This window comes from Podarcis melisellensis (genome assembly GCF_964234715.1).
Source record: "Podarcis melisellensis genome assembly, chromosome: 13".
NCBI classification, from domain to species: domain Eukaryota; kingdom Metazoa; phylum Chordata; class Lepidosauria; order Squamata; family Lacertidae; genus Podarcis; species Podarcis melisellensis.
The window spans coordinates 11151362-11212309 of NC_138545.1; the positions used below are offsets into that span (position 1 = coordinate 11151362).

The 60948-nt window shown below is 46.7% G+C and overlaps 2 protein-coding genes and 1 pseudogene across 4 annotated transcripts; 2 read left to right on the top strand and 1 right to left on the bottom strand.

The window, feature by feature from the left end:
- Positions 1 to 14805: 14805 nt before the first annotated feature.
- PFAS (phosphoribosylformylglycinamidine synthase) lies at positions 14806 to 60558 on the bottom strand. 2 transcript variants are annotated; one of them, XM_081885216.1, is made up of 30 exons: positions 57976 to 58131; positions 54278 to 54425; positions 53916 to 54051; positions 52443 to 52548; positions 52128 to 52314; positions 51337 to 51442; positions 48115 to 48255; positions 46855 to 46979; positions 46506 to 46634; positions 44885 to 45016; positions 44554 to 44682; positions 43687 to 43760; positions 42977 to 43133; positions 41706 to 41767; positions 40611 to 40772; positions 39597 to 39722; positions 38638 to 38769; positions 38274 to 38504; positions 36880 to 37060; positions 35594 to 35677; positions 34693 to 34848; positions 33644 to 33763; positions 31466 to 31611; positions 30243 to 30453; positions 29148 to 29239; positions 27139 to 27253; positions 26734 to 26892; positions 24353 to 24505; positions 23337 to 23547; positions 14806 to 15264 (listed from the first exon to the last, which is right to left on the bottom strand). In XM_081885216.1, the coding sequence occupies exons 2-30, from the start codon at positions 54414 to 54416 to the stop codon at positions 14880 to 14882; spliced, it is 4287 nt and encodes a 1428-aa protein (XP_081741342.1). In that variant the 5' UTR covers positions 54417 to 54425; positions 57976 to 58131; the 3' UTR covers positions 14806 to 14879. The 2 variants fall into 2 exon arrangements, with proteins under 2 accessions (XP_081741342.1, XP_081741341.1); XM_081885215.1 differs by lacking the exons at positions 14806 to 15264; positions 57976 to 58131 and adding an exon at positions 60540 to 60558 and having other exon boundaries at positions 22867 to 23547.
- LOC309355400 (histone H2A type 2-C pseudogene) lies at positions 15521 to 16156 on the top strand (annotated as a pseudogene). The gene has a single exon. The product of its transcript is annotated as a histone H2A type 2-C pseudogene (transcript).
- Positions 17395 to 17916, top strand: LOC309355667 (histone H3.2; the record flags this gene model as incomplete). Its single annotated transcript, XM_081886655.1, has 1 exon — positions 17395 to 17916. One exon carries the CDS (start codon positions 17395 to 17397, stop codon positions 17803 to 17805), a length of 411 nt encoding a protein of 136 aa, XP_081742781.1. The 3' UTR covers positions 17806 to 17916.
- Positions 60559 to 60948: the final 390 nt, after the last annotated feature.

Here is a 60948-nt window from a genome sequence, read left to right on the forward strand (position 1 = left end):
GCACAAAAGTGAAAGTTTTTTCCCTCCCCCTTGCTGGGGAACCTCCAAGCTTTGGGGGTGGGAGGAGGCAGCAGAGCGAGGGACTGAGGGACGGCGGCAACTGAGGCGGCGGCGGCTGAGGCAGAGCTGGGAAGGGGGTTTCCAGGGGACACGGCAGCTCCTCGAAAGGCTTCTCTCAGCTGCGCTCAATCCGCCTCGGAGAGGATTTCCCCTCCGGTCCCATGCGTTCGTTTGGGGCATCGCTCCGGCTGCTCCCTCTCCCGCCGCGCAGGAGCGATGCCTCTCTCTGGCTCTCCCTCCGCGCAGGCTGAGGGAGGGAGGGAGGGGCGCGTGTGACCCGTCTCTGCTGGGAGACCAAACCCAGCGAGGCAGAGTCGCGCGGAGGCGCCCAGGCAGCGCTGCCGGCTGCGAGGAGGAGCGCCAGGCAGCAGCAGGAGGCGCGGCCTCTCCTCGCCGCCGCCGCCCCGCCTCTCGCCGCCCGACTCGCCCGCCTCCCTCCAGGCATCTCGCGGCACACGAGGCAACGTCTCACGGCACACTCGTGTGCCGCGGAACACCGGTTGGGAAACACTGGCCTAATGGACCGCCTCCTTAAAGGCATCCCCGGAGTCAAGTCGTTTTTCCACGATGTGCTGATTGCCGCATCGTTGAGAGAGGACTTTGCTGCCAGATTACGGATAGCGCTCCAGTGCTTCCAGGCGGCAGGACTTAAGGTAAAACAGAAAAGGTGTCTGTTGGGAATGAGCAATGAGGATTTCTTGGAGTTCCGGGTTGATGCGGGCTGCCTCCATCCAGCAGAGGACAAAGTGCGCACCATTTGTGACGCCCCAGACCCAAAGAGCAAGGCAGAGTTACAAGCCTTCTTGGGACTTCTTAATTTTTACCATGCGCTCCTGCCTCACAAGGCAGCCGTAGCTTCGTGCGGGCCATCTCGCCATGAGTCTGGGGCCCTCAACAGACCAAGGCACTCCGAGGGGTCAAAGACTTGCTTATGTCCAACTTGGTGTTGGCACACTTCAGTGAGAAGCTCCCAGTGGTGCTGGCTTATGGAGTGGGCGCAGTACTGGGCCACCAGCTTCCAGACGGGAGGGAAGTCGCAGTGGCTTACTTCTCCCAAACTCTCACGTCGGCAGAGGGCAACTACTCCTAGATCGACAAGGAGGGTTTGGCAATAGTTAAGGGAGTCAAAAAGTTCCATGACTTCCTTTATGGTTGGCCTTTCACTATCGTTACTGACCACAAGCCACCCCAGAGACTCTTTGCGCCTGACCGCCAGACACCCCAAGATGCTTTCACCATGAGTGAAAGCACTGGTCCATTTTCCTGGCCGGTTACCGATACTTGCTGCAGCACCGACCCAGGAAAGCTATGGTTCACGCAGATGCACTCAGCCACTTGCCATTGTCGGAGAGCGGCCCTGACCCTGCTCCTGCCCACCAGATCCTGCAGCTGGAAGACTTGCCGGACCAGCCCTTACATGGGAAGGACATTGCCGCTGCAACCACGAAGGATAGGCTGTTGTCTGGGTGGGTGGCCCAGGAAGCCGGGTCCAGAATTTTCATGCTACACAGCCCACAAATACGAGCTGTCTACTCACCGAGGATGCGTGTTATGGGGTAGCTGTGTCATAGTTCCCCCCACCCCGTTAAGGAAAAAAGTCTTAGAAGGCCTGCATGTGTCTCACCCGGGGATCATCCGGATGAAGGCATTGGCCCGTAGCTATGTGTGGTGGGCAGGCATAGATGAGGAAATAGAGGGCTGGGTGAAATGTCGCGAGTCCTGCCGGGTCTTCCGGCCAGATCCACCCAAGGCACCAGTACAGTCCTGGGAGTCCACACAGTCCCCATGGTCCCGGGTGCATGTGGATTTCACAGGGCCTTTTCAGGGCCAACACTGCCTAATAGTGGTCGGTTCTCAGTCCAAGTGGCTCAAGGTGGTGCCAACCTCAACCATGTCCACTAGAGTGACTATAAACATGCTCAGGAAGCTATTTGTGACACACGGCTTGCCAGACACACTGGTGAGTGATAATGGGGCCGCTTTTACTTCGACAAAATTTAAAGAATTTGTAACCAAGAATGGAATCCCTCATATTTGTTCTGCTCCTTTTCACCCGGCCACTAACGGCCAAGCTGAATGCATGGTCTGTACTACCAAAGATGCGCTTAGGCGCATAATGCATGGAGACTGGACACTCCAGTTAGCAGAGTTCTTATTGGCCCAACACATCACCCCAAGTGCAGTGACCGGCCGGAGCCCGGCAGAGTTACTAATGGGGAGGAGGCTCACTACCCTCCTTGATCGTATGCACCCCGACCAGACTCTTGAGCAACGGCCATCCACTGTGGTGTGGGCGGCTCCAAGAGGGTTCTCCCTGGGGGATACTGTGTATGTCTGAAACCATGGGCCAGGAAAGGGTTGGGTCCCTGATATCATTGCCTGCTGTACAGGTCCGGTTTCCTACGAGGTAGGGTTGGAGGGGGGTCTGGTTTGGAAGAGACACCTCAACCAGATCAGAACCAGGGCACCTCCGAACATGGAACTTCAAGTGGAACCAGAGGACAGAGAAATGGGTACTTCAGGAGATTCTGTGACCAGGCCAGGTTGGGAACCAGGTGGATTGCCGGTGACTGAGTTACCCCAGCAGGGCAACTTCAGGCCAGAATCTTCAGTGGCTCCATCGGCTGTGACCCCTTCGGAGCCGGCCTTGCTGACCACCCCACTCAGACCGCGGGTACCGGAGGAACCTCCTGGGTCACCCACTTGGGCACAGGAACCGCAATGGTCCCAGCGGGAGCAGTAAAGGCCGGCATACCTTGATGACTATGTTTGTTCCTTTTGTTAGGAAGTTGGGGGGAGGAGTGTTATGTATTGGGTTTAACACATTTTATGTTACAAAGTGCATTCTAACCATTCATAGAAGCGTTGGTTCTAATGGCAAGTAAGCACATGCACTTTCAACTGTCAACAGTCAGTTCATGCTTGGGTTTATTATTGTGTTGTCTAATCAGTTTGGTTCTTGGGTTCCTATGAGTGAACTGTTGTCACTGACAAATGTTGAATAAACTTAGTTGAGGAACTTATACTGCCTTGGGCTTCTGACTTTTCCCGAACATTTAACATACCGTATTTTTTGCTCTATAAGACTCACTTTTTCCCTCCTAAAAGTAAGGGGAAATGTGTGTGTGTCTTATGGAGTGAATGCAGGCTGCGCAGCTATCTCAGAAGCCAGAACAACAAGAGGGATTGCTGCTTTCACTGCGCAGCGATCCCTCTTGCTGTTCTGACTTCTGAGATTCAGAATTCCCCCCCCCCCTTGTTTTCCTCCTCCAAAAACTAGGTGCGTCTTGTGGTCTGGTGCGTCTTATAGAGCGAAAAAAACGGTATACCAAGTAGATTTGAGAGTAAATAATGTTATTTGCACTTCCAGCTCACTGCCTGCTTCGTTTCAGGTTAGCAAGCCATCAGATGAGCCTTTCCCAGAATCGCAAACAGTGCTGATGAAGTCAGTCTGTCCACACAACCATAATCATTAAAAAAAATCAAGTGGAACTAACACAGCATGAGAACTAGCTTGCCTGACATGCTTGAGCCAAAAGTGTGTCTTAAAAAAAATTGAACCCGCTTAAGAAAATAAGAAGAGCGCCACCAGATCAGGCCAAGGCCTATGCAGTTCAGCATTTTGTTCTCCCAGTGGAGACAAGACGCTTCCTAGAACTCCTTTTAAAATTTGTGTTTCTGTTCGCAGTATCTTAAATGCACCACAGAAACAATTTACACATGCATATGTGGGAGAGTTTGCACAGAGGAAGAGCTTACAGGCTTGATTGCAGCCTGTCTCTTTTAAAATTTGCATTCAGCAAAGGCCTTTGAGCTCTACTGCCATCAATAATTTTCCATTTATAACTGCATAAAAGCCTCTAATTTCTATGCTTTCTCTCTTATATATGTGGGGCGCCATGGCTTAGTTGGTCAAAACGCCTGTCTAGTAAACAGGAGATCCTGGGTTCAAATCCCAGTGGTGCCTTTACGTTTCTGAATTGATTCTTTTTTCCTTTTTGGTCATGATCTAAAAGTCTTGCATACAACAACAGCAGCAAAAGGATATGGTTAAAGAAAACACACACACACGCATGAACAGCAATTACTGTAAAGCAGGAAAACATTCATAACAAGAGTATTTAAAAAATAACACTTTCATGAAAAAGAGCTATTTGGGAAATATTTTTATTATTTTCTTAAATAATGTGGAGTAAAATGAAATGCAGACAGGCGTCTTTGGAGATGGATTGAAAGAGAAACAACTATTTCCTTAAACTATTACATAAAAGGTATATTTGTTTTTTAAAATTCAGTTTAATTAATTAAAGGTAAAGGGACCCCTGACCATTAGGTCCAGTCGTGGCCGACTCTGGGGTTGTGGTGCTCATCTCGCTTTATTGGCCGAGGGAGCCGGCAAACAGCTTCCAGGTCAAGTGGCCAGCATGACTAAGCCACTTCTGGCGAACCAGAGCAGTGCACGGAAACGCCGTTTACCTTCCCGCTGGAGTGGTACCTTTTTATCTACTTGCACTTTGATGTACTTTTAAACTGCTAGGTGGGCAGGATTTAATTAATTTAATTAATTAGGGACATGGTTATTCCGGGTTCCCAAAACCTATTTCATCGATAAGACTAAGACTACTCTCGAGCGGGCCAAGGAAGAAGAAAGAGTTCTTCTGAACATGTACAACGTTCTTTTCTTACACCTGTGCCGCAGTCACAGTCTGCTGAGCATAGAAGGAAAGGGTTTTCAGGTGAAACAATAACATTTCCAAGCTAGTCTAGGGCAGTGAGCCCAATACTGTATTTTAGAAATTAAGCAAGGCACAGATCAAGCCAGAGATCAGTGAAAAGTCTGCGTCTGAGTTTAGCTAAGCAGGCCTATCTATCTTTCACAACACCCCCACTCGCACATTAAACATTAAGTTAATAAGACTTCATACATATACTGCAATTCAAATCCATATCACTTAGTTTGTAGCGTTATAATTGCTTTTGAAAATGGAGCATTTTTAGTCGTCCCCCCCCCCATAAGTAAATGAGGGGAAAAATATTACCATCTCCCCGTCGGGGAATCGAACCCCGGTCTCCCGCGTGACAGGCGGGGATACTTACCACTATACTAACGAGGACCTGGTTACGTACGGGTTTTTTTACAAGGATAGAAATAGCTGCTTCAAATGAAGTAGTTTACAAACTTTTATATTAACATCATATTTTGCCATGGTTCAATTATCTCCCCAAAACCATGCATAGTTTTTCCAATCCTGAGCTTCAACTTACCGTAACGCAGAACTGCATTAAGTTTTTAATCAAGGAAAAGACTCTTTCAGGAAAGAAAGGAAGAAGGAAGATGCTGCAGAGCAGGTTGGATAAAAATTTGCCCATGCATGCCCATTCTTCTCCACAAATAACATGTAACCTATGCTCCCTTTTCATTCCTCTTCTTCCTTTATTCCCTGAACAGAAAGTTTAATAATTGTTTTGAAAACGAAAACTGGAAAACAGTATTTTAATAGTTTTTTTTAAACAGCCATAAAAATAAAATAATTTTTTTAAAAAGACCCTGCGTTGGCCGGGAATCGAACCCGGGTCAACTGCTTGGAAGGCAGCTATGCTCACCACTATACCACCAACGCTTACGGGAGAAAAATTCGTGAGTTCTCCCTGCTATGCAGCATACTTCAATTGTGACAAACCATGAACGAGAAGCAAATTGACTGTCTCCCTCTTGCTGCACATAAATTCTGTGCGCAACGTTAACCAACGCTTTCTCAGGGCAAAGCGCAATGTGAGGTATATTCAGGTAACCAGAGCTCAGCCGAATTAGGTGCCTGTGAAATTTAACCGTCCAGGAGATAGTGTATCATCTGAGCATACTATAAAAAAATGCATAACCCTTACCAGCTGAAAAACAAACACATCCAGCATCCAGGTTTCAAGGGCTGAGAAAACTTTTTCTTTCTCAATCGCTTCCTGCACGTCTGCTTTTCAGAAATTAAAATGCGAACGACTGAATCGACCAAGCGGGACATTTAAAAAGCACACACACCACCATCGAGGCAGAATCCATTCTTTGAAACACTGCGACAGGAACAGCAACGCTAGTTTCTCTAACCCGTCTATCGTGAGTGTTGCGCGGTTTGCGTAAAATGACACAGCTAGCAAACAGCAGGCACCATTTCTCCAGCCCAAGGGTCGGTTACCGTGTGAAAATATTATTTTAAAATGTAGGAAACCACAACAAAAGAAGCGAGGTTTTAAAGATCCCAAAACGAAAAAGATCACGTATCGCGTAGTCGGCAGGATTCGAACCTGCGCGGGGAGACCCCAATGGATTTCTAGTCCATCGCCTTAACCACTCGGCCACGACTACGAAGTGATAAACAACCCTGCAAGCTTTCATACTATGGAAATAGCTGCGGTTTCAGTCTGCTTCTGTGCAAGGTGACATTTGAGCTTAGCAATTGAGACCATACTTAATAACTTCCAGTCGGTACATTTTCCTCGCCGAACACCACAGGACTGTGTTTTCTAAATTAACCCAAATCATCAGCCTGCAGAGAGCTTCCTCTTCCGTCACTATTTTAAAAAGACTAACACCGTGATCGTGGGAACGGGCCAACAAAGTTACGGCACACCTTTGATCCCCGCCACATCAACACAAACGCACGATGGATTTCTCAGTCCAGCCAGTTTACGCTGCTCAGTGGCCAGTCATCAAACATACAAAAAAACATAATGTACACTTGTGAATGCTTCTTGTGTGAATCCTATGCAAGTGTCCAGTAACCACGTGATGACTTTGCACGTGAGAACCAATCCGCAAAGCGGGCAGCACTCTCAAAGGCTTCCATAATATACCTTGAGACAGCACCCTGGAAGTTCCTTAAATTGTAGTCGCGCAGCTGGATGTACTGTATAGCAATTTATTGCCTTCGTCGATGAGGGTGCTTCCTTCCTTCGTAATCTTATTGAAATTCGTACTTTGAAGGTATACCTTTTAAAAAAATCAATATATGATGATGCAGTGATAAAGCATAAAGGTTTACATTATTATAATATGCCAAAGGTTTACATTAGGAAGAGGGAGAGGGGAGAATGTACTGTATTACTGTAATCTGCAAATACGTGGGGGGGGGGGGGAAGCAGGAGTTCAGAAAGTCAGGATGGCCGAGCGGTCTAAGGCGCTGCGTTCAGGTCGCAGTCTCCCCTGGAGGCGTGGGTTCGAATCCCACTTCTGACAAGATTGATTTTTGTTACATAGACTTCTGTTAGTACAGTACTTCTGCCATTTAAAAAAATTCTGTAGTTTCAAGGACAGGGGCGTGGAGTTGAAGTGCTCACGTAGCTTGGATGCTTCTACTCTTTCAAGCTACTTTCTGAACACGCCCCTTGACAAAGAGTTCTGTGTAGCTCGAAAGATTACCCCGTGCTTTTAAAACATAATCCTTTTTTGAGTGCTTATTCCAACTTAGCTGTCGTGCTTACTCCGGTGGATGTTCTGTGGGGCAAAACCACTTCCCGGGGCGGCCTGGTCTTAAAAAGTCAGGCACACCAAGATGTGATTGTGACTTAAGAATACTCCAGGAAAATCTTTCCCATTTATTTTGAAATACTTGCTACGCATGTCTGTCCTTTATTAAAATAAATAAGTTGAATTTTCTGTGCTAGATTTGTCGTTTTAAAAAAAAATTTACACTACTTTCGAAAACTTTGAGAGCCACACAAGGAAAACTGGGCAGAGGCTTGTGGAGCAGCGGCTCCAGTGGCGCAATCGGTTAGCGCGCGGTACTTATACAGCAGTACTTGTGAAAGCAATGCCGAGGTTGTGAGTTCGAGCCTCACCTGGAGCATAAATTTTACTCCCCAGACCCTTCAAGGGTCCTTGTTCCGTCCTGCGTCCCCCCAGATCAATAACCGATGCTTTAATTAATCTTAGAGAATCAGCAGAGGTGCTTAAAGATTTGAAGTTGAGCTATGGAACTAGAAAAAAAGATTTCAAAAAGGTGGCACGGTGTGTTTCGATACTGAATTACCATTCGACAGCGCTTTAATTTTCACTATAGTTGTGGAGGTGTAGAGAAAAGGATTCCCCTCCCCCTCAAGGAGTGAAATTTGAAAAACTTCGACATAAATGTATGAAGCGACCCACAACTTTCAAATCCTTAGTGGATGGCGCCACCATGTGGAAACTCAGAAGCATAACTAATAGGATGCTTAGCCATAAAGAATCAGAAAATAACCAGCTTTACACCAAAGGCGTTGGTGGTATAGTGGTGAGCATAGCTGCCTTCCAAGCAGTTGACCCGGGTTCGATTCCCGGCCAACGCAGTGGCTTTTTTTTTAGTTTCTTCAAAGCTCATCTCCACATTTTGTTTTTCCCTTCTTTTGTTTCTACTGCATTACCAGGTTAAATAAATGTACAAAAACAATGTGTTCATTTTATCACAATTGTAAGATGATTTCTTTAAAGAAAAACAAGTCCTGAAGCTTCCTAGATATAAGCAACTTTATTTCTTATGCCATATAGCTTTCATGAACCTATTTTGTTTTTTGTTTTTTTAATAATATTTTTTATTGCTTTTTTCCAAGGTCAAATACATCATCAAAGATCCAACAAAAGCGGTTTTACAGAAAGAAGAAAGGAAGATTATTAGAAAGAAAAAGACGATCATATTTTACAAACGATTTTTCATAATCCACTGGACTTCCCCACATCTTCCATCCCCTGCATCTTTTTCAATAAAGAAAGTTAACAGCAAATTAATACCTTGTTTCCTGTGTTTTTGTACTTTCATCAATTGTATTTTAGATTTAGGGTAAATATTATTGGTTCACTTTTCCAACGGTCCTATAAATAAAAACTTTACCCTGAACTTTAGACATTTCACAATCCTAACTTAAGTTCCAACAAAATTAAAGTTTAATATCTGAAGCTTGTTGTCCAAAAGCTTAGCAAATTCTCAACATTCATATAGCTTATAATGTTTTTGTAAATAGTCCTTAAATTTTTTCCAGTCCTCTTCTACTGCCTCTTCTCCCAGGTCTCGGATTCTGCCAGTCATTTCCGCCAATTCCATATAGTCCATCAGTTGCGTATGCCACTCTTCCAGCGTGGGTAACTCCTGTGCCTTCCAATATTTGGCTAGAAGAATTCTTGCTGCTGTGGTTGCATATAAAAAGAAAGTTCTATCCTTCTTTAGCACTCTCTGGCCCACAATGCCCAGGAGGAAGGCCTCTGGTTTCTTGTGAAACATGAACCTATTTTGCAGGATGCTTGTGGCCACAAAATTTCTACCATACAGGAATGATCTGACAATCTTTAAGATGCCACAAGCCTTATTGCTGTTTTTCCTGCAGTAAAATAACTTTGTTCTGCTTTGGATTTTTTTAAGAAAAAAGAAAGTTACTTCATTTGGAAAACCAAACAACGCCCTGATATATTAGCAAGACACTTTTGCAGCTGTGAAGCACACACAGCTGAAATTAATCTGCAGTTAAAGTCTTCCTGGAATTTGCAAAGGTATTTCAATACTGCTTTGCCTGGGATGTTTGAAAAAGGCCTTAAAGGTACTCTGAGTGCACTTTAGGTTCAGAGCATGCTCAGAGGTATCCTGGCTTTTAATTAAAACAAAAAAAATTCCTTCCAGTAGCACCTTAAAGACCAACTAAGTTAGTTCTTGGTATGAGCTTTTGTGTGCATGCACACTTCATGCACATGAAAGCTCATACCAAGAACTAACTTAGTTGGTCTTTAAGGTGCTACTGGAAGGAATTTTTTTTGTTTTGACTATGGCAGACCAACACGGCTACCTATCTGTAACTGGCTTTTAATTATAACCAAAGGCTCTTCCCTACTAGAAGAGATGAACTGATGGTAATTAAGGAGAGGGCCTTTTCTGTGGTTAAGGATGAAAACAATATTGAAGAGTGCTTTTGGAATCAATCTCACCCCACTGAAGAGAAGCCTTATTTATTTCACATGTGTTATGGGGGCGGGGGAATGGAGTTGCCTTTTACAGTCCAACTCTCTAGGGTGTGGCTTATCTCCTGTTTGACAAGGTCTTTGATAATGGCCACTGATTGCATTACCTGGCAAGTCTAGTTTCTTCTTTTGAGATGGTAAATACATTAGTTCTTGAATCCAGGTCATAGGCCTAGCCTATTCATACACAAAATATTCCCTTTAAAAAGAATTTGTAAGTGAAAAGAACCATAGGGGGAGGTTTATCCAATATATTTCCTTCTGCATAATAATATTTGGCATCATTAAGACTCACTATGGCTTCAGGATTGCTCTTCTGTACTATTTCAGACATGTGGTTTATGCACTTACGCATATGTGTTTACCTTGTGCACTTATGAACATTCATTTTATTTACAACACTTTCGATTTCTTATAACATAAGCATTTACTGGACTGTCAGATCTAGCAACCAATTCTTCAAAATCTACTAAACATTACTCTTTTAATGTGTTGAGGGTTTCAGAGGCCATATGCTGAAGCATCAGGTTCATCTGGCCCCAGGAAAGACTTTCAGATTTGTTTGCTGGGAGGCCAAACAAAGTTGTTTCAAATCAAGTGGTATCCTGCACTTTCTAGTGCGTTTCCTCATTGCTGTCTCATTGCAGGTTTGTTGCACAAGACCTCCCAAACAACTTTAAATGCACAGCTTGAAAATGCCAGTATCATATTGAACCACACCCAAAGATAAAAACAGACTGGGGGTGCCTATTGATGCAACTGAAGCAAAATGACCCAGATTAGATTGCCAGGCAACCATTACTTTTAATGCATCACGAATGGGGCAGGGTGTGGATGTCATTGTCTACTCACTGGGAATGCAACCTGAAAGAGTCTTTGAGCCCAAAAGGGTGACCTTAGATTAGAAAACCTCCATAGGTTACACAGTTATCTTTCTTTTCCAGCTTCTCTTTGTAAAATTTTAGATTGCAATCTGTGTCAGCTGTATAAGTGCTATGTATACGGGTGGTACTAGCTACCTAAACATATATAATGTTGCCAATTTTCCTGGCCATTGACCAGGTGGTACAATGTGCCCAAGGATCAGTGTTGGGACCTGTGCTTTTTAACTTCTTCATAGATGATTTAGAGTTAGGACTGAGCAATCAAGATGGCCAAGTTTGCCGGTGACACTAAATTGTTCAGGGCTACAGATAGGTAGTCGTGTTGGTCTGCCATAGTCAAAACAAAAAAAATTCCTTCCAGTAGCACCTTAAAGACCAACTAAGTTAGTTCTTGGTATGAGCTTTCGTGTGCATGCACACTTCTTCAGATACCATCTGAAGAATCTGAAGAAGGTATCTGAAGAAGTGTGCATGCACACGAAAGCTCATACCAAGAACTAACTTAGTTGGTCTTTAAGGTGCTACTGGAAGGAATTTTTTTTGTTTTGTTCAGGGTTGTTAAAGTAAAGTCATGTATGTTGGAGCAAAACAAAAACTTAATTTTATGCATGCATTCATGGGGTCTGAACTGGAGGTGATGAACCAGGAGCAAGACCTTTGGGTAATAATGTGGTAGATGGCTTAGTGACCATATTCACCCAGTTGGCAGTGGCAATGAAAAAGGTGAATTGCATGCTAGGAATCATTCAAAAAGGAACTGGAAATAAAACTGCCAGTATCATAATGCTGCTATACAAATCTATGGTGAGGCACTGTGTACAGTTTCACACCACCTCAAAAGGATATTGTCGAGCTGGAAAACATTCAGAAAAGGGCTACCACCATTGTGACTCTCCTATGAAGAAAGGATGCAATGTTTAGTACTTTTTAATTTATAGAAAAGACAAGTAAAAGGTGAAGTTTATAAAGCTATGCAAGTGGAAGTAGAGAAAAGTTTTTCTCCCTCTCTCATAACACCAGCACTTGTTTTTTATTTTGTTTTGACAAAGTAATAATCATAAATAATTAAGAATAAAAATGTGCACCCCCACCACCGACACCATCCAACCTCCCAAAATTTCAACACCTCTTGCAATGGTTTGACTCCTTTCCATTTTAACAGTACAAATTCTGCAAACACCCTCCATATCTCCTCAAAATCATTTCTCCTGTATATTCCCCGTCTTACCTTAATGGCACATGTTAATTTACCATTGATAACTATATCCCACAACTCTTTACACCATTCTTCCATTTTATATTCTGCTTGTCCCTTCCACTTCCTAGCTATCATAATTTGTGCAGCTGTCAACAAATTTGTGAGCAAGTCCTTCACAGCCTGCGAACCTTCCACCCCATCGTAAATTGATAATAATGCTACTTCTGAACTTTTGGTCAGCTTTAACCCAGTGATTTCTGTTATCTCCTTAAACACCCTTTGTCGGTTTTTTAAAAAAAAATGTTGACATTCCCACCACATGTGAACGTAATTCCCTGTTTCCTGGCATCCCCTCCAACATAACACTGAATATTCCTTGTTTATTTGATTTAATCTGACTGGTGTTAAATGCCATCTCCAAATGAATTTATAATAATTTTCTTTTATTCTTATGGACATCCTATGGAACTGAATGTTGGAAGATTTAGGACCAATAAAAGAAAGTGCTTCTTCACTCAATGTATAATCAAACTATGGAACTCACTCCCCACAAGAGGCAGAGACTGTCACCATTGTATTTATTATTATTATTTTATCATGTATCAAATTCCCTGGATGTCTTTAAAAGAGGATTAGACCAATTCATGGAGGGGCGAGCTATCAATGGCTACTAGCCATGCTGGCTATGTTCAGCCTCCACATTTGGAAGCAGCAATGCTTTTGAATCTTGCTGGACACCATAGGAGGGGAGAAGGCTCTTGCGTTCATGATCTGCTGTTACTGGTTTCCCACAGGCCTCTGTGAGAATGAGGGTGCTGGACTAGATGGGCCATTGGCCTATGGTATTGAGCAGCATGACAGTCTATCACTCAAGTTCTTAAGATGCCTCAGCCAAGTAAGGAGAAATTGTGTAGCATAGGCTCTTTTACAAACTCCAGGTTCCTATGTCTCAGGGAAGCTACTATCAATCACCCACCCAGAGATGCAGTTTTGGCAGCTGTTCCACAAATGAAAAGATGTACTGTTTTCAATACTCCCCAACATCTTCAACATCCATCGGAAGAGGTGAAAGACTTTTAAAACATCTGATTTGGGCTTTTCAGTGCCCTAGTATTAAGCTTGTTGTGAGGACAGCAAAACTAGTAGCTTCTCTGCAAAATATTTTCCCCTGCTGGTTTAGCATTAAACGTTTTTAACACATTTAGCATTAGCAAGATGTATAACTTTCTCCAGAATGCTCAAATGCTTTGGGCTAAAGTTTGGGTCAGAAAGGCCTCACTTTCCATTGGAATATATATTTTTAAATATATAAGTTTGCTGTTATATTAGCCTTGCGACGCTTCACACACATAAAATACAATGTTGTGGCCCGTACGGGGATCGAACCCGCGACCTTGGCGTTATTAGCACCACGCTCTAACCAACTGAGCTAACCGGCCAGCTGCATGTTGCTCATTCTTTCCATGTGGAAACGCTCTACATCCTGCGCATTGTTTTTATAAATCACATCACAAGGCGGCGCCAGAAGACAAGGAACAAGGAACAAGGAAATTGGACGCCTTTCAGCAGCGATACCAGGAATATTTACTGAAATTGCCTCGAGTTCTTTCACGGAAAAATAAAACACTCCAGTTACGGTGTGCAAAGAACCTAATAATCGTGCTCCCTCCCACAAGTAAGGTCTCTAGCAACCTTGTTAATCAAGATAGCATGGCAGACCACACAACAACGTGTTTTTTGTGTGAAACAAGACCAGGGCTACTCAATTTGGGGGCAATCTGGGGCAGACCCAAACTAGAAGGAATTAATCTGCAACCGTCACGTGTTGCTGTAACTCTGTACTCCTTGTAAACGTCTCTGGAGAATAGAGCTATCCATATGTGAATTTATCACTGCAGCGCTTTTCCGTAACACGGAAGTGTGACATTGAAATCTCATCAAATGAAAGGATGAAAGAGAAAAGGAAGGATACGAATTTTTAAAAGCGGATATGACTATGTCATAAGGCACAAACGTCTCTAACCAAGCCTAATTTACTGGGTTGTCAAATAAACTGGCCCTAATGCTTCTTTCTAGGGTTGGCAATTTACTGCAACCATGGTTAAAGAGACAAAATGCATGTTAAACGCTGTCTTAGGCTGCTCCCCGGCAACTTGGATTTAGAGACTGTCACTGATGCGGAAGTGAAGTAGATACCCTTATCTGCCATTAATATAGCCAAATAAGAAGGGTCTGTAGTATATTAACTGCAACATTAAATTCGTTGAAGTTGCAACATAGCCTAAGCTATAAATTTATAAGGAGGAATTTAGAAATCAGCTCATTTTTTTTTTAAATGAGAGGGACCAAGTCTCGACTCTCACTCTTAAAACTCCTTTTAAGATATTAGCCAAGGAACTGTGGCACAACACTCCTTAAAGTCTTCGTACTATAAGGATACGTTTCAATACTCCCATAGTAGTAACTCCCATCTTTGTTCAATGCTGCCCTCAGGCTCGCCCGCCACCTTTGTTACTTATCTTGTTTAGGCTGCAGGCAAAAACAGACCTGTTTTTTCAGCCCTTTGACTAATGAAGCAATCTATGGCCTTTAAAGCTTGGGGCGGAGCATTGCTGGTTACCCTACTATATTGTAAACTACCCTGCAGTTTAGAAATGCAAAACGGAAATTAAAAAATAAATTTAAAAAATACGTAGTCGCAACAGCTCTTTTTCTGAAAAAGTGGGTGGCTCTTAAAAGAGCCTTTGGGTATGTGAGGAGGCGAAATTCACTTGGAGCTGGTGTACTTGGTGACGGCCTTGGTGCCCTCGGAGACGGCGTGCTTGGCGAGCTCTCCGGGCAGCAGGAGTCGGACGGCGGTCTGGATCTCCCGGGAGGTGATGGTGGAGCGCTTGTTGTAGTGCGCCAGGCGGGAAGCCTCGGCCGCGATGCGCTCGAAGATGTCGTTGACGAAGGAGTTCATGATGCTCATGGCCTTGGACGAGATGCCCGTGTCCGGGTGGACCTGCTTGAGCACCTTGTAGACGTAGATGGAGTAGCTCTCCTTGCGGCTCTTCTTGCGCTTCTTGTCGCCCTTCTTCTGCGTCTTGGTGACGGCCTTCTTGGAGCCCTTCTTGGCCGCGGGAGCGGACTTGGCCGGTTCAGGCATGATGCTGTAATCACTCAACCTCAGGCGAAACAACCGGAAATTCGAGAAGAAATGAAGGCAGTTGCTGAGCGTCCTGTATTTATACGGCTTCCATGCTAATCGCAGGATTGAAACACTCGAATTCTCATTGGCTGAGAAACCAGCGACGCCTATTGGAGGATTCGATTGTTACATGCAAATAGTAGAATTCTAAAACTTTGATTTCTATTGGATGGCATAAATGCCGTCTGCCTATTGGGTAGCAAACAGCACCGGCCTTCCAATTGGACAGATAGGGTGAAACTCGAAAGCTAACCAATGGGAATGCGCACTTACAATCCGCAGGACTGAATAAAAGGCCGAGGAGCGCATTTGTTTCTCAGCTTGTGTTCTTTCTAGTAGGAATCGTGAGCTTTATACTCTTTTGAAATTAGCATCATGTCTGGACGTGGAAAGCAAGGAGGCAAGGCTCGTGCCAAGGCCAAGACTCGCTCTTCTCGTGCCGGGCTCCAGTTCCCCGTGGGTCGTGTGCACCGTCTTCTGCGCAAAGGGAACTACGCAGAGCGCGTCGGAGCCGGAGCTCCCGTCTACTTGGCTGCTGTGCTGGAGTACCTGACTGCTGAGATCCTGGAGTTGGCCGGCAACGCTGCCCGGGACAACAAGAAGACCAGGATCATCCCTCGCCACTTGCAGCTCGCCATCCGCAACGACGAGGAGCTGAACAAGCTCCTGGGCAAAGTCACCATTGCTCAAGGAGGCGTTCTCCCCAACATCCAGGCTGTGCTGTTGCCCAAGAAAACCGAGAGCCACAAGGCAAAAGGAAAATAGATCGCGTTTAATCGGAACTACAGCAGAAAAAAAAACCCACAAAGGCTCTTTTAAGAGCCACCCACAATTTCATAAAGAGCTTTGATCATATGAAACTTTTAGGTTTTTTTAGTGTTGCCGTTTGAAACCGTGCTTCGTTTTCTTAAGCAGGTGTAGAAAAATGTTTCAAGGCCAATATCCATGATACAATTTAAATAATGTGATCTGTGCTACTCTTGCAGTGAAAAAAAGTTGCAACTATATAGGCTTCTGCTACATCACATATCACTCTTGAAAGATACTAGAAGGCTGTTGTGAGAAGGATTCCCACTTACATTCTCCCCTCAATGAATATTTCTACTCACGGTCGAATTTCATGAGCGTAGTTGCAAACCTAACCCATTCCGCTGTGAGTAACCCGATTACACTCGGAGATTTTATGTTGTGAAACTGCATAGAATTGCACAATTACGAGACAAAACACAATTGTGAAATCCATGTTTGAAAGCATAAAACCGCTGCGGTTTTGGCGGCAATTTCAAATGAAAAACCCCGCGGGATTTTGAGGGCGGGGGGCCCTTGAGTAGCCAATCACACGTTAGGGCGCGTCTTTCAAATTCTCCGTTGGTTAACAGAAATTACATTATCTGGCAACTCAGTTTCTTTAGTAAGACTAAAGGAATTCTTAGTCTTTAGAAGGAAATGTCCGATTTCAATGGACTTTGCTCCCAGAAAAGTGGGTATAGGGTTACAGACGAGCTGCAATAAAGACATGGAGCCCGATCCTATGAATGTCTACGGAGAAGTCTCGCTCAGCCCAGTGCAGTTTACTCCCAAGAAAGCGTGCAAAGCAATGCAGCAGCCTTAACCAATTTATTAAGGCATCCAATCAGTCTTCGATGTATGTTATGCAGTGCCCAGTATTAAGCTTAGTCTACTGAAATTCACTGTAGTTTAACATTCAGGGTCCTACAGATCACCTATTTTTACGGCTAAGTGCTGCGATGAGGTGGGCATTTGTTGAAAACTCTTCCTACTTTTATTATGTTTTCCGAGGGCGGGGGGATGAACAGAATAAACCACTTTAATCCCTATATTTCTTATAGCATTGCATTTCCATCTATCTAGGAAATAAAACCTTGGGAAGGAGCGGAAGGACGAAGGGCGGTGCTGCAAAGTCTATCCAATCAATGCCGAGCCCGGGAAATTCAAATTCTGCAGCGGTCCCCTGACCTCATTCAGCCAATCAGGACGCAGCCGCTGGCTATAAAAAGGCGGTCCAAAGACCCTTTGGCTTCATTTCTTTTTCCTTTCTGACGAAGAAACTTCTATCCGCGCGAAGAGGAAGATGGCCCGTACAAAGCAGACGGCTCGCAAGTCGACTGGCGGGAAGGCGCCTCGCAAGCAGCTGGCGACCAAAGCCGCCCGCAAGAGCGCGCCGGCCACGGGCGGAGTGAAGAAGCCTCACCGCTACCGGCCGGGCACCGTGGCGCTGCGCGAGATCCGCCGCTACCAGAAGTCGACGGAGCTGCTGATCCGCAAGCTGCCTTTCCAGCGCCTGGTGCGCGAGATCGCGCAGGACTTCAAGACGGACCTGCGCTTCCAGAGCTCGGCCGTGATGGCTCTGCAGGAGGCGAGCGAGGCTTACCTGGTGGGCCTGTTCGAGGACACCAACCTGTGCGCCATCCACGCCAAGCGCGTCACCATCATGCCCAAGGACATCCAGCTCGCCAGGCGCATCCGCGGAGAGAGGGCCTGAGAAGCGCCCGCACGCGTCCCCAGAACACGAATCCTGTTTCACCACAAAGGCTCTTTTAAGAGCCACCACGTGGTCTTGGAAAAGAGCTAGCACGATGCTAAATTACCTCTTGCCGCTGCCGAATATCTGTTCGATTCTTAATCTTTATCTGCAAAAATTTAAATAATTGTTTGCTAGTTTTATAATGATCTTTAGTAACCACTACATTGAAACTACGTTTAGAAGTTTTAAGTCGCCATGGAACTCTTAAGCTAGTAAGTTCCACCACCCTACTTTTTTCATTTTTATGTTCTGCACACAATAAGCCGCTTAATTGCAGGAAGATAAATAATCGGTTACATAACTAACATTGGCTCGGGGTAGAAACGTTGCAATTTTAAAGCAGTTCCTGGCTTTACTTCCCCACCCCAATGTAGATTTGAAGCTGAAAGCAGCCTCTTTTTCATAGGCATGTCAAAAGTACTCATGGGCTGCTTAAAAACTATGACTGCTGTAATGCCAGCATTTCTTTCCTTTTAGAGGGCAGCAGACATATTGCTCTCATGAAGTGATCCGGAGTTTTGCACGGCAATGTAACGCAGGCAGAAATGCCAGGTGAAAAACAGTATATCGGCCGCGAAATCTGACCAAGAAAAGCTAGCTTGTCAGAAGTGGGATTCGAACCCACGCCTCCAGAGGAGACTGCGACCTGAACGCAGCGCCTTAGACCGCTCGGCCATCCTGACTACTTAAGAAAGTGGGTTTCTTTGTTGAAGAAAGTGTATTTCATTATAACGCATTGGTTTAAGAAGTTTAGTGAGCCATGTGTAACAACAGTGAGGATCAGCTGATGAATCAACTTGTTAGCAGGAATCACCTTCAGTGAAAACGGTCTTTCTTTCCCCAGTTTCCCTTCCCCTTAATCTGCGGAGGAGGAGGCGGCAGCCATTTAGTCCCCAGCGTGGGGAGGGGAAATCTATCGCAATGAAGGAAACCTATCGCCCACACGGTGGCGCTGTATAGTTTAAAATGCTTTGCGATGGGTTATCGCTGAAGAAGCAGGATCAGTTTTTTACCCTGCTGCAATGCATGTAAATAAACATGGGAAAAGTTCATTGGTCACGTGCAGAGGACTTTTTCGTCTTCATAGAAGAGAGGAGAGCATCATTCATTGTCACTCGTGAGGAGGAGGCTAAGGATGGTCTTTCTAAGAAGCGGGAGAGTTTTAGGCTGCCACAACTTTCCGGAGCTGATAAGAATAGCACAGACATTTCGATGTGAAATAAAATCGAAGCAGGGCTGAAAGAGGAAAAGGTCGTTTGAAGTGCATTGATGGTCTGCAGGGTAAACGGGAACGGGAGTTTAGCTAATTCCTTATAGCCTTTGACGATGACTCATAAATCCACACACGATTTTGAAGCTTGAAGACAAGCCTGTGAATTGCAACAACTTAAATTCATTCAATTTTTTTCTTAAGTAAAAAATGCTTTTAGCAGAGGATGGTTTCGATCCATCGACCTCTGGGTTATGGGCCCAGCACGCTTCCGCTGCGCCACTCTGCTTGTGAAGGCAGGGTCCTTTAGACAGCCTTACAAACTCATGACGTTTGTGTGTGCGCCCAGCGGCAGGGTTTCTCCATCTTTCAGTTTAAAGGAAATGCTTTTTATTTAATCGCTGACTTCTCCCTCGTTAATATTCTGAAGAGTTTCTACTTTTGCAAGTGCCAAACACCCAGTTGCACGTCAATTATCAATCACATTGCCTGTCAATGTGAAAGGCTTGTGCACACAGTTTATTAGATTTCTGTAACCTACGGGCGCTGCCGGACGTCATTTCTCTACCGTTTCTCCATTAAAGAGACGTTTCTGTCTAGCTGGCTCTGCCTGTGTAAAAATCCCATCTTTGCTTTGCCTTTTACATTCACGGTTGAAGATGTCGATCTATTGCTATTGTGATGGTTGCTGCTTTTATTAAATCCCACCATCTCCACGTGATTGTATCTTTTTAACTTGCTATGATCTGGGCTCCCTTGGAATCGAGGGATTGCGGTAATAATAATAATAATACTTGCAAAGCAAAGCAAGAGTTTGAAAACTACATTTGCGTGATGCTTAAATCAGGAACAAATCTCAGGCAGAGAGCATGCCTCCAGATTCACCGCTTCCGTGCATTTGTGTGTTCTCCAATTCTAATATTGGGCTGCAAATAAACACTATTTTGTAGACATCACTGTCCAAATAACGAAATTTATGGGAGGGGAAAGTCATATCAGCACACGGGAAAGCATCTCTAACCTTTATGTTGGTTTGTTAAAGAAAGTTGGGGCGGGCGCTCAGAATGGGAATGACAGACAAATGAAAGAAATAGCAAAAAGGGTAAAATTAGCGTCGACGAAGGTGGGATTCGAACCCACGCGTGCAGAGCACAATGGATTAGCAGTCCATCGCCTTAACCACTCGGCCACCTCGTCTCTTCCGGTAGGAGCTTTCGGGGTGCTTCCTTTTGCTCAAAACAGCCGCGTGTTTCTTCTCAGGTTGTGTGTCATTTCTTTGCGATGTACAGCATTTGGTATCAATTGGGAAGCCTGTTTACTAAGTGAGCCGCTACAACTTTACAATCATCCCTTTTAAAAACAGTAAGATTTCTTATAAGTAGGAAAATACCACCTTTCTTCTTGTCGTGGGTTCCATAGTGTAGTGGTTATCACGTCTGCTTTACACGCAGAAGGTCCTGGGTTCGAGCCCCAGTGGAACCAAAGCGGTGTTTTTTTAATTGAAATTGATTGAAAAAGTAAAAGAGGACCGAAGATTGAGAAGTATGTGTAGAAGCTATAAACAACGACTTCCTTCTGCTTTTCCCGTTCCACAGCAATTAAAGGAGGTGGTATACATTAATGCACGAGCGACACTGTTGTTTGGCCAGAATTATATGATCTAACTCAAAGCGACTTGGGAGAAACAGAACATGCAATAGAAAAAGAGCAATAATCTGTATGCATTACTGTATTCTAAATTTTAGGACGATGAACCCCAACGCGCCGATCCCCTCTCTCCCCACTTTAGTGCTTACCTTTGGAACTGCATCAGAGGGTACAACTTCCTACTGTGAAATGACGAGAAAGTTCATAAGGTAGCCTTTTTTTGTCGTTTGGTTTTAAAAAAAGATAAATCACAGCTGGCCCGTACGGGGATCGAACCCGCGACCTTGGCGTTATTAGCACCACGCTCTAACCAACTGAGCTAACCGGCCACTTGCCTGTGGAAGTTTCCATAACTACATATACACACTCAATGTGCTTAGCAGTTGCAAATATTTTTAGTAGCATAAAAGTCAGACGACGGTGCATCAGTTGAGCACGCTTGGATCCTCCATCCATCGCCTATGAGGCATCTTCTGGGATTCCTGTACACTAGCAGAGGTCTGATTCAGTCAGATTAGGGAAATAATGGGTTTATAATATGGTTTTATTTTTATTTCTGGCCTGCTCTCAATATTAGTTCTTCTAGGGGAGAGCATCAATCTCACTCCTCCTTTTTTAAAAAAAGAACTCTTAAGGTATTTGATGATGATGATGATGATGATGATAATAATAATAATAATAATAATAATAATAATAATAATAATTTGTACCTCGCCCATCTGGGTGGGTGGCTTCCACAAAGACCAAAAATGCACTAAGATGTCACACATTAAAAGCTTCCCTGAACAGGGCTGCCTTAAGATGTCTTCTGAATGTCAGGTAGTTGTTTATATAATTACAAGGCATTTTGAACTGGTGTTTATTTCAATTATATCCCATCTTTCCTCCACGATTATAGTGGTTCTCCCTGATTTCATCCTTAAAATAACCCTGTGAGGTACGTTAGGGCTGAAAGGTCACCCAGTGAGCTTCATAGCTGAGTTGTCTCTTTTGCTCCTGGGTGGACGGCGTTCATCCATGCTTGTCCAACCCTCAATTGCCTGCACCGGCCCTCTCTTCCATTAGTGGCTCCTTGTTTTCAAAAAAAAAAAAAACCCACAAAGAAGTCAGTCAAGCATCTGCAGAGGAGCAACTAGTCCAAGGCCTTTCAGTGTATGACTTTAACTGGATTTCTTGGGATCTCAGTGTCTTTGCTCAATGTACATCTGGTTTATGAGATCAGAAACTCTGCATGAAATTGAGGGCTTTTGTCCTTCAAAGGCTTGGTTTTTTTTTTCCTTTCTGAGCACAGGAACACCAAATAATACGAGAGAAGAACAAGATTCCTGTCTAGAACCTCAAAAATCTGTGATCCAATGCCAACAGACACCATTGGAGGACTGTTGCCTTCACATCCTCCTCATGAGCTGCTGAGTGGCCTGGAAACATTACACAGAGTCAGACCACCATCTAGCTCAGTATTGTCCACACTGACTTCTTGGGACTTCTTGCATGCAAGGAAGATGCTCTACTGCCCTTCCTGTTACATCTGACTGGCCACAATGGAAATGGAATATTAAGACTAGTTAATCTTATTCCTGATCCAGCGCAGCTATTCTTATGTTCTTAACAAAGGAGTGCCTTATAACACATCCAATAAATGGCCTCTTTCGACTTCAGCTACTATGCATCTCACTGTAACATTGCATTTTCCCTTCTTCAGCATTACTGGTTTTTTTAAAATGTGTGTGTGTTTTATTTTTATATATAATTTGGGATTTATGTCTTTTCCTATATTAAAGATTTTCCCGTGTATTTTGCCTTTGGGAGTAAGAAGTTGTAGTCAACAGTTTTACTTTGCCACTTGACTTTCCACCAACCTTGATAATATCCTTTCGGAGGGAAAGACTTTTGTTTGGGCGGGGATGGGGAAACTGTGGCTAGAAGGCTGGTTTCAAATGGCAGAGGGCATGTTAGCCTGTATACCTTGGTTTACTAAACATTAAATTTAATATATATTTATTTACCGGTAATTAACTAATAAATTAATAGATGTACGCTGTGAACCACCGGGCAGTTAACTCAAGTAAATGAAACAATTCAGTACACTCATACCCACATCTGGGATTTTCTTTCCTAGTTCGCAATGGAAAACAACAACAGGCCACAGACACACAGATGCATATTTCTAAAGTCAAATTTGCTTTTATTGGCAATATAGAAACTCCATTGGTCCCACGTTGTTCCACAATTGGATTGGTACAAACCAACTTAATTATTGCACAATGACACCCCCTTGTGCCCACTGGAGGGACTGCACATCCATTCTTCCTTGACCCCTCCCTAAGTTCATTCAAATGTGTGTTGCGGGTGTGGGGGCTAGGGACCTAGACTATGTATGAGGATAACAGCACTGGAAAGTTTTGCATCCACAGCACAGGGACCATGTCTAATCTAGTCTAGTCCAGCTTGCAAATGATAGTGCAGTGTTAGCTTGTGAGTGGGTGTAGAAAGTTTTCAGAAAGGCAGCAGAAAGCAAGGTCAAGGCTGGCCCTGGGGATAGCGCAAGCACCACTCGCAGGCGTTCTGGAACATGCGGAGCCACGGGGAGACCTTCAGAGACTGGCGCCAGGAGGCGGGCATCCAAGGCCACTGCCAGGAAAGGACACATCGCTCAGGGTGAGGCATCATCGCCAAGTGGCGCCCATCGGGAGAGCAAATGCCTGCAATGCCCAGTGGAGACCCATTGGGATTCATAGGGTACTCCTCAGTTGGCAAACCCTGGTCATCCACGTAGCGGAGAGGTGCCAAGCGAGCAGAGCGCACCTGGGCCAGGACTTCATCTGAGCGGAATCGCATCCGACCTGCAGGAAGAGGAAGGGGGAAAAGGTGAGTGATGAGTCGTGGACTCTCACAATATTTATGCGGCAGCCTCTCTCCACTGGCCAGCCTAGATTACTCTCAGGCCAGTAGGAACTTGCAAATGGGGCCACAAAGCCACACGGACAAGGCAGGTTTCTCAATGCTTTGTGTTGAATTCTAAAAACAAACAAACCAGGGGGAATTTCTTACTGGAATAGAATTTTCCCCAGGAGAACATGCACACGCACGGAAGGTCTGGCAGTGGTGTTAGCATAAGTCAGAGGGATCACTGGACTTGAAAAAAGGTTTCTTTTCTCTTAACCCCATTCCCAATAGCTCCTCTTGATAAAGAGTGTGCATTGTTTAGCTTCTTGCATTTTGAGCTTTATGTCTTGGTTTATTCATATTTGCATGCTTCTATGTTCTCTTAAAAAATGGAAATGTTTAAAAAATCCAGCTCCCAGTACTGAAGCTTATTAATTATTGTAATTATGTTATTAAAAGTCAACGCTGTTGCGTGCACCGGAGCCCTAAGTGCAACATACTGAATACATTTCTTCAAACATTACAGATAGCCAGTTAAAACTAAAAACATTTTATCTATCATTCAAGCTTGTTTAATTCCTGTCTCTAAAATAAATATAATTTGTCATTTTACATATTACTGTATAACCCCTTAATTTTTTTTATGCTTTTCAGAAATCATTGGTGTTTTATCCCCATTTCCAGTACATGCACGGAAGGTTTTTCTAAACCTAATTATTAACCCTCTCCCCACCGCACTCAATTTTTTAAAAAAAGGATTACCTTCTCCATGTGCCACCCAGATGCCCAGGGTAGAACCAGCCATGCCCCGCAACATCAGCGCCGGACTCTCCTCGATGCCAACGCTCACAAAACGAGACTCAAAGCGCCCAGAATTGTTGGGACTCAGCAGCACATCTGGCTGGATGGCACCACCTGGAATAATAACCAAGATCAAGAAAATTTTTATATCTTTTTTTTTAATTTCATATGATTTACATACTGCTTGGTTGTAAAAAAAACCCCAAACAAACCTCAACGTGGTTTAAATAAAACAATGACATTGTCAGTAAAAAACAGCCGAAGGAAGTATTTTTTAAAAAATAAAAGAGCAATAAGCTGAAAACATTAAAACATGTGTCAATGTTCTACATACCTGGAGAGGCTTGCCAAAGCAAATAAGTTTTTAGCAGGCAAGGAAAAGAGTACAGTGAAGCTGCCTGCCTATATCATGAGGCAAGGAGTTCCAAAGGGCACGCAAAAAAGATTGATTTCTTACAGATTTAAGGCTGCAGGTCTAATCTCGCTTCCCTGGTCCATTAGGGCAAACAGGGTGTTGCCCAACCAAACAAATTCTGCCCCTACTTGCCCCTCTCCTTATTTACATACAGTCCAGGGGGCGCCCCTGGCTCTCAGCTCCCTCCTCCTCTGTGGTCAAAACTAGAATTTGCTGGCTCTGCCTGTCCACTGGCGCTGGCTGCACAGAGTTTGCCTCTCTGCCGTCTGCCAACGGGCACTGGCCACCACTTATTTCTGAGCAGACAAGGTTAGGATTGTAACCAGAAATGTCACAATCCAAGATTTGTCACCCATGCCAACACCAAAGCAGTGGCAGTTCTCAGATTTCAGGGGGCACCCTCTGCAATGCTAGAATTCAGCACCATCCTCTCCTTTTGTGCTCTGTTCTACAGCATTACAGTGGTACCTCGGGTTAAGTACTTAATTCGTTTTGGAGGTCCGTACTTAACCTGAAACTGTTCTTAACTTGAAGCACCACTTTAGCTAATGGGGCCTCCTGCTGCTGCCGCGCCGCCAGAGCACAATTTCTGTTCTCACCCTGAAGCAAAGTTCTTAACCTGAAGCACTATTTCTGGGTTAGCGGAGTCTGTAACCTGATGCGTATGTAATCTGAAGTGTATGTAACCTGAGGTCGTGTGGCATCTGTTGCGGCCGAACCGCTTGCAACATCCTCAAACCTCTCTTTGGTGATCACTCCTAGCTGAGCAAAATCGTCTTTCACAAACACAGTTTTAAAAGTGAGTCTGTAGGTGCCTGTGGATGCCAATTCTGGCTCCACACATCCTTCCACAGTGGGGACATACTGTAGGTTTCCGGGCAGGAGTTGATCACAGTGAGGGTTTGCCAAGCGTGCCTTCCTCCTAGCACGTTTCTCCCTTTCATCCCGAGTTCGAGTGTCTTCAAAACCCATGACACCTTTGGTAAAGACAGTTCTCCAATTGGAGCGCTCGCAGGCCAATATTTCCCAGGATCCTCAAACTAAGGTTACCAGATTTTTTTTCAATGAATCCAGGGACACTTTTCAATTTCAATGGATTTTGTATGGGGACTGATTTGTAAATCGGGGGACTGTCCCCGGGAAACAGGGACGTCTGGTAACCTTACCTCAATCCACCTCTGACCAGAGCAGCATTCAGGGAGCAAAGGAAGCATACCCTCACTCTGAGTGTCCTGGTATCATGAAGGGTCCCCTAGCCCAAACCCACTGCAAAACAGGAATCACAACTAAAAAGCCCCCAACAGATGGCCATCCAGCCTCTGAATAAAAGCCCCCAGTGAAGAAGAGGGCACCACCTTCCGAGGGAGTCTGTTCCACTCATAGCTGTCAACCGTCCCTTATTTGGCGGGAAAGTCCCATTTCCCAGCGCCGTGTCCTGCTGCTGTCCTTTATTGATGATGTCCCTTAAATTTCCCGGGTTTCAAAGGAAGCAGCTCCTCTCCCTCCCTCCCTCCCTGCTGGCCAGGGTGGAGGGAGACTCCAACTGTGTTGCTTGGCTGCATTGGTCACCCAATAAGGAGTCTAAGAACAACTGGGAGGGTGGAGCTTGCATGCCTTGTGCCGATCAAATTGGCCGCGTTGCCTGGGGACTCGCCTTTGCTCAGCGCTTCCCAGCGGAGAGGTGATGGTGGTTTCCCTTGCTGCATGCCCTTTGCTGGGTTGCTGCGCTGTGGGAACCACCGCTTGAGGCTTCGTTTGGCTGCTGGCTGGGCTTTCTGCCTTTGGCTCGGAGGGGCTCAGAAGTTGAACATACCTGTGCTTGGAAAATCCCTTATTTTGGCTGCTGATCCTTTATTTTTGAGGCTGCTGGTCCCTTATTTTCAAATCTGTAAGTTGACAGCTATGGCTCCACTACCAACTCGCTTACCTTCATCTTGCACATCAGGGCTCTTGGTCCCCACCCAACCTAGCAGTGCCATCAGCTGGCAGCCATTGCAGATGCCCAGGCTGAAGGTGTCTCTGCGCCGATGGAAGGCCTGGAACTGAGCCTGCGCCCTGCGGTTATAGGTCACCGAAGCTGCCCAGCCTGCAAGCAAAAAAATGAGATGAATTGTGTGGATTTTGCAGGCCCTTCCGGACCGCACGCCAAAGACCCCACAGCTATCGTGGCATCAGCGGCAACAGCATCTCCTAAAGAGCGTGAGGCAGGTAGGAACCCTCTGCCCAAAACCCAGCAACAAGGCCGCCATCCCTTGCCACAAGATTGGGTGGAAGCTTTCTCCTCGACCCGAGGCAAGCGGACGGCCCCGTTCCTTGCAAGAGGCAGGCTGACCTTTGGCAGAACCCAAAACATCTGCGTAGCTGAACCCTCCGACAAACACCAGGCCACGGAAGGAGTCCAGCGTCATCTCGCCCGAGCACAAGTCTTGCATGGTGAGGTCCCAGACCTGAAGTGAGGGCGGAGAGAAGACAATAAACAGGAGGCCTTTCAGGAAGGGAGGGGATCGAAGTGACAGAAACATTGCGGGGAGGAGATCCAACTCCTTGCATGAGGTTCCTGTTCCTTCAGATTTTCAGTGAAATCCAATGTTAAAGTCCTACCGAGAGGAGACTCGCTGAAATGACTTATGTCTATTAATCTAAGCGAACCTACTCCATGTAGTGTGGCATAGTGCTTAAGAGTGCCAGGCTACGAGCTGGGAGACCAGGGTTCAAATCCTCACTCAGCCACGAAGCTCACACTCAGCTTGGTCACTCAGCCTAACCTGCCTTACAGGGTTGTTGTGAGGATAAAATGGGGAAAGAGGCGAACCACGAATATAAACCTTGAGCTCCTCAGAGGAAAATATGGTATGTTAAGTGTAATAAATAAATAAGACAGGGGTCGGCAATTTTTTTTAGGAGCAGGCCGGTCCACTGTCCCTCAGACCTTGTGGCGGGCTGTACAGTGGTGCCTCGCAAGACGAAAATAATCCGTTCCGCGAGTCTCTTCGTCTAGCGGTTTTTTCGTCTTGTGAAGCAACCCTATTAGCGGCTTAGCGGATTAGTGCTATTAGCGGCTTAGCGGCTATTAAAGGCTTAGCGGCTTAGTGGCTAAAAGGCTATTAGAAGCTTAGCGGCTTAGAAAAAGGGGGGGAAAGCGAAAAAAATTGCAAGACTCGCAAGACGTTTTCGTCTTGCGAAGCAAGCCCATAGGGAAATTAATCTTGCGAAATGCATCGAAAAACGGAAAACCCTTTCGTCTAGCAGGTTTTTCGTCTTGCGAGGCATTCGTCTTGCAGGGCACCACTGTATAAGTGTCATGGGGGGGGGCTGGAAGAAGAGGCAAGGGGGGCAAGTAGCCCTCCTCCCCACCTCCCACCCCCACCTACTGTGTTTACCTTCCCAGGGGCTGCCACCACTGCCACTGCTTCACATGAGTAGGCAGAGCGAGCTCGTCCACTCCGCTCTCTGGCCCACAGGAGCACCAGGGTGGAGGCGGTGGTGGGAGGAAAGGGCTAAGCGGCGGCGGCTCTGCCAATCAAACACCACGCCTGGTTTACCTCAGGGCAGCATGAGGACGTCTCTGCCAATCAAACGCCGCTGAGTTAACCAGGCATGGCGTTTGATTGGCAGAGCCGCCACCACCGCTGCTCGGCCTCTTCCTCCCGTCGCCATCGCCGGGAGTCTCGGCTTCGTGGCGGGTTCTGGCTTTGCGGCACGGGCCAGATCCAGGACCCAGGGGGACCTAAGTTTGCCGACCACTGAATGAAGGAATGATCGCCAGGTGTGGAGCACACTTCCACCTGCAGACAGGCCTCAGCTGTCTGAACATCATGCCCTCTATCTAACCTTTTGCTCTCTTAGTAGTCTGCTGTGCCCTGTCTGTGACCTTTGTCTCTTTTGATTAAACATTGTGCAAGGGGAAAGTGACGCAGTGCCAAAAGAACCTTGTACCACCCCTCGATCTTGGGATTGGAAAATGTGTAAAGGTCACAGTCCAAAATGTATTTGACTGGTTTTGCATATTGTGCTAATAAAAAGAGCCTCCACAGAGCTAGCTGGCAGCTTGCTTATGCACAGTCACCTGACTCGTGCCTTCACTTCAGCTGAACTAAGACACAGTTATTCCACTTGTCAATGGCCGAGATCCACCTCCAGTGCCAGAGATCATTTTATGCCTCTGAGTGCCATCACAGGAGGGGAGAGTACATCTGCTTGGCCGCTGTGAGAACAGAATGCTGGAGGAGTTGGACCTGGGGCCTGATCCTGCAGGGCTCTCCTGACATTATTAGGTTAGAGATCTTCATCTCAAAGCACTTGTGGGCGATGCCTTCACTAAATTCACATTGGTCTGCTCACCTGGAAGCCACCCATGAGGAGTGCTGCCACCATTTCACGGTCCCCGTTACTCCCTTCTTCACGAAGGATGGCGACACGGGGAGCAGGAAGGGCTGTAGGGAAAAGACACATGGTTTGTTGTCATCCCTTCACGATTAGGCTGCAAGGTTTTACCATGAACAATTACCGTATTTTTCGCTCTATAACATGCACCAGACCATAACACGCACATAGTTTTTAGAGGAGGAAAACAAGAAAAAAAGTATTCTAAACAAAATAGTGGATATATGATTTTTGTGGTTCATGCTATGGCCACAGACATGTGATCTGACAGTGAGTTTGGAGTAGCCCAATGCAAAAATCCTGAGGATCCATGTGGATCCATGCTTTGTAACCATAACACACACAGACATTTCCCCTTACTTTCTAGGAGGAAAAAAGTGAGTGTTATGGTGCAAAAAATACGGTAATCGATTTCACAATTCAAAATAAAGTCAACTAAAAAAAGTGGCCTTACTGATTAAGTCAACTCAAAAAGTGTTCTTGATTAAGTGGGCAGGGGTTTTTTAAAACATAATTTTTAATACAGGTACAGTCAAACCTTGGCTCCCAAACGCCTCTGTTTTGGAACGTTTCGGCTCCTAAATGCCGAAAACCCGGAAGTAAACGCTCCGTTTTCCGAACATTTTGGAAGCCAAATGGACTTCCGGAACAGATTACATTTGACAACCGAGGTTTGACTGTATCACATCTCAGAAGATGAATCCCCCATTTCCTCTCGCAAAAGGATGTGTCTCCTAAGATCATGGCTACAAGGGCTCATGCATGTGTTGTCCAAAGCTAATAAAGTATACACTTCTCACTTCATCGCCACTGTTTTTACCCAAATGCAAATGCAATCAATTAATTTGCTAAAATTAATCTGCTAAGAGGTCAGGCAACAGCTCTATTTCCTTTTTCTCAGGATGGTATCTAGCGCTAGCCCAGCTCAGGGTAGACCAACTGAAGTTCATTTTGCCTAGGTAAGTGAGGCTCCTTCCTTTCAATGTGTCGGCAACCTTTACTCAGGTACCAGGCGGTCTCCCCCTTTCCCCACCCCTCTTCTTGGCCCCATACCCATTTCCTGCAGCAGGGGAAGTTCTTCCTGGGGGTTAAAGGTCATGGTGTAGCTGGGCTCCATGCGCTTGGTCAGCCCTGCCTCTTCTTGGGCCACACAGTCTGGGTTGGCTTGCAGCCTCTCCAGCTGGAAGCTCGTGTCTTCCCACCAGCCGCGCAAGGTGGACACTTTTTCTGCCAACACTTCCTGGCCGTTCACGGTGACCTGGATCTGCAAAGCGTCACAACAAGGCAGCAAATTAGCAACAACAACAACAAAAAGCAGGGGGCATTGGCAGTGGGAGATGGAAAAACCGTAAAGAGGGGAGTAAGTGGACTGGCGTTATAAGCTACAAGAATTTGCTGAAATGGCGCAGTTAGCAAACACCCTGAGAGGCAATTCAAAACAAAAATTTATGGAAACGTGGGATAGATATAAAACATATGTTCAAAAATACAGTAAAGGTTCGCTATCTATGCTGGCATTTGATTGACGTTGGAGTGAGACTGAGTTGAGAAATAAGACTAAGAGCACATATTGATATAGGAATGTATTAGATAAACTGCAAAGAAATATACAATAATAAGAGCACATTCATTTGTAAAAAAGGAATATACAATGGGATAGACAGGAAGTCTAGTGTGTTGGTATGTATATGATTGGGGGCGGAATTGTTTTTGTTTTTTCTCTTTGTTCTTTTTTATTTTCTTTCTAGGTATATAAAATTTGTATATAATTTTTGTATACATGTTGGAAATTATATTGTAGTAAGTCCTGTAATGTAATATGACGTTTACCGATGTAATAAAATGCAAATTTAAAAAATAAAGAGGGGAGTAAGTGGGAAGACCAAGTCCCTGCTTGGCCATGAACACAAGAGGAGTCTCCTGGATCAGGCCAAAGGCCCATCAAGCCAAGCTTGCTGCAGGAGTTTTCACAGCATGCCTGCAGGAAACCAACAAGCAGGATTCGAATGCAAGAGCCCTCTCCCCTGCTGTGGTTTCCAGCAAATGGTATTCAGAGAAAAGGGGTTGGATATAAATGCAATAAATAACTAGAAAGGGTTTGTTTGTTTGTTTGTTTGTTTGTTTGTTTTACTCGAAAGTTATGTTTGTGTGGTATCCTTTGTGAGCTGCCTCAGAGGGTCTTTCTTGGTTGAAAGGCAGCCTGGAAAATTATCTCTAACAGCAACCGTTTAAGCAATTCTTCCCCCACCAGCCCCACTGCTGCCCCCCACACTCACCATAGCATTAGGGCCCCGGGGACCTGAATGCCCGACTGGCACGCACCGCACACCAGCCCGCCGGTACCGTTGGCAGACGTCGGCCGCCGCCGCACGGGGCACCTCCAGCACCAGGCCCAGTTCCTCAGCAAAGAGGACATCAAGGGCTAAGGGAAGAGAGGAAGCGCGGCTGTGTTAGGGTGAGGGAACTGGAAAAGGACAAGCGAAACAACAAGGGAAGGTTGCATGAAATGGCACTAGTTTAAGGGGGGAAAGGCAAGTAAAGAGGCCAGGACATTATAGAGGACAATGAAAAGTTCTCCTCCTTCTTCTCACAATCCAGTGGAGGTAATCCGATGGAGCTGTCCAGGACTGGGCAGAAGAGGAATGGTGGAGACTACCTCCCCTCCTGACCCTTCCAGGGAGGAGGAAGAGGAAGACAGCATAGATTTACAGCAGGGGTTTGAGGGAGGTCACAGCTCAGAGGCAGATGAGGAGGGAAGCTGGGAAATCATGGGAGAGCCAGAGCAACACCCGGCTGACACGTTGTCATTAGAAAGCATTCCAGACCCTCCATCGCCCAGAACCCGGCAAGCCTTAAAAGTAGGAGAGCAAAAGAGCTCAAAAACAGAGGCACCCGTAGAGGTGATGATTATGACGATGAAAGAGGAGGTGGGAGAGATGGGGAGATAGAGATTCACTCAGGACAATGCCATTATCCAAGAGGCTGGATTCTATAATCTCTCTCTGTAAAGATTGAAATAAAAAAAAGGACTGTAAGAAACTTTTCCTTGTCTTTATACTTTCCTGGGCAACCAGCCGGGAGCTGCTGGCAACATCCTGACAGGAACTGAACGCTCGAAGATTCAGAAAAGACTTCTTCACACAATGCCTACCTAGTCAATAGGGCCGGCGTGACCATAGGACAGAGGGAGGAAACCGCCTCAGGCAGCAGAAACTGAGGGGTGGCAGCAGCACCTCATTGGCTGTTCCCCTCAGAAGCAGGAGAGCATTGTACCCCCTAACCCAGCCAGCATCCCTCAGATGTGGTGCTGCTCTCTTGTTGCTGGAGTTGAAATCTGAGTCAGCTCTCGGTCTTTCTGAACGTGGAAGGGGTCGCCATCTTGTCCTTTGCCCTAGGCATCAAAGATGTCTTGGGCCAGAGTCTGATAGCCAAAGGACGTAATTCACTATCGCCACAAGAAGTGGCGACAGCCATCAATTCAGATGGCTTTTACAAAATGAGTTTTGTAAATTTCAGGGAGCATAAGGCTACCGGTGACGGCTAGTCAGGATGGCTGGTATATACCACTTCCAGGTTCCAAGGCCTCTCGGAATGCCAATTGCTGCTACACTTATGGACTGCAATGACTACCAGTGCCTCCTCCTTTGTCTTAGCCTTGCTTCTTGCAGAACTCAACAGGGAGGCGGATGGGAACAGAAATGGCTCTGCCTGCTCTGGCGCCATCTGCTGCTGGCTCCCAGCTTTCCGCCCCATCAGACCCAATGGACAGCAGCTGCCGCTGCATTCTCAGATCCAGGTCAAGGAAACCTTTTCATCCTTCTCCGCCCACCGTTCTCCATGCCCTTCTTTTCTTTGTTGTTGTTGTTGTTTAGTCATTTAGTGGTGTCCAACTCTTTGTGACCCCATGGACCAGAGCATGCCAGCACTCCTGTCTTCCACTGCCTCCCGCAGTTTGGTAAACTCATGCTGGTAGCTTCGAGAACACAGTCCAACCATCTCATCCTCTGTCGTCCCCTTCTCCTTGTGCCCTCCATCTTTCCCAGCATCAGGGTCTTTCCCAGGGAGTCTTCTCTTCTCATGAGGTGGCCAAAGTATTGGAGCCTCAGCTTCACGATCTGTCCTTCCAGTGAGCACTCAGGGCTGATTTCCTTCAGAATGGATAGGTTTGATCTTCTTGCAGCCCATGGGACTCTCAAGAGTCTCCTCCAGCACCATAATTCAAAAGCATCCTTCTTTTCTACCCCAGACCAATTCTCCCGCTCACACTTTGATCTCAAGGCACTATCCCAGCTACCCCTGCCCTGCACATTCATTTGCCAAGGACTTCCCTTTGGCGCTCGCTCTCCCCCCACTGCATATCTTGTTCCAAATCAGCCAATCTCTGACAGCAACCCAAGCTCAGTGCCACCCTCAAACTCCCACACCACAACTCCTCTTCTCCCTAACTCACTGACCATTGACTCCAGGCGCCCCCAGTTCAATGTGGGCACCACAGTTCCCGGCAAAGGCCATTTCTAGCATGCAAGTCAAGAGGCCTCCGTCGCTCACGTCATGCCCTGCGGAAATCACTGCGTCTGTGGGAGAGAGAAATAAATTCATCTGTGTGGCAGAAGAAATTTGTCTGTGTGGCCGAGTGCTGTCCTCAGCTTTGTTAAAAACACACACAAGAGAGACTTTGCTATTGGAGCAGCAGCTTCTGCAGTCCCAAGAACCTCATGTTTCATTTAATTTGAAAAGGAAGTTTCTAGAATGGATAGGAAGCTGGCTTGTACACAACGCTAGGCGAGGTCAGAGCGGGATCTGTAGAAGTCAAGGAGCTTTACTTCATAGCCCTGCAAAACTTGTTACCCCTTCCTTTTATTTTTATTTTTGACAAAGTAATTTAAAAAAAAAAATGTGCACCCTACCCGCAAGACAATTCCATTGTAACTATTTAACCTCCCAAAATATCAAAACCTCTTGTGATGGTTTGACCGCTTTCCGTTTTAACAGTACAAATTCTACAAATTGCCCCTTCCTTATGGCAAACAGAAGCAGGATTAATTATGCAAAATAACAAAAATAATTTCTTATTTAGACCCTGCCCATCTGGCTGGGTTTTTCCAGCCACTTTGGTTGGCTTCCAACAAAAGATTAAAAATGCATTAATAAGCACATACATGCACCTGTGCTCAGTTTACCCAGGTCACAGAATACTCCTTTTTCTTTGCTGCAGAATTCAGATTACCTTGATGCACAAGGTTGCCCCTCCCAGATCCTCTTTCCCATCACAGAAGTATAAGGGACCTGCTTCTTCTTTCCACCTTCCTCCTGCCTTCTGCCATGGCTCAGAGGTGGAGTGCGTGCCTTTCATTTAGGTGTGTTTAGAGTGCCTTTACCCAATGGGGAATTATAAGCAAATATTTAGGTATGTCGTACCAGGGACTGGGACCAGCAGCGCTGGGTCTGGGGGTGGGGGTGGGCAGGCCAGGGGTGACCCCGTCCTCATTCAATGCATGCTTACCTTGTAGCAGACTCTGGGTGACTTGGAAGCAGGAAACAAGGGTGCTGGGGTTATCCAGGTCTGGCGAAACATCCCCCAGCTGAGAGAAGCACTGGGCCAGAGCGCTGCCCCCCAGGCGGTGCCGATCAGGACAGATTGCCACGTGAAGAAGGGTCCCTGAAAAAATGCCCAAGAAATCAGCAAAGAGGACAAAATGACTGTCTTGGTTTTTTCTCTCTCTACTGCAAAACACCTACAAAAAGGGGTCGGGGGGGGGAAGAGATCTAATTGTTGTCAGCACTTAGTACATATTAACCTTTATGGTGGAAAGGCAAGTTGGTGCAGTGTTTTTGGAATTTGATTTTGACAGATATGTTAAATACTACTAAAGAAACCATTGCTTCTTGTCGGAACGGGATGTTACTGAATATTTTTGATTATGCCAATGTAGATCCGTTGCCAAAAGAATTGGTCTCATATCTGATCTTAAGTAGTAATTGCAACGGAATGGAAAAGAAGCCCAAAATTTTACACTAGATGCTTGACATCACACCCTCTGGAATAGCTAAAATAGACAAAACACTGCAGTTCGTTCGACTCCTGAAACCGTTTGAAAACCAAGGCGCGGCTTTCAGTTGGCAACATGAGCTTCCTGCACTCAAGCGGAAGCTGCATCAAATGTTTGGCTTCCGAAAAATGTTCAAAAACCAGAACACTTACTTCCGGGTTTTCGGCATTTGGGAGCTGATTTGTCTGTCAACTAAGCCGTTTGAGAACCAAGGTTCTACCATATTAGCAAATATTCTACAAGTCATTCCCTAAAGCAGTGGCTCTCAAAGGGTGTGATGTGCCACAGTGGTGAGGTAGGAGAAGATGGCGAGTGTGGCAGAAAGATGCTATTCTCATCAGCTCTTGACTTTACCTTTTCCATCTGGACATTTGAGGTCAGGGGTGACCGTAGCAGTGATATCTGGACAGACAGCATAAGCTGAGATGACAAGTGTCCCTGGGAAAAGGAGCATAACGGTGGAGGGGGAAGAGTTGGAAATGGAGAAAATATGCAGAGTGTTAAAGCACATTTATTGAGAGCTAGGAAAACATCCAAAGTTGCCTGTAGTCAAGCTACAAGGTGCCTGGGAAACAGCTTGTTAGGAAATAACAACACCCTTCTTCTCCCTCTCCTGGGGGACCAAAAGTCAAGCAACCACAGGGGATTTTTCTGAGCTTGTTTGACAAGGTGCAACCACAGGGAAAACTTAGAAGCTGCCTCTAGCTCCTGTGTTTTTGACAGAATGTCCCATCGGCCCAAGGAGCAGGGTGATCTATTTCCCGGGAGACTAGACAAAGCTAGAGCCTAACCTTTTTCTCTCCCTTTCAAAAGTGTTTCTGCAGACTTGGGTTTATGACTCTAAAGTTATAATCTACATTCAGTTGATTTGGAAAATGTTTGTGCATCTGTGCACATATGTGAAACACACGCACACACACACACACACACACACACACACACACAGTGGTACCTCGGGTTAAGTACTTAATTCATTCCGGAGGTCCATTCTTAACCTGAAACTATTATTAACCTGAAGCACCACTTTAGCTAATGGGGCCTCCTGCTGCCGCCAGAGCACGATTTCTGTTCTCATCCTGAAGCAAAGTTCTTAACCTGAAGCACTATTTCTGGGTTAGTGGAGTCTGTAACCTGAAGCATATGTAACCTGAGGTACCACTGTGTATGTGTGTGTATCGCGTAAGCACACTAGCAACCTCATACCTGGCATTGCTCAGAAGAGCTAAGATTTTTTTAAAAAAAAAAATCTGCAGTTTTGAAGTCAGCAGTTAAAACTGGTGCAGTTTCGAAATGTCAAGTTCACTACTTTTACTCAAAAGGGCTTGCAATTTTACCCAAACACTGATGAATACCTGCTCCTTGAGCTCAGGAACCATCTGGCAAAATTTGGTTACAATATCTTAAAAGTTGTCTGAATTCCTATCAGAAGCCGGTCTTTCCAAAATAAGTAGCAGAGATGGCTTGGAAAGGCAGCAAAAATATGAAAAGAGCAAGGGAGGAGTTGAAAATGCAAAAAAAAGGGACAAAACAAGCCTCAGATCCTCAGATAAAATAACCCTCCGAACTTGAGGAGAGCATTTTTATTTTGGAGGAAGGGGGCAACCACCCTATCCCTTGGCAGAAGCTTTTCTGTTCCTCACCAGGTGCCTTAACGGTCTCCGTGCCAACGCGGGCTGCCATGCTGAGGGAGTCCTTGCCGCCGTCCACAGCCACGCCCAGCTCACCCATCACAGAGCACATGGCCCTGCAGGCCTCCGCCAAGGCTGCCCCTTCGCCAGGCAACTTGGCTGCCCACATCCAATTCCCGCTGCATTTCACATCCTGGAAGAACACAAATGTCGCCACCACATATACAGAGAGGTTAGGCAACAGTGGGAAGGAGGCGGTTGCCCATACGGCTAGCCTCCAACTCTAGCACACAAATTAATGTTTTATATTTAAAACGCTTAGAGGTTTCGTAAGAGAAATGCGTTGATTTCAGTGTGTGATCTACACAGAATATGATCAGAGACTAGGGCTGGGCGATATCTGGTTTTCAACATCGTGATATGTCACCAAGCTAAACATCATGATATACCGATATATCACCATGTCTGAAATAAGGATGGAGCTACATAGAGGCATTGGCTGGCTTCACGGTTTCCCCCTTTTAAAAATGTTTGCATAACACACACATCACGATCCACGATATATTGCCAGTGCAAAAATTATGAAACTTGATATGGACTTCAAACCGGTTTGGGACGATATGTTGATATATTACCCAGCCCAATCAGAGGCAACCCATTATCTGAAAGTTTGTGTATTATTCAGATTTAACACAGTCTTTGCCAACCTGCGCCCCTGCCCACTCTCCTGAGATGTTGGAGACTACAACTCTCAGCCAGTATGGTGTGAATGGGAGTTGCAGTGCAAAACATTTGCAGGGCCTTAGGTTGGCCAATTTAACAGATATTAACATTTCTCGGCCCCTTTAGGCCAGTGTGCAACATAAAATAAAGTAATATGATAAGTAGTAAAGAAAACCAATCAGCAGTCATGTTGGTTATTGCACAAAATTATATAATGAAAGCAGCCTTTCTTAAAACTGAAAACACTACAAAATGCCACAGCTTCTAGTAAAATGAGGGCATTGAGGAGACCTTTGCAGAGTGAAAAGCTAGTCACCCTCTCTCAGCCTAGTCCACCTTGGATAAACTGGGAGGAGGGAAAACTGAGATACAGTGGTACCTCAGGTTAAGAACTTAATATGTTCCAGAAGTCCGTTCTTAACCTGAAACTGTTCTTAACCTGAAGCACCACTTTAGCTAATGGGGCCTCCTGCTGCTGCCGCACTGCCGGAACACGATTTCTGTTCTCATCCTGAAGCAAAGTTCTTAACCTGAGGTAATATCTCTGGATTAGTGGAGTCTGTAACCTGAAGCATCTGTAACCTGAAGCGTCTGTAACCTGAAGCATCTGTAACCCAAGGTACCACTGTATTAAGGCAAGAAGGAAAAATGTTGGGGGTGGGGTGGGGTGCGGACTGCCTCACCTTAAGGTCAGTGACCCGAGCGAAGACCAGATTGGTGAGGGCCTCTGCCACAGACAATCGGGCACCGGCTGCAGGGTCAATGAGCCCTTTGATAGGCTGCTCCCCAATGGCCGTGGCTCCTCCCACCGTCTCAAAGGGGGAGAGGGCCACCACGGCGACGTCTGCCAGTGGGGTGTGAAGGGGGCCGACGCACTGTTGCTGAGCCACCAGGCCCGTCACTGAGCGATCGACCTGCACCAGAGGGAGAAGGGCGGAGGGAAAAGGAGGAGAAAAACAAATCAGCAGAAAATATACCTTCCCTCCATTTTTAAAAAAGATGGCTGGGTTAAAAGAACCCAGATGCGCAAATCTGTGAGGCATTTACCTTGTTGGTCAAGTAGCGCTTGCTTGCCACGGATGGGATCCTGAGCACACGCTGAAGGGCGTCCGACACACTAAGGCCGCGGGGAAGAGACAGAGGGCTGAGGTCTCGGTGGACACGATTCAAAACAAATTCCTGGTTGGCAGAAATCATCACCACTGTTTGTTCATTTACGACACGTCCTCACCGCTAAGAAAATGTCTCAAAGCAACTGACAAGTCCGTAAAACGGCTTGAGAACGCACTTTTTAAATAAAAACCACAACTCTATATCAAATACAACAGAACCAAGTTCCTGAAAATATTCGTCCAATAAGTATAAAAGGGACAGATCCTAACCAGCTGAAGGAATAAACAAGAATGGACACAGGATATTGGAATCCAAGCCAGAGCATTTTAGAGAAGGGATGGGAGGGTGGCGACACGAGAACAGGCTTTTTCTGTGGCGGTTCACCTGGCGCCTTCACTATAGATCTTTAGGCGCCAGTCAAAAAACATTTCTCTTCAACCAGGCATTTGGCTGATTAACATTCTATGGCTTTTCAAATGTGTTTGTGGGAGAGGGATTGGTTTGTTTTCCTTTTTCTTTGCATTATGTATTTTGAGTTTTTGTCTCGCGTTTTTATGCTGTGAACCGCCCTGAGATCTACGAATGAAGGGCGGTATACAGATTTAATAAATAATAATAGTATCACAGATTCAAAGCATCAAGATCTACTGCGGGGGGGGGGGGACCTGTGGCCATCCAGATGTTGTTGGACTCCAACTCCCATCAGTCCCCAGGCAGCCTGGCCAGTGGTAAGGGAAGATGGGAACTGTAGTCCAATGTCTGGAAGGCCACAGGTTCCTCCACCCTTGGTCTACTGGGACACCTTTAAACAGATGTTTTACCAAGACTTTTCTTTGGGGATGGCAGGGCAGAGGGAGGACAGACACACACACACACACACAGGTGTGCCATACCTTGCGTGGCATCTTGCCAAGGACCCATTCCAGCATCAAGTTCACAGGAGTGGCTCTCCCTCCAACCTGCCCCTTCTCCAACTCCACGTCGCTCGCCGGGACCTTTGTGTCGTCAACTAACACAATCTGTCAAGAATTCGCCCAGAAGAAGGAAGAGGAGTCACTTTTACAGACCACCCGCTTCCCAAACTGTTCAGCCTTCAAACCTTCCCAATTCCTTCTCTCCCTTCTTGGATTTTGGCACTCAACTTTAACCTCTCCCCAGTTTCCCAGGCCCAAACAACGTCTGCCCCACACCAGGAGCGGAAAACCAACCATCGCAGTGAAGGTTTACACTTCTAAAATCTAGCACGCGCGCTCTCTCTCTCTCTCTCTCTCTCTCTATATATATATATATATATATATTTAAAGTCAGGGTCTGGACAGAATGCTAAACTGCGTTCATGAAAAATGGAAGCAGAAGCTTCAAAACTCCCACTCACCGGAGAAGGGGGGGGAGAAATGCAGAACCCCAAGGTTCTCAGCTGCAGGTAGTTCCCACAACTGGACACTAGTGGCCAAAATTGTGGAAACCTTTTGGGGAAAGTGTATTTCCGAGGTTTGATGGCTCATAACACCTGACTGGATCGCTAAACACTCCTGCTCACTGGCTACATTCAAATGAAGGAATGTAGCAAGTTGGCCTTCCCTTTTCTGGTTATTTGGCTATAACTTTTTATAGAATACAGACAATTGAACAAACCTTGTTGCATTGCATTCTTCATTAAATTATCTTTCCATTGATATATAATTTTAAGGCATTTTTTTTTAAAAAAAAAACTGGTGTTATGAGCCATCAAACCTCAGAAACAAACTTTTCCCAAAAGGTTTCCACAATTTTGGCCACTAGTGTAGTTTATTGTTATGTCCAAATAACGCCCATGGTTTTCTGCACAGTACTTCCCACATCAAGGCAGTCTGCATGGTTTGTTTCAGCCATTCTCTCCACCCCTTCCCCTGCTCCTGCTGTCTTACCCGTCCATCGCCACTGATCCTGCCCACGAAGTCGACAGGGCACCTCTCACGGCGGGCAAGGCGTCGCAGGAAATCTGCATGGCGCGGGCGTAGCAAGAGGGCATTGGATTCTTGGTACTCAGCACCCCAGATCTCCAGAACACTCAGCGTGGGGTCTCCTAGCTGGGAAAAGGAAGAAAGAGAGAAATTGAGTGATGAAGAACTGACTGAGAAGGCAAAGGGCCTTCTCGGTGGTGGCACCCTCCCTTCAAATGCCAAGGAGATAAAGAACCACATAACTTTTAGGCAATCCTGTATCAGAAAGCTTGATGTTTTACTATGTTTTTATATATGCTGTAAGAGTTCACGGGCACATTCCAGCCAGGCAAACACTCAAGGAGGGTGCTAAGCCAGACGTACTGGCAGTGGCGTAGCGTGGGGGGTGCAGGGGGGGCTGGCCGCACTGGGCGCAACATCTGGGGGTTAGGGTTAGGGGGCACAAATCCACAGGTTAGAGGGCGCAAATTACTTGCCTTGCCCCGGGTGCTGACAACCCACGCTACGCCACTGCATACCGGGTGGGAAAGAGAAGATGCAGCCCAGACAAATACCATATTTTTCACTCTATAAGACACACCAGACCACAAGACGCACCAGACCACAAGTTTTTGGAGGAGGAAAACAAGAAAAAAATATTTTGAATCTCAGAAGCCAGAACAGCAAGAGGGATTGCTACGCAGTGAAAGCAGCAATCCCTCTTGCTGTTCTGGCTTCTGGGATAGCTGTGCAGCCTGCATTCGCTCCATAAGAAGCACACACATTTCCTCTTACTTTTTAGGAGGGAAAAAGTGAGTCTTATAGAGCAAAAAATACGGTATATCTGAAGGGCCACCTCTAGCCTTCAGGTCTGAATTTCTCCACCCAGATGTAGATTTAATTTGGGATTTTCCCAGATTTTCGTTTGCATGGGTTTGTTTTTAAATCTACTGCTCCCTGCCCTGTGCATTTAGGAACAGGGAAACATCTATGGGGAAGTAATCAATAGATATAAAGGACAGCAGACCAGAAGACAAAAGAGCTTGGTGTCTGTAGGAAAGTCATAAATGAGAAACAGACCTGGAAGCGGCTTGCGTAGATGACAGCCCCGGCTGGCTCACTCAGTTCCTTCAGCACATTCCCTAAAACAGAAAGCAAAGAGTTTCTTTGGAGGCCACACACACACACACACACACACACACACATCCTTGAAGGTAGCAGCTACTATAATTCTTCCAAACTTATTCTCACCCAGAAAAGCAACTGTCAATGGCCTACTGTTCGCACCCAGCTCAAAACATTCTTATCTCATGTTCTTCAACCTTGGGTTTTCAGATACTGCTAGACTACAACTGCCACCGACCCCTGATAGATAACACTAAAGATCAGGAATGATAGGAATTGTAGTCCAACAACATCTGCAGACCCAAGGTTGCAGAACATTGTCCTTATCCATCCAGGTAGCGTTGACCATCTCTACCTTTGGAGATGGAGGGAATGGTTAACCACAGCCATACATTCCCTGGGGGAACCCCTGATGGCCAAAGACAACCTTCTCATCCTTCCTCTTCCTAGGGCATCCAGGCCACAAAACCATTGCTATTCACAAATCATTTACTGCCGCTTAGTCAACATAATTTCTTTGTAGCAATGCAAACATAAGAAGAGCCTGCTAGCCAATCAAATCCAGCATCCTGTTCTCACAGTGGCCAACTAGAGACCTGTGGTAAACCAGAAAACAGGATTTGACCCTAGGACCTCTTGCACCCAAAGCAAGAATCAAACCCTTAGGCCAATGAGCCAGTTAATGTACCAAACAGGTATAGAATTCTTATAGTGAAGTCAGCTATGCTACAGGGGATGGTTTGTCTTAAGGTCATCCCATAACCTTTGTGGTCAAATGGGACATTTAGGAACGTAGGGACACAGGAAACTGCCTTCTGCCGAGTCTGTACTTTGATCCATCTAGCTCGGTCACATCCTTGATCTAGCTAGCTCAGAACTGTTGTGACAACTCTCCAGGGTTTCAGGCAAAGGGACATCGCTAGTCCTACCCAGAGATGCCGGGGATTGAACTTGCGACCTTCTGCATGAGAAGCAGGGGGTTTTACCTCTCAGCTACAGCCCTTCCCTGGTTGGTCCCCCAACATCACAAAGGAATATCCTGTACATCTGAACCACTAGAAACCATTCTGCTCTTCATCCTGCAAGTTTTCCCTTCGCCGTAAGGTCCGAATGCTCTTCAGCTGCGGCATGTGGCCCAAATCAAACCACTCAGGAGGGGGAAAAGAGAGAGCACACACGGCTCAGCCTATAGCCATATTCCCAAAAGCCTTCTCCAAGCCGCTCACCGTTGCCTCCAGCGCCCTGGTCGTGCAGGCTGCAGATGGGATTGCCTTCCCCGCTCTCCACACAGCCTCGCAACACCCGGTTCATCTTCTGCTCCATCTCGGCATCGCCACGTTGCACCGCTCCGAAATCCAGTTCGCTGGCATTGTCCCCTTGCACCTGCACACACGGGGAGCATTTGCAGGTGTGAAGGGCTTCGCAGAGGGAAGCGGTAGCTTTGTCGGCAACGGGCAATCGCCAGTTAAGAAGAAGGCCGAGGAATGAGGCCAATAAGCAGGGCCATCGTTGCCTGCTGCCCAGCAGTGGCATAGCAAGGTCACGTGGTACCCGGTGCAGAAAATTGCTTGTAACACACACACCCCCCCCGCACAAATTTATTTCTTGCCTGCAAAAATGGTTTGACTTAATTTCTTTTTATTTTTTTGCAGAGCCAAAGTTATTGAGCTTTTTACAGCTGAAGTAGAGCTGGTGGGTGGACAGTTTCACTAGAAGGAAGCCTGCGCGTGCCACAGCGTCTCTCACAGACGTTGAGTGTCACACAGCATGTTGTCACCCCTCTGGGAGGTGACACCTGGGGCAAACCACACCCACCTTGCTACATCTCTGTTGCCCAGGGCTCCTAAAAGGTACTGAACCTTCGCCTTAAGGCTTTGGTAGGGAGATGCCACCTTCACCTGCAAAGGTGAGGAGCAAAAGGCAACGCCCAACTTACCTGGATGGAGGAAGCAGCTCCTCCCCCAACACCAATTCGATAGACGGGGCCTCCAACCTTCACGACATTCATACCTAAGGAGGAAATGGGAACTTAAGTCACATTTGTACAGTTGGAAAGAAAGAAAGAATCTAACATCTGGTCCAAATTCAACATTCTGAGAATCTCAAATGTGATTTGTTTTCTTTCAAAAATAAAAAAGGCTCTAGCCCTCATGACTCCTTGGCATCTGATAAAATATCAGAATGCAAGTGATGGGAGGGTGGGATTTCCAAAGCAGCAAATGCTTCAGCAGCTCTTTTAACTTCCCCAAGCTCAACAGAGGTAGCATAACACATTTTTGCAAAATAAGCAGGTGCCCCATTCATGGGAGGTTCAAAGAACACAAGAACTGGACTTTTCAGTGATGGCCCCCTAATTGTGGAACACTTTCCTCAAGGCGATACACCTGGCACCACCATCTTTAGCCGCTAGGCAAAAGCATTCCTTTGCCACCAGGCTTTTCACTCTTAATGGTCAGCGGCCTCCTTCAGCGGGCAGGAAGTTTTAGCTTTGCCTTTTAAAAATGTGAATGTGATTTAAATGTTTATGCCGATTTTTAAATGTATGTGTTGTTTGTTTCTTTTTGTAAGTCCCTTTGAGTTATGTCTTTTTTTTAAAAAAGTGACTAATAAGTTTAATAAATACTACTACTAATACTAACAGAGAGGTAAATTCATCATTGTCCATCGACCATTGAATCATTTTTGCATGAGCAAAAACATTAGCGCTGAAGGAATAAAGAGTGTGTGTTTTAGATGCATTAAAGAAGCATGTGTATCGCAGCAAGCGCAATCTCCCAAACAGGCTAAATTAAATAAAAATTACCAGGCTGTGGGGCTTCCTTGCGGACGTGGGCATCTTCCATCGCTCCAATCCCACCACTGAACATGATAGGCTTGATCCACTCGTGCCGTTCGCCATCTGCCAGACGGAGCCCAAAAGAGCGTGCAAAGCCTGGAAGACAGGTGAGGGGGGGAATTTTCTCACATTTCCAAACACACAGCTTTCCTCGTTCTCCCTCGCTTTGGCCTCTCAGCTGCCCTAAGTTGTCGCTAAATGATGCCGCGGTTTCAAAGAGAGGAACAAACCAACCAGCCGGACGCTGAACCTCGGAAGCGAGAAAGGGGCCAAAGATCACCCAGGCCGCAGGTCTCACCTGCCAGGACAGGTTCCCCAAATTTGTTGCCGTAGTCTGAAGCGCCATCGCTGGCTCTGATGGCAACCTCCACAGGCGGGGCAAAGTTATCTGGATACAGCAGGGACGGATCTTCCCAGGGTAATGTGTATCCTGCAGAGAGGAATGAGAAAAGAACAGGACAGATTTCTCCCATAGCCTAGGGGTGCTTCGAATCACCTTTGTGCATGTACACCTTGCTGCCTTGGCAGGGGCACCAGGTATAGGGGGCAGGAGGGCCTTCAGCCGCCCATATTGAGGGGGCCGCCATCCCTCACTGCCCCCGGGTGAGCACTGGCTTGCTGGGGGGCACAGAGGGCGATTTTCACCCTCCATGATCTCCTGCCACAAAGGGATGCTTGTGCGTCCTGGTAGGCATGGTCTGACTGGGGGACAGGCGTCATGCATGTGATGTCATGCACGTGAGACGCACCCCGCAATGTTGGGCCCAACTCGGCGCACCTGTGTCTTGGATTGGAGGGCGTGACTGCCTTATTAAGAGGAGCTTCTGGTTTGTCTCAAGAGACTGTCACATGGCATGATTATCTGGGCATGTTTTATAGGGCATAAGTCAAAGGATTTCAAATCTGTACAGGAGCAGGCAGCGGTGCTTAGCTGACCTCCCATCACCGACATCATCACAGCTTACTGGAAGGGAGAAGGGCAAGTCGCCATGGGGCAAACACACTGCCAGGAGTACCAGATTGGTTCCATTAAGGTTTTCGCACTATGCCAACCTTGCTGGTGCCCCCACCTCTCTTTCCTGGTAAGCCACAGCAATGCAAGCAGCAAGGGGGGGTCAGCTAGCACCCCTGCTCCACCAACTGCTGCTCTTGGTGCAGCTTGAGAAATCTCAGCTTTCTAATAATAATAATAATAACAACAACAACAACAACAACAATGTCTCTAGTTCTCAAGGTAGGCACCCCATGAAATCTCAGAAGTCAAACAATTTCCAATCATTAGAAAGCAAACGTTCAGTGCTTGGGCTTCGCTTCTGAGCTGGTCAAAGTTGTGCAAAAGTATTTGATTGGAGTGATTTATTTGGCAGATTCTAGCTTCTTGTGGCAAATGGGAGGGATCTCCTCACTCGCATGTAGTAAGCACAGCTCTACTGGTAAATTATTATTATTATTATTATTATTATTATTATTATTATTATTATTATTATTATTATTATGTCTCCTATCTGACTGGATTGCCCCAGCTCCCAACAATTTATAAAACCACAGTAAAACTTCAAACATTAAAATAAACCTTCCCTATACAGAGCTGCCTTCAGATGTCTTCTAAAAGTCAGACAGTTGTTTATTTCCTTGGCAACTGATGGGAGGGTGTTCCACAGAGAGGGCGCCACTGCAAAGAAGGCACTGTGTGTGGTTCGCTGTAACCTCACAACTCGCGATGTGAGAACCACCAGACCCTCAGAGCTGGACCTCTGGGTCTGGGATGAACGATAGGGGTGGAGACTCGGAAGGGAGGGAGAAAGGAATCCGGGGGGGGGGGGTAGAAACCTATACAACACCCATCTATTTTTTGCCAAGCAAAACATCCTTCCATGGCTGCCTTTTCAGTATGTCGCACCCAAGCCACCACTACTAACCTGGGATGAGCAGATTGCCGAAACTGTAGCCAGCAGTGCCAGCAATATAGTGGGCCCCGCGGCCTGTGCACTGCACATCGCGGATCCGCCCGCCAGTCCCAGTGGTGGCACCGCTGAAGGGAGCAACGCCTGCAAGGAGAGTTTGAAAGCAACGTCAAACCCACACAAATGCACTCCCTCCGCAGAGCACCCAGACAGGTTATTCATCGACTCCGTCAATGCAAAGAAGCCTCTTATTTTTTTGAGGCAGTAGCTGTCCACAGGGGTGCCTGCCTGCCTGGGGAATTTATGATGCACTAGAAATAAGCCCCCTGCCCTTCAGACCATGCCCCCTTTCCCATCCACTCACCAGTAGGGAAATTGTGGGTCTCAGCTGTGAAAATGACATGCCGGGTGGACGTCCGCTTCTCAAAGGGGCTGGAGCGAGATGGGTCGCTGGGCCACATTGAAAGGACCTCTCTCCCCTGGATCGCACTGTGTGGGAAGACAACAGACACACTCAGCTTCAAGAAGCCACACGGCTTCTTGCCAAGTAAATTGGCAAAAATGTATAAATCTAAATCAAATGTTGGAAATGTAAAGAGAAAGAAGGTTCTTTTTATCATGTGCGGTGGTCTTGCAGTAAGGTTAAAGCTTACTGGGAAATGATATATAAGGAGTTTAAAAAAGAACTTCAGAATAACTTTTATAAAATACAAACAAACCCCAGAAGCTTTTCTTTTGGGAATTATAGGGACAGAACTACCTAAATTGTATAGAAATTTATTTATGTATGCTACTACAGCGGCAAGAATGTTACTTGCCCCAAATGGAAAGGAGCAGAAGTCCCAGAAAAGGAAGAATGGATACAAAAACTTACGGAATATGCAGAAATGGTGAAACTTACTGGAAGAATAAGAAATCAAGGTAACAAACTCTTTATAAAAGAATTGAAACAGCTCATTGAATATTTTCAGATAAATTGTAAACAGATAAAAACATTAGCAGGATTAGTATAACAAACTGCAGTTTCATAAGAGTATCTATTTACAGTAGATAATTAAATGAGTAAATTTAACTAATTTGGATACGCAGAAGGTATGAAAAAATAAATTTAAGGAAACGCAGAAAGAGGGGGAAGGAAGTCAAATTTTGAAATGTTAAATGGATTGTAAATTTAATGAAATGAATAAATTTGGAAAGTATAAATAAAAACTAAAAAAGAAGAGGAAGAAGCCACACAGCCACCGAAAGCCACACACGGGAAGTGACTCCCAGCTCCCATTGACCGTAGCCAACAAGGCCAAAAGCCAGGCATGATGGGAGTTAAGAGTCTGCCCACAACTGGAGTGACCAGAATTCCCCAGACAGGCCTTATGCGTTGGCTCAGAAGCAGTTGTCAACCTGAGTCCCTGCAGACAATGTGGGATGCCAACTCCCCTCGGCCTTAGCCAATGGTCAGGGATGATGGTAGTTGTAGTTCAACAGCATCAAGGAAGGCCACAGGTTCTCCACCTCTGTTCTAGGCCAGCCCCATTGCTTCTTCTCTGCTCCCGAGACAGCAACAGGGAGTTGAGGCCGCCATTTTGCAGGCCACCCGCTCCTCCCTCCGGTTCCCAAGGACCCCCACCTGCTGTTGTCGCAGAACTTGATGACGTTGTTGGGGTTGCTCCGCTCCTGGGTCTTCATGATGGACTCGAAGAGGGACTCCTTGAGCTCCTGCCCATCCACCAGGAGGCGCCCCTTGAAGAACCAGTGGCGACTGTGCTCGCTGCAGGAAGAAGAGGCGGGTTTAGGGAGACAGGAAGCCGCTGGGCGCCAGGTCAGGCTATTGGACCATCTAGTATAGCTGTCAACTTAGGTTGGGTGGGCACCAAGAGCCCTGATGTGCAAGATGAAGGTGAGCGAGTTGGTAGTGGAGCCATAGCTGTCAACTTACAGATTTGAAAATAAGGGACTAGCAGCCTCAAAAATAAGGGATCAGCAGCCAAAATAAGGAATTTTCCAAGCACAGGTATGTTCAGGTTCTGAGCCCCTCCGAGCCAAAGGCAGAAAGCCCAGCCAGCAGCCAAACGAAGCCTCAAGTGGTGGTTCCCACAGCGCAGCAACCCGGTAAAGGGGATGCAGCAAGGAAAACCACATCCCCTCTCCGCTGGGAAGCGCTGAGCAAAGGCGAGTCCCCAGGCAAGGCGGCCGATTTGATCGGCACAAGGCATGCAAGCTCCACCCCCCTCCCAGTTGTTCTTAGACTCCTTATTGGCTGAGCAACACAGCCAAGCAACACAGTTGGAGCCTCCCTCCTCCCTGGCCAGCAGGGAGGGAGAGGAGCTGCTTCCTTTGAAACCTGGGAAATTTAAGGGACATCATCAATAAGAGACAGCAGCGGGACACAGTGCTGGGATAAGGGACTGTCCCACCAAATAAGGGACGGTTGACAGCTATGCCATCTAGCCCAGCATGACCTACAGCTTTGCAGGATCTCTCTCAACTAGATAAATATCTTCCATGCCTACTATTTGCTTTAGAGTCCTACTTTAGTGGCAGGGACTGAAGCATGTGCTCTGTTTGAGCCATGCTCTTATGATCCACCGCAACCAGGTTTATTTTCTTCTACTCACCACTAAATAGCACCTTAAGCTTTGGAAAGGGGGCTAAGAAAACTATTTTAATGAACTTGTTAACGGTTCTTTGCAAAAAAATAATATCCAGATCGAGGGTCTGGAAACCAAGCCTTATAAGGAATGGTTGAGGGAACTGGGCATGTTTAGCCTGGAAAAGAGGAGACTGAGAGGAGATACGGTAGCCATCTTCAAATATCTCAAGGGCTGCCACATGGAAGATGGAGCAAGCTGCTTTTCTCCTGCTCCAGAGGGTAGGACTCGAACCAATGGCTTCAAGTTCCAAGAAAGGAGATTCTGACTCAACATCAGGAAGAACTTTCTGACAGTAAGAGCTGTTTGACAGTGGAACAAGCTCCCTTGGGAGCTTGTGGACTCTCCTTCTTTGGAGGCTTTTAAGCAAAGGTTGGAAGGTCATCTACCATGAATGCTTTAGTTGAGATTCCTGCATTGCAGGGGGTTGGACTAGATGACCCTTGGGGTCCCTCCAAACTCTACAATTCTATGATTGAGCATCCTGTTTCCCAGAGTGATGCCTATGGGAAGCTGAAATAAGCCCCTTCCTGTTAGCATTCCCCATCAAGTGTTCACCATTTGCTCCTCTGGACTTAAGAGCAGTGGTTTTCTGTTGGGATGTTCCGTTCCACCTTAAGGAACAGGCATGGTTGTTGTGTGTCACATGCCTGTTTACACTCCAGCACAGCTTGCTGGGAACTTCCGTTTGTGTATAGCTTTTGCTTATGCTGTCTTGCTTTGGACACAAAGGGGATCGGACATGTCTTCCTTTTGTCATGATGAAAAGTAAACGGAAAGGAAGCGGGTGGCGCTGTGGGTTAAACCACAGCACCTAGGACTTGCCGATCAGAACGTCGGCAGTTCGAATCCCCGCAACGGGGTGAGCTCCCATTGCTCGGTCCCTGCTCCTGCCAACCTAGCAGTTTGAAAGCACGTCAAGTGCAAGTAGATAAATAGGTACCACTCCGGCGGGAAGGTAAACGGCGTTTCCGTGCGCTGCTCTGGTTCGCCAGAAGCGGCTTAGTCATGCTGGCCACATGACCTGGAAGCTGTACGCCGGCTCCCTTGGCCAATAAAGCGAGATGAGCACCACAACCCCAGAGTCGGCCATGACTGGACCTAATGGTCAGGGGTCCCTTTACCTTTACCTTATGCTGAATAAATTGCTTGTAAATATGCTCACACATACTCCCCTGGCACTTCTGTTGCGTAGCGTTCTCTCTGCTGATTAGAGCGTGCCCTAGCTTTTGAAGTTCGGGTCACTGATTCATGCGGCACCAAGGACTGGAGTTCATCCGGTACACTGGCCGGTGGGACGGAGCCAGCTGGGGCCCTGCCAATTGCCCCCGCTTCCTTGGTTGTATGCCAACATTTTCAGCCAGTGTGCCGTGGCACCCTGGGGTGACTTGAACAATGGTCAGGGGTGCCGCAGGCAACACTGACCTCTCTCTCTTTCCTTCCTTCCCTCCTCTGATGCCCTCTTGCATCTCTGCTTCCCAAAGGCTTGTACGGCTGCTTGTTCCAGCAGCCCTGGCTACAAGTACCGCAGGCGAATGGTGGCTCTGACACTGGCCAGGGGGTGCTGGTGCCAGGAGCAGAGGTGGCCTCAGACTGAATTAGCAAGCAAGCAGGTGAGGGAGCCCAGCCAGCCAGTCTGCCAGCCTGTGCTGTTGGGAATGGACAGACAAGTCTGAGGTGCTTGTGGGGCAGTGTGGGGAGGTACCTCTTTGGGGCAGGAGGGGCAGCTCAGAGACCGGGGGTGGTGGCAGCGGTTGCCCAGAGGACTCCCAAGCAGAGGGGAGAGGAGGCTGAGGGAACACATCACAAGGGAGGATGTTCAAAAAAGGGTGAGAGGCTACCAGCTCTGCAGGCAAGGGGTGACATAACTGGGCTCCTGAGCCCCACATGGGGGGCCGCAGAAAGAATACAGTTTGTCAAGGGAGCTGTGGACTTTTGAAAGCCTCTGGCATAGGGTTATCCAACACCTATTTGTTTGGGGTTTTTTTAAAAAATAATGAAGTCACTTTTGACCCAAAAAAAGGGCCCTCTCCCACACCTACAAGGCAACTTGCAGTTGAAAAACTGTTAATTTATAAAAACTTTGCATGGTGAAAATCTGCGGGACTCAATGCTGTAAGATGGCCTCCCCTGAACCTCAGGCAGGAAGGTTTTTCCCAGTTCCCGCCCCACCCCTCTGCACCCCATAGCCAAGCAGACACCTGTTGGACTGAGCGAGATCAAAGCATTCCACGCTGGTGGGATTCCTCCCAAGTTTCTTGAAGAGGTCAGTGTAGAAGTCCAGATCCCAGGAATCAAAAGCCAGACCTGTAAGGCAGAGAAGCGTCTATAGTTTATCCTAAACACATACACACAAACCTGGCCAAATAAAGAATATTGTTTCTCATAATCAAGGGAAACTGGGACAGAACAGAGTTCCACTTTCAGAGGTAGGGCCAGAACACTCTCTGACTGGGGCGAACACAGCTTTATCACCTCCCTCAGAAGGCGGTGGACTCTCCTTCCTTGGAGGTTTTTAAGCAGAGGTTAGATGGCCATCTGCCATGGATACCCGAGTTGAGATTCCAGCATTGCAGGGGGTTAGACTAGATGACCCTTGGGTCCCTTCCACAGCTCCAAAATTCTACAAAACCCTTTGAGACCAGAAGGCTGAATCCCTCTAGATCTGTGTTTCCCAAGCTTGGTTCTCCAGCTGTTTTTGGACTACAACTCCCATCATCCTTGACCACTGGGTCTTGCTAGCTAGGGATGATGGGAGTTGTAGTCCAAAAACAGCTGGAGACCAAAGTTTGGGAAACGCTGCTCTAAATCTCTGCAAGGGAAAAGGAGAGAAGAAAGGATCCGATGAGATATTTGTTAAAGCTGTGTCCATGCAAGCTAGACAATAATAAGTTTGGTGTTAGCTTCCAGAAACTGGCATTCAAAATCAGAGCATTGTCACTAAAGGTCCTCCATCTCTATCCAAGCCCAGCTTTGCCCTGCTGATTCATACCGAGCTGGTTGTTGGCTTCGACCAGAGCAGGTCTCCCTTCTCCCAAAATATCGACATGGAACACAGGCTCAGGGTGGGTGGCTATAGCAAAGCTGCTGATGGGTTCTGGGTAACACTGCTCTGTCATCCGATCATACAGCGTAGAAACTATGGAGGCCTCCTGGGGTGCCGATGGGCGCTGCCCGCACTGAAAGAGAAGGATGTGGAAGCCATCGGGTTAAACGTTTCCAAATCCCTATGGGGTTCTTGCGTATGTGGTGACATAAGGAATCTAACAGCAGTTTTCTTCCTGTGTTTAGACCCACCCACAGTCACCTTGAAAAGGTATCGACGGGAACATTCGATTCGATCAATCTTTTCTAGTCCGGCTGCCCAGCACACCGACACTGCATTTGTGGAATACGCAGTTGAGAAGTTCAACCTACAAACATAAAACATTTGTTTCAGCAAAACCTGCTCCTTCCTTTGGCTGGTCTATTTTCACCTGGCTTGGGAGGTGAGGAACCCTGTCTGACTCCAGAGACAAGCCTGCTTCTGTAGTTTGGGATCCCTGCAGACCTTCAGGGTGGGGGGCGTTGTTTAAGGCAGTGTTTTTCAACCTTTTTGGGGCAAAGGCACACTTGTTTCATGAAAAAAATCACGAGGCACACCACCATTAGAAAATGTTTAATATTTTTTTCTTTAATGGCAAACGTTTTCTGCTCAGCAGGGATCGATCCGCTGATCCCCGCTGAGTCGGCGGATGACAGCTCCGTCTCCGCACTGTGTGCGGAGAGGGAGATGTCAGAGCACCGTTGCTCTCTATGGGGAATCGGATGAGAGCGGACTGCCTGTCCGCTCTCATCCGATCCCATCCGATCTGATCCCCACCCAGGACAGATGGAAAATAGGGTGGACACAGTCCGGCGCCCGCCTAGTGGGCGAAAATTTGACATTTTTTTTAAAAAAAAAATCTTTCCGAATTTTTCAATTTTTCCCACGGCACACCAGGCAACATCTCGCGGCACACTAGTGTGCCACAGAACAGTGGTTGAAAAACACTGGTTTAAGGTCAAGATTTAGTTTGAATTATTAGCAGACAGTCCAATTTTACTGTACATATATTAATAATGTTTTTGTTAGCCTAGTGTTTTAAACTATTTAAATTTTGATATGGCTTATAACAACCAACTACGTGAAATTATTTTGATGTGGCCTACAAATAAACAATGGTGTTGGTTTAGTAGCTTAAGTTAACAAATGAAAGCTGTCATATAACATTTGATTCAGCTGTAAAGGCCAAGATTCAGACATCACAACTAATCCATGGTTTGTCTGTTGTGATCAGGCATTGGGGCAGGACACGCCTTCCTCCCAACGTACTCCGATTTCCACCCTGCTTCTCAGTAACTGTAGTTTGCCCTGACATCAATATCCACAAAACCATAGTTTGCCACCAAACACAAATTGCAAACCATGGTTCTTAAACATGGTTCTGGTTTGACAGCAAACCACAGTGATATGTTGTCCTCCCCCCTTCAGATTTCACAGCAAACTATGGTTAGCGTGAACCAGGAAACGAAGAAGGAATCTCAACCAAAGCATCCATGACAGATTACCGTCCAACCTCTGCAGAAAAACTTCCAAGGGAGATGACTCCTGGGGTACCTTTTAACTCTACAATTGTATAAGCCTGAGCTCTGTTCATGATGCCTGAAACCGGTCAATATAAACATTCTCTTTCTCCCCCTTGCCATTATTGTATAGGACATGGGCAGAGTGGCTTTTTTTCCTCAGCTCAGGACGTACCGAGGGCCGACTTCTATCAGCAGATCTGAAGGAGTTGCACTAAGGAAGGACTTGGGTGCGATGTTGCCATGTTCGAAAGGGCAACCAAAGATCCACAGCAGCTTCTCCGTCTCCTCAGAGTTTGGGGGTGTTCCTCCTGGCGAGGAAACAGAAGGGAGAAACAATTATAGCTACCCACAATGCAACAGGGCAATCACCCAACAGGCAACTGGCTCTGCGACAAGAAGGGGTGGGGGGCAGCCCCATGCCAAACCTCTACCCACTCAGAAAGGAGAAAAAGAATCAATATGCACACCTCCCTCCATACCCCCCCATTCGTTTCATATCAGAATCCAGACACAGTCCATGTCCCATTTTCGTACCTGTCCAGTTGACGTTGAAACATATTTCCTTCTGCACCACTTGGAGGCCATTAACCAAGATGGCTTCAGCCGAACGCAGAAGTGTGGCCACTTCGCTGTCCTCCTCGCTGGGCCGCTGGTAGTAGTGTAGGACCCCCATGGCGGAGTCCTGCCAAGGAAAGAAGAGAAAGCAACTGTGAGGGACTGCTTGGGATGGCGTTTTGCAAGGGGCCTCCATTTTCCTTTTTTTTAAAAACACACAAGATGAGATGGAAGGTTCTATGGCGGAAGGAACGTAAGTCAGTGGCAGTAAAACTGCCTTGCGTGTAGAAGGTTCAATAAGAACATCGGGCCGAACGCCCATCTAGTAGCCATTGACAGCACACTCCTCCGTAAAAGCTGCATCCAGGTAGGGTTGTGGGTCTGAAACCCTGGAGTTGCTGCCAGCCAGTGTAGACTACATAGAGCTAATTGGACCAAGAGTCTGACTCAGCTTCCTAGGTTGGTCTACCCAGGCCATGCAGATGCCTCAGAACGGCAGGAAGAGACCCATGGCAGGCGAAGGACCACAGTAATGGAGGGAGCAGGGCTTGCCAGGCGTCGACTAGGCCTGCGATTCAAGGCACGAAAGGGTGGCTGTCCGGATGTTATAATAAATAATAATAATAATAATAATAATAATTTATTATTTATACCCCACCCATCTGGCTGGGCTTCCCCAGCCACTCTGGGCACCTTCCAAAAATATATATATTAAAATACTGTAATACATCAAACATTAAAAGCTTCCCTAAACAGATGTCCTCTAAAAGTCTGGTAGTTGTTGTTCTCTTTGACATCTGGTGGGAGGGCATTCCACAGGGAGGGCACCACTACCGAGAAGGCCCTCTGCCCGGTTCCCTGTAATTTGGCTTCTGGCAGTGACGGAACCGCCAGAAGGCCCTCGGTGCTGGACCTCAGTGTCCGGGTAGAACGATGGGGGTGGAGACGCTCCTTCAGATATACTGGACCGAGGCCATTTAGGGCTTTAAAAGTCAGCACCAAAACTTTGAATTGTGCTCGAAAACATACTGGGAACCAATGCAGGTCTTTCGGGACCAGTGTTATATGGTCTCGGCGGCCATTCCCAGTCACCAGTCTAGCTGCCACATGCTGGATTAGTTGCAGTTTCTGGGTCACCTTCAAAGGTAGCCCCACGTAGAGCGCATTGCAGTAGTCCAAGTGGGAGATAACCAGAGCATGCACCACTCTGGCGAGGCAGTCCACAGGCAGATAGGGTCTCAGCCTACGTACCAGATGGAGCTGGCAAACAGCTGCCCTGGACACAGATGTTGAACTCCACGCCCCAGCCAGCAACCAGGGATGGTGGGAACTGTAGCCCAACAACTTCTAGAAGGCCGGAGCTTGCCCATCCTTGGCATAAGACACTGAGCAAGATACCAGGGGGATGAGCACACAGACAGAGCTTACCAGTGTGTGTCTGCCAACAGATGAAGAGGCTCTGCTGGCAGGGCTAGCCCAAGACATTTTGGCACCTGAGGCAAACCACAAAATGGCGCTCTCCTCACCAGGGAAGAAGGGTGAAGATGTCCATTGGGAACAAAGGTAGGAGAAGACCAAGAGCACCTCCTATTTACCAAGAGGCCGCTGTAGAGGTGGCAGCAGCAGCAGGCAATGCATTCCTTGGAGGACAGATCTGCTGCCCCTGTGGATCCTGCCGCCTGAGGCCGTTGCCTCACCTTGCCTCACGCATGAGCCGGCCCTGAGTGGGCTGAATCAATCATAGAGTTTCCCACCCGCCCCCTTTTCTCAATGTCCCTCTCCACCCCAGAATCCACCTTGCTCTAATCACAGATGTCCCAAAGGCCAGCTCGCTGGAGCCAAATATCCCAGAGATAAGAAGCAGGTCAGTGGCCTCCGAATCACATTTCTTGCTTCATCGTCCAAGTTTCAAAGGCTCAGGGAACATCCCCCAATTCTCCGCCTCTCAAACTGCAACTGAGAACAAAACGGCAAACTGTACACCGCGTGCAACCAGCAGAGATTGGCTCTGACCGTGGCTCGATCCTTTATTCTTTTCACGCCATCTAGCTAAAGTTAACTGGGACTTCGCTGTCACTGCCATCAGTGAAGTCCTGACTAAAGTGTTGGTGCTCTTATTGATGATTAATAACGTTCTCATTAAAGCGCCAAGGTGTCTTATGAAGTGCAAGAGGGCAGTTCCCTGCCCCCAAAGACTCTGCAGTCTAAAATTCAACCCAAAAGAGGCACTAGGGCAGTGTTTTTCAACCTTTTTTGGGCAAAGGCACACTTGTTTCATGAAAAAAAATCACAAGGCACACCACCATTAGAAAATGTTAAAAAAATTAACTCTGTGCCTATATTGACTATATATAAAGTAATTCTCTTGAATAGGAATCAAATAAATGCAAAGAAAGTATTTTATAATTACATCAGAAAAGTGGAGGGTGTCCCCGTGAGGAGCGTCAATCGGCGCCCCTGCTGGCCGAGGGTGGGGTCAAAAACCCCACCCCCCCCATACCCAGGACACAGTCCGGCGCCTGCCTAGTGGGCGAAAACTTGACATTTTTTATTTAAAAAAAATCTTTCGAATTGTTCAATTTTTCCCACGGCACACCAGGCAACATCTCGCGGCACACTAGTGTGCCACGGAACAGTGGTTGAAAAACACTGCACTAGGGAAATGGAGTCAGGGATAATCAAGGGAGGAGGGTGCATTTAATTCAGGGACATAGACTAAGGGTTAGTTAGTCTTGGCTAATTTTAAGCAGATTGAGGACTTCATGCAGTTGCCCATAAAGCTATCTAAAGAGAAATAGGAGATTGGTGCCTAAGGGCTTCTGCAGACATCCTCTTTATTGTGCATTCATGATTATTTGTGCTCATTACTGTAACATTATGAGCTCCCACTTTCAATACTGCTTGCTGCTGCAAAAGGTTCAGCACAGATATTCTGCAGTTTTCCAACCTGCACATGCCCTGCAACTGCCTGCTGAAATCCTGTAACTGGAAAATAAACTTGTACTGTATACTATTTCAGCAAGAAATCGTCTTGCTCACATGTTCTGACTACAGCTACAACCTGCGGGTAGACACTGTCTCTCCACGTGCACAAGCATTTGTGTGAAAGGGGGCACACGGGCTGATTTGTAAAAATGATCGTGGGCTGGCCTCTTCTAACCCCCCCCCTTTTTTTAAAAAAAAGTCGTGTTTGGATCACATGTTGCTCTCTAGGCACAGGGCTGTGTCTGCATGCCTCTGTTCACCAGCCCTTTCTCCAAGCGAGGAATCATCACGTGTGGACAACAACCCACACGCGGGTTCGGTATTATTTCTGACTGGGATGTGAAAATTAACATAAGCAGAAACAAAAATTAATAAATCTGTAGCACCTTGAAGATGAACTGTTGCAGAAGCTTCCGCGACCTGGAAGCAATCCCGGGAAGGATTGGATTCAGCCCTGCCAAGTGGAAACTCACCAACAACTTCCGTACGCCACACATAGCCTCTGCTAGTTATACCCAACATGTCCGCAGAGGTCTAGAGTTCGAATCCCGCGCAGAAGCACTTCCTACCCCACCAGATCGTAGCGCGCGGCCGCGGAGCAAATGATTGGGACCCACGCGCCCTTGGATCTCGCAAGGGGCCAGCCAGCCTTCCCACGCTGGTTCCCCGCGTGGCATCGAGATAACGATTACCTGTGGATCTCGCGGGGTGCCTCCTCTCTCACACGCGCTCTGAGCCCCACAACAGCGGGATCTTCTACCCCGGCGGTCCCTCGATCACGGGGCAAAAAGAGGAGCGCCTGCCTTCGCTGCGCTAGGGGGGAAAGTTTGTTGCGCGCAGCCCCTTTGGTGGGAGGAGAAAGGGGGACGTGCCGCGGGGGAGGCGGCGACTCGAGGCAGCGCCCTCCCCATTGGCCGATCCCCCTGCCCTCCCTCCCTCCCGGCCTTGAATGGAGGCACGTGGGGGCATCGGCCAAACTTTGTTGCAGGGGGGGGGGAGAGGGGGGAGCTAAACCCAGGAATCTTGATCCCCTTCCTCCGTGCGATTTCCCTATAGAGAGTCATTATCTCCACCCCTCACCTCGACATTTTGCCTTCCAATTCAGTCCTTATCCCCCAAATCACCTATTCTGGAGATCCGAGCCAGGAAGAGAACCCAGGAGTCCTAGCTCATTCTCCTCCCCTCCCGCGCAGAGAATGCGCTCTTCTCCTCCTGCCCCTTGTTGAGCGTCGTTCAGAAACTTTTTTAAATCCTTTTATTTCTCCAAACCACTTAACTTTCAGGGGGGTTAAGAGGTAGCAGAGCCAGGTAGCTAATTCTCTCGTAACCAGGGAAATTTCTTGTGTAAGGTTCCATGGTGTAATGGTTAGCACTTTGGACTCTGAATCCAGCGATCCGAGTTCAAATCTCGGTGGAACCTACTCCTTGGTTTTTTTTTGTGAAGGCAAGGAAGCTTTGCAAGATCCCTTGTGGGCAGAACCCACGCTTGCAGGCAGAATGGGTTCACAATCCATCATTGGTTGTCCGAGATTTATTATTGGTTGCTTGATTGAGATCCAACAGCAATGGCAAGAGACTACAGAAAGCTGCTGCTGCCAGCCAGTGTAAGCAGTCCTGGCTTAGATGGACAAATAGTCTGATGCATTATATGGCAACTTATTTCTGTTTCTTTGGATACAGACTAGCAGTATGCCCAGAGTAACTATATAATGGACTCAGCTACATTTGTAAAGAAAGCGCTTTATATGCATTATAACACTGTAAACCAGATGGTTGTCTTTCCAATGGGATTTCCCTGTACAGTGGTACCTCTGGTTACGTACTTAATTTGTTCCGTAGGTCCGTTCTTAACCTGAAACTGTTCTTAACCTGAAGCACCACTTTAGCTAATGGGGCCTCCCGCTCTAGCTGCACGATTTCTGTTCTCATCCTGAAGCAAAGTTCTTAACCCGAGGTACTATTTCTGGGTTAGCGGAGTCTGTAACCTGAAGAGTATGTAACCCGAGGTACCACTGTATGAAGTTTACAACCCGTTTAACTGATTCACATTTTTGATGTGTCTAGATTCAGCCTATAACAGGGATGCCCAAACTTTTTTCAAAGAGGGCCAGATTTGATGATCTGAACATGTGTGAGGGCCAACCAAAGTTGAGCTTTTTTAGGATTGAAGTTATTGAGCTTTTTTTTTGAGGATTTAACCCCCAAGTTGTTCAACTTTTGAGCTTTTTTTTAGGATTTTACCAGTGGCGTAGCGTGGGTTGTCAGCACCCGGGGCAAGGCAAGTAATTTGAGCCCCCTAACCCGTGGATTTACACCCCCTAACCCTAACCCCCAGATGTTGCGCCCGGTGCGGCCGGCCCCCCCTGCATCCCCCACGCTACGCCACTGGATTTTACCCCAGGACATATGCTGCCACGGGAGCCGGATTAAATCGACCAGCAGGCTGGATTAGGCCCCTGAAACAGTTTGCCTGCCCTTTAACTAGGGATATACACTAGTAGCTAAGTCTAATGCCAGGAGGAGCAAGCACAAAAAGAGAGGAAAATTCCAAAATCCTTATTAGGGTGACAGTTTTATTAGAGCAACCAAAATCGTAGGTTGGTTGCCTCAAAAACCTGACCAGGGCACATCCAGAATATTGCTGTTTTCTGGTGGGATTCAGTCACATACCAACAAATTAAGGTATTGCAGTGGTGCTGGGTGATTTGCACAACGAAGTACAGTGGTGTCTCGGGTTACATACGCTTCAGGTTACACACTCTGCTAACCTAGAAATAGTGCTTCAGGTTATGAACTTTGCTTCAGGATAAGAACAGAAATCAGGCTCTGGCGGTGTGGCGGCAGCGGGAGGCCCTATTAGCTAAAGTGCTGCTTCAGGTTAAGAACAGTTTCAGGTTAAGTACGGACCTCCGGAACGAATTAAGTACTTAACCCGAGGTACCACTGTACAGTGATATGTTGTCCGCCCCACTTTCAGATTTCACAGCAAACAATGGTTAGCATGAACCAGGAAACACAGAAGGAGATTGGCTCTCCTTCCTTTGATGTTTTTAAGCAGAGTTTGGATGGCCATCTGTCATGGATGCTTTAGTTGAGATTCGTACAGGGGGTTGGACTAGTTGACCCTTGGGCCCCTTCCAATTCTGATTCTAAGTTATTGTAGGATTTGGCTTCTGCTACACACAGTGCCTTTACTGCGCTCTTATTAGCCTGAGCTGTTGCTTTAATAAATAAAATAAATGGGTGTTGTACTTACCTCTCAGCTCTGCTACTTAAGTCGCCCAAGTTTAGGTTTGCCAGCTGCGGCTCCCTGTAGCTTGTGGAGCTCCTTCCCTTCTCAGCCCATTATAAATTTATATGTGCAAATAGTGACCAAAGTTCAGATTTGAGCCAGAGTGTGCATTTCAACATCCAACCACAGAGGCACTTTTACCATTCTTTAGAAATATTGCTCTCTGCCACATCATGATCAAGTTTAAACTAGCTAAGACAAGACCCAAGTCTCCCAAAATTAATTGGGGTTGGGGGAGGTGGAATTGATCATTTTTACCTTTGTGGGATTCAGTGACCCTCCCCAGGGTGAATAAGCAGATGCCCTCCTGTCATTGAACCTTTGGCATGTCAGCGATTAACTATTCCCAGATCTATTATTAACCAGCTCCTGG

Coding starts and splice junctions, on each gene's coding strand:
- PFAS (XM_081885216.1), bottom strand. CDS start 54,416: ATGGGGGTCCTACACTACTACCAGCGGCCCAGCGAGGAGGACAGCGAA. Junction 54,052..54,277: donor TTTCAACGTCAACTGGACAG/GTACGAAAATGG, acceptor TTTCCTCGCCAG/GAGGAACACCCCCAAACTCT. Junction 39,723..40,610: donor GGATCAGTGGCGATGGACGG/GTAAGACAGCAG, acceptor AATTCTTGACAG/ATTGTGTTAGTTGACGACAC.